Genomic DNA, 72,089 nt, shown 5'->3' with positions numbered 1-72,089 from the left:
TGGTAGAAAACGGCTTGCAACAGGCCAGTACTTTGGTTCTCTCCTGCTAGCCACACCAAACAGCAATAACCACAGTGCCAATACTCTGGGAAAGCTGGGACGGAGACGGGGACATGGGGAGATTCAGCAGTTTTGGGGGTAGTTCCCACCACACCAAGACCCATGTAAGACCCTAAAATGTGTAAAACCAAACCTACTACACTCTTCCTTTAAAAATTAAGCAGGGCACAGGATTCTTGGTAACATTTGACAAAAAAAACCACCAGAGGCAGACTGTCAAATAAATAACATTTGTAAAAGATGTTCCAGAGGGATCGTGCTGGCTTTGACTAGACATGGACAGCAAGAATGACAGTTGGTTTGAACTTATGCAGAATCTGTTTTTGTTTGTTTTATTTTAAATTGTAACAATACGAAACTGATCTTCCAAAACACTTTCTTTTTTCTTTCTAAAAGATAAAACCCCAGAGCAAGAATATTTGTGCTGAAAAAAAAGTCTTTCAGATGAATAGCTTTGTACATACGAGGATAGAATTGCCTGAAATAGCTTTGTTTTGAAACAATGCATTGTCTTGCAGGAATTTTAGTCATTCTTTAGGAAGGCAGCACTTGGCATTATATTTCATGCCTTCCAAAGTATCTGTTTTCTTAGGAAATGAAGGAAGGGGATGGGAGAGGGGTGTTTTTCACCAAACTGATTTTGCAGTTGTAGGGGTCTCAAGCGGGAAGATGCAGAAGAAGGGGCAGAAGAGAACAGATTATATCCTAGTCACCCTAAATGGCAACAGGAAAAATAAAGGAACACTCTCTCCAAATTATGTGCATGAAGAGAGACTTTCTTTGAAGAAAGTCTTCCCTTTATTGCTAAAAACCTGTTTCAGCTTGACCGATGAATGCTGGAGAATTGCTTAGGTGAGTATAGAAGACCACAGGTGACAAATATCACACCAGGATAGATCATTCCACCAGCTCAAATATAGTCTCTGTCTTTTCCTAGCAGTTTATTTTCTGTTTCATTCGTGCATGTTAAGCCTTTTTTTGCTAGAGCAAATATAACGTGGTAATGTTTGGATGTGAGTCCTATTGCCTAATGCCTCCAAAATCTGATGGGTCCGATCTGGCGTTCTGGTTCATATCCCTCTGTCTCTAAGGTCCAAGGCACAAACGCCAATCCCTTTCCCACAGCCCTGTGGATACAGTATTCTGGTCTGGATTCATCTTTGAAATCCCCCAGGACTGATTTCAGGTCTGGAGCATCACATCGCTTTAGTCTCCTGGTGGTTCCATTAATTATGGGAAAGCACCACAGAGAAAAGAAAGGAAAAAACTAGCAGGTACACAGAAACTTTCTCTTTCCATGCTCCAAGTCACACAACTTCACCACCACATACACGCAGTGTTATTTCACTTTGTGGTTTGTGCCTGTTTGCTACCATATCTTGCCAGAGCTGGCTCACACCTCAGCTTCCCGCCTTCATTTTCAGTTGGTAGTTTAATCCATCATTCAAATCATTTTTCGTTTGCATATTTCTTCTGAAGAAAGGTCCATGGTGGGCACACTATTACTCACTCTCTATTTCCAGTATAAATTTTAAGTCACCTCTTTGTCCCTTGTGCAGCCCACACACTGACGCAGCATCTTCTCACACTTCTCTCCCACACAGGCAGCTCATGAAATTACACTCCTAAGCCATACGGGGGATGATGGATGGCTGGTATTTATCTATTCTACGCAGGACTGGCTTACTCAGAGGCTGGTAACGGGTAAGAGAAGTTTTAGCTGGCCCAAGCACCATGCAAGATGCTCTGGCTGCCTACATATGGATCCTTAATTGCTTAAAGAGTTGACTTCACGAAAAATATTTCCATGATTGACAGGTCTACAGGCAGCCTGGGGCAAGAGGTCAAGGAGCAGAGGCAGCGGATTGCCAGCTGGAGCCGAACACGACCGATTCATCAATCGGTGACAGAGCTACCCCAGCGGAGCACTGACGGGGGGAGGGTGTCCAAAGCGATCGGTAGAAGGTTGCTAGAGGATGCAGCTGCTGGGGGAATTGCTGAAAAGGTGGAGGAGAGGTTTGGCTGAGGAATGGGAAAAGTAGAGCTGAATATGGTATTTGTGCCCTTGTCAGAGAATACTACCACTCAAGAGTGAAAAACCAGCTGTAAAAAATCTGTTTTTCTGCTTTACCCCTCACATCAGTAATCAATTGCAGGAAATCACCCCAATGCAGACACACTGGTAAAACACACTTGCAACCTGTCTCGCTTTCATGTCGGGGCTTTTTTTCCCTTGCCGAGGTGTTGAACACGAGGCCAATAAATTTGCCTCAGAAAAAAAATTAGCTTGGGGGAGCTGCTTCATCATCTTCCTTCTGCTTTTCTATAACAGTCAGTGTGGCAATATCCGTTTAAGTTCAGAAAGCATATTGTTACAGGATGTGTGGGAACCACAAATACCATCTGAGGCCAAGTTACAGTAAATCCTATTCTTAGCGTCATTAATGGAAGTGCTTCCTTCTCGTCACAAAAGCAAATGAAAGAAGGTCCATTAATTTTTCACTCGTGGAGCAGTAAGAAGGCACTTTAAAACAGGGGGAGGAAGGACTCCAGTCGGGTATACGCGTGACTTCAGACCTTAGCACGCTGCTAAGCCCGGAGGCTGGAAACCGTTTCTCTCTGTGAATGGTCAATACCTGAGTTCTGCTTGTTGCTTTAACAGTATCTTAAATATAAGCTCAATTTGGATCTGTAATTATGTTTGCGTTAGCATGATATTAGTTATTAAGGCCAAACACTGCAATAAACAGCTAATCATTACTTCTGCTGATCCTGGCCACTGTCTGCATTACAGTAGAATAAATCAGAAGAAACACATTTTCTACTACTTTGAATGTGATAAGACATAGACAGTAAATATTTCACTTGGTCTTCACATTTACACTCCGTGGACTTGGTATTCCCCTGATTTATACCAAAGCGAAGTAGGAGCAAATCCACCAAAGTCAATGGAGTTAAGCTAGGGTAAATCAAGCCCTCTATTACCAAAAATCAATTTTCCATTTGTTTTAATAACATTAATTTAAATGAACTCACTCGATATTCTCATACCTCTGATATGTGTACATAATTTATGCCAGGGGTAATCCTGGGCAAACCTGGGAGCTTATGGCTTCTCAGCCCACGCAAATTCAAATGACTAGTTTAAATACAAGTATTAATAGGATTTATTTTTGGATCTTATATACTGAAGCCAAGTGCAGAGCATCCAGTTAACTTAAAAACATGCGGCAGACTTCAGCCAGTCAAGCATGTTGTTATTCCCCATCCCCTGTATTTTGGGGTCCATCTACATTTCCATTTTTAGCTGCAGGCCTACTTGTATCATGGCTGTGAAGGCTGGGGGAACTGTCAGTTACAAGCGTGGGGTGCAGACGCTACTTCGGAGCCTGCCTCCCTGCCAGCTTTGGGGGTTAAACTCCTCCTCCTCCCTTGGTCTGCCTTGCCAGGGTTCTTCCCTCAGGGTTCTTCCCACAGCATCAGTTGACCAATTCCCATTTCAGATGAAAGGGGGAAAAAGCTAGATCTCATTTTCTAAAGTTTTATCCTGCCAAGACCCACATCCACTAACAGTGTCTGAGCACGAAAATACACCTTGCTAATGCCACTGCACCAACGCATTACAGGAAGAGACAGGGCTACACCACATCCACCTAGAGATAACAAGTGGGAAGAAACCTCCAGAGAAAAAGGCAATGTTCTAAGGAGAAGCAGCTTTTCTTTTTTTTTAAACCAAGTGGGGAAAAAACACTGATCAGCTTCAGGGTTACAAATCCTTTGTTCAGGGCTGGAGTGGAAGCAAACTGAAAGCTAACCATGGTTACAAAACAATTGCTCTAGGTTTGCTGGCCACGGAGGCAGAGAGAGAAAGGCGATGGGAAAGGTCATTTTTGCCTCAAGGACTTGGCCGCAGGTGGGATGTGGGGGTCGGCTCTCATGAAGCCAAAAGACCTAAGCCACTCCGATTTTTACCCCCATGGAAATTTGGAAATTTAGTCCCCAGGCTCATCTCGGAGATGTGCTCCCTTGAGCATCAGGCCTGAGGGAAGGAACGTTTTGTGAATATTGCTCCTGTTTGTCCAGCTGCGCTTGGCCCTTTACCTCCCATGAGGGCATCAGCCACAGGATGTCTCATTCCATGATGCCTGTGTATAGGATCTAATGCAACCTCATTTGGAAAAGTGACAAAATCTTACACCTAAAGCCTGCAGGAAAATGATGTCACCCAACTGAGTTTCTTCAAAAAAGGTCGCCCAGTGCTGCCTACAGGCCTCTGACAGATAACATGAGGCACTGTCTTTAATAAATAGGACATCTAGATCCTGGAAAAGTCCATTCGTTTTCGCTTCATAATATCGTAGTGAAGATTGATAGTCATAATAAAAAAAAAATCTTAGCATGTCTGCATTTTCTTACATATATTAGGTAGATTAGCAGGATACTTCCAGCAGAAGTGCTGTAAACAGAAATAAATTATGGTTTATGTATCTTGTGAGCTGCTAGTATTAAAAGTCTAAATATTTCATCAGACACATACATATTCACATTTCTTCTCCTCAGCTGATAAGGCAAACAGAGAGTAGTCAACAAGAACTTAAAAGAAAAAAAAGACCCCTCTCTCTGATAGCTGGCTGGAGAGAAAAGGGCAAGCTCTGAAAGGCCACAAGACCACTCCAAGACCTGAAAAGTCCCTCTCAATGAACCACTGCAAATTAAAATTCATATTGGCTTTGTGCGGCACCAGCTAAGCAACCACATGATGAACAAGGAAGCGTGTTTTGAGGTACGGGCCCAGTGCTTTTGGTTGTGCAGAAGAAATAACACTCTGAGCCTACCCTGGAACCCATCTTGACGTTCTGCAGGGAATGTGCCCCTGCAAAGTTTTGCCAGTATTGGGTCATGTTAGTGGATCACTGCAAGGACAAAGACATGAGAACAAGGCGAGGAGGGGACAGGGAAGTGAGTGGTGAGAGACGAGGGGAAAGGGAAGGAAAGAAAAGTGAATGGAAAGGAGGGGAGTGGAATGAAAGCAAGTACAAGAAAGCTGCTGAAAAAGGACCAAGGAAATCATCCCCGCACGACAGCACATTCAGTTCCATCATTGTTCTGCTCTGAAGTCTTGGTTTCCAAATTCTGTATCGGTTCTGACTGCCCAGAAACCCAGCCCCGGGAGAAACAATGCAGCTGCCTGGGCCAGCGGCCAGGGTGCTGTCTGCCCAAGAACATTTTTATTCAACTTGAGGTTACAATTCTTTGTTTCTGAAAATGTAACATTTGATATAAACCCAGAGTGCTGACCTATTCCTTTTGAAAACGTAGAAGTAATTTGGGTTTTAGTTCCAGATTTTGATTAAGAAGCTTTTAAGGGAAAACCTCAAAAAAAAGTTCCTATGAAAATTCCATGTCAAACCCATTTTCTGGCCTTTAATTTCCAATAACCAGGGAAAAAACAGCCACAAGCGGAGGGAACAGACACACATATAAGTAACTTCAAGGAGATCATTCACTTTCCTTAATAAGGGTCTTTAACAGCATGATGACTCATGCAATATAGATAAGCAGAAACAAATAAATCAAGAAACTAAATAGAAATAGAAAACAAATTGAAAACTCAGGAGAGAAAGCATTTAATAAAAAACTTGGGGAAGGAGGGAGGGAATGAACTAGTTCCCCACCTAATACCATTTGGCTAGGGTTTTTGCCCTTTGTGGACTATTTCTTTTGCCTGTATCTTTTCCTATGACAGGAAAAGTCTTTGGGAGTTGGTGACGGAGCTGGTACAACAAGGAGGCCAGGTCCTTCCCGTGTCTCCTTCCCGCACCTACCTACAGACCCCTCCATCACTCACCCCCCCTGGTCTCTTAGAAGCAAAGCCCCTGGTAGGAACTGGCAAAGGGGTGCTGCGGGGATGCAGAATGAGGACCATCTTCTGCTATAAATATACTACAGAGATGGAAGAGAGATGACAGTAGAAAATGTCTATGTCTGGGGTTGGTTCTATTGCAGTTTTAAATTTGGATTTTAACTTTTCTCTGTCAGAGGCCTTCCAACATGGACAAGCATCTGTATTTTTGAATTTTATGGTGCTCCAATCTTGGCAGATCTGTGCAGCGGTACATTTAGACCTGCAGTAAGGGATGATGTGATTTGTGCAGTTAAATCCAGTGCACCTTAGAGCGTTTCTACTCGTTATCTTCTTTGCATTTAACACCATTATTTTAGAATTTTAAAAAAGATCAGAGCTAGGTGATACACCCAAAATGTACAATAGCTTAATTAAAATACCGCCTTCCTTTTGTCTTTCAACCCAAGAAAATGCTGCCACTCTTTAATGCCCATAATTCCAGCATTTACTGATGCTTTGTTTTAATGATGACAATCTGTTGCAGCTCAGACACAGAACTCACATTTTCCCCCAGACACCCAGTCATTTGTTTCTTTGTGTGTGTGCTTTATTTTTTATGGGGCCAGCTGCTTTGTGATCAGCGAAATGTCAGAAAAATCATCTTACCATAACAAAGCTGAAAATAAAATATTCAAGGAAGCAAACTCCCATGGAAATCTTTAAAGGCCTAACAAGGGAGAATTCTCATCTTTGTGCACATGGGTGACTCACTGAAGTAAATGGGAATTACGTGACTGCATCAAAGATTTCAGTATGAAGAGCACAGATTTTCTCCCAGCTTTGGCCTTTTGGAGTGAACTCACAAATAAGTTTTGATGAAGAATCTAGATAAACTTGCTCAGTGATACCAGCCGTGACCAGACTACCAGAATGATTTCAGGGAGTTACTGTATTTCCCTATCAAGATTAATTGTGCCCTTAACATAATATGTCCTTAAATGCTTTTTATAAATCAAGCACTCACTTTCAACTCTCCAATTTGGAAATGGAGTGAATGATACTTAAAGGTCAATACAGATGTGTCTTTGCAAATATAGAGGTTAATTGACATAAAACTTGCTACAACTTGCAATACGGAAAAAAGCGGTTTCTGTAAATGTTGTAAATAAACAGAATGTTGTTTTTCTAATTGTTAGAAAAGAAAGCCCCAAATTACCAGGAGGAAAGAAATTAGAGCAAACAGATTTGCAGGAAAGTATTCTCATTTTAAGTATCAGCTAAAATACAAACTGCCTATGAAAAATTCACAGAGATATGCTCATGATGCACCAAATTATCCTCTCGGGTTTCATAATTCTGCGAGTGAATGCAATTAGTTAACGGTGGCGGTGTTATAAAACTACATACTGTGGCTGACGGGTTTTGAAACTACTCCAGAAACCAAAGTCTGACGCTAAACAACTATTGTGTTTGGGTATTAGGCAACAGGAAATCTGCCTGATGATAACCGAGTTACACCAAGCCCTGCAGCAGCCACTGAGACACTATGTCCATTTAATCTGCAGATGGCAAAGTAGATATGCCATTCACAGCTGCATGCATGAGGATATGACATCTTTGTCTATATTAATCTCATGGCTGGCTTCACATGACTCATTCAACCTTTTTTTTCTATTACATGAAAGGGAAGTTAACTAGCAAGACCTCTAGTGATTTTTATATAGGTCCAGCCCTGCTGCGACGCACATTTCGAGCAATAGGCTACAGAGCTACTCTCCGTGTTCCTAAGCCTCTCATGCCACACAGTCGTGTAAGTCCACTGTATCTATGCAAATCCCCCGTATGTGTCATTAGCTCATTTTCAAAGCAGTCTTATTAAAACACACAGGCTGTGATGCCAAGAATACGACAAGTGGGTCAAATGCATTAAAGTATATATTGAGAGAGACAGCACCGGCAGGCTTTGTTATCCCAGTTATCAGTAGGGAGATAGAAGACTTAAATAAATGAACAACCTTAATTTAAAAAAAGAAAAAAATCTGCAGTATCTCTGTTTCACAAAGATAAGCTGACAGCTAAGGCAAAACACGGCTATGCCCAGAGGCAGCAGGAGGAGTGTAACAGGCTTCCCAGCTCTCGTCCTCTGTGGCATGGTTAAGAAAAACACCATGGGTTTAGCTCCGAGTGGTTCACAGGAGCTTTGCTGTTCAAACTAGCTTGATTTCGAGATCTTCTGCTCTGCTTTTCAATCAATATTCAGATAAATACATCTTCAAAGTGGTATATCACCGGGGGAAAAATATCAAGCTTTTCATTGTCTTTTCCTGGAAAAAATGCAAAGAACCCTCGCAGGTTTGAGGACATCCACACAACAGTACTATTTTCAGGTATAGCAGCTCCTTCAAGCCTCAGAGGAGACTGTTTTGAAGAGCAAGAGACATTCCCCTCCCCAGAGAAGTAACTGCTAGAGTTAGGCAAGATACTGAAAGTGAGGAAGAAACAGCAGCAGAGAGCTGTTGCGGTTAGCAATGGCCATACAGACCCATCAGGGCAGGGGTTAGCTGAGGATGCAAATGGAAACTGAAATAATTCTTGCTTAAAGCATTTTCATGAGGAAAAATAAACATTTTCATGCTAAATTCCCATTTTGAAATTCAGAGCCTATGTTTTTCCATAATAATCCCATCCAGCCTTATACAAACAAAAATAACCAAACAAGAGTGGAATATTTTCCCCATAACCACTCGTCCCATGTGGACAGGCAGCTCCAGTTGCTTGCAGAAAGCTGAAGAATCAGGCTCCAGCCCTACTGAGGAGGTTTTCAAGATTTTCTTGTTTGCATCCCTCTGCTCCATTAACAGTGTGCTGCCTGCTGAAAGTTAAGGCGAGTATACTCAGAGAATAACAAGTTATCGGTAAAAAATAACCTGTGGAGAGAACATCTGCCCCAGAGAAGTGGAACCAGACCCTAGCAAAATGCTTTAAATTTCCCAGGTAAGTACTAAAAGCCATAGGCTTCTGTAAAACACATATCATCTCCACTTTTTCAGTATGCAAAAAACAAATAAATACTTAATACACTTTAAAGTATTTGAAGATGTCCGGATTCTTTAGGAAGGCTAAATTAAGCTTTTCAGAGGCTTTTTGATGATCAAGAGCCAGATCAGCACTATGCTTGAAGCAAGCTCACTAACTGTGTTTGAGAAGACTTTCAACTTCAAAGATTGATGTGCTTGAGGGGCAGCAAAAGAAGTAATTTGTTAAAAAAAAACCCCAAAAACTACTAAACACAATCAGAAAGACTTTGATGCATACCTGTGTTGACCCGGGAGCTGAATCGCAGCAGCCCCATTTGTAAATTATAACACGTTTAGAACGGGAGTAACCAACTTCTTGCAGAACTGGGGAACCAGTAGATAAACTTGGACTTTGCAAAGCACATCCAAAGCTGTGTCAGATCTTGGCAGGTTAGAAACCCACAGTTTCCCAGCACAGATCACTTCTAGGGAACACACGTGTGTATATATGTTAATGCTTTTCTATTTTCTTACAAAAGACAAGCAGAGGTGCTAGCGAGCACAGCTAAAAGCCTCCAGTGCCAAGCGTTTCGGGGCTGTCCCTAGGCAAGCTGCAGTTACCACCTTCTTTACCTCTTCCACAGTCCCAGTGCACTGAGCCAAGAGAGCATTTCCTTTTTCTTGAACCGATCGATGCTTATGACACACAGATGAGCAGTTCTACTTATTCCTTAATCCTACTGTGCCATTACCTCTTCGTGTGCATGAGATGTAGAGTAAGATACTGATACTAGATTTGGAAACCATGAAAAGGTAAGGGGCTTAGGGTATGATAACAGAGACCATAGGAACAGAAGACGACCGTGTTCATGCCACTGATCCCTAGCACGAAATACCACGGTGTATCTGGATACCAAGATGGACACTCACATTTCTGCTAAGCAATCTGCAGGGGCAAAGGTATTTCAGTCAAACCTAGAATTTAATGTCTAGCATGAAGGTAGCCCTGGATTAAATCCATCACTTGCAGTGCTGGCTAAAATTATGTGTCATGTTACCACCAGATAACGCAGTAGTATTGCCACAAGATAACCATGCAGTTCCTCGTTTGCAAGGAGCTGCTGGCTTGTTACCATACATCCGTTGTAAGTTACTGCGCGGTGTCCCTGAAGTCATCTCTCAGTAACTAACCTGCCCCAAGTGCAGCGAGCCCCTCACCACGCAGGTCGCTATCCCTGCAGGGGCACGCAGTAAAGAGGAGCTGATCCCTCCTGTGGAAACAGAACATTGCTGAAACCTTGCAATCTTACAGTGAGAAAAGCAGAACTGCTTTCGAAATTGCCTTCCATCCTTTTACAATCCTGCTCTTAACTCTTCGCTCCACCGGTAGGAAATGGACATTTATAACTCCTATCTCTCAACTGCCAAACCTGACAACAGAATTAACGGCTCTGGTAATTAGCAGGAAAAGCACCTTGCCAGGCACAAGGCTCAGACGGCAAGGTGATCTCCAGACTTTTTTTTTTTTCCCAGGGTCAGGGTAGGGGTAAAATCATAAAAATGGTGAATTGCTTATGATATGAAGAGAAAAGAGACAGCTGAGCCACAAATTTTAGCTCAGCAGATTGTAGTCAGGTACGCTATAAAGACATCGGTTAACCTATACCTCAAAGCTTGTTAAAAACAAAGCAAGTATCTTAGAAGCCCAGCAAACTAGATATACTGCAGACGGTTAACAGGAATAAAGGAGATTAAGTGGCCGCTAGTCACGCTTTCAAAACCAGAGGAGAATTTACTACTCATCTGAACTGCCTCAGACACAAAACACTCTCCTCCCAATAATACAGAAACTAAAAGTATGAATCTTGGGCTAAGAGGCTTGCTGACCACTTTTAAAATTACCAACACCTCACATATTGCTTGAGATGAAAAAGTATTGAAAACTACCTGAGAAACAGATGCTCCTACTCCCCTGCCCTCGGCGGACAACATTGGGCAGCAGAGCGATTCCAAGCGACCTGAAGCCCCGTCTGTGCTACAGCACTACAGATACGTGACAAAACCAATCGTGGATGTGCGATGTGTTCGCTGTTACAGAAATGGTCATATTGTCTTTCTGAAGGAAAATTATTTTTTTAGCAAAGCGGACGTTTCCACAAAAAAAAAAACCAAACAAGTTTATGTTGGAAAGCATTCAATTTCAGATGACCGACACCTTTTTGGAATATAAAAATTGAAAAACTTTTCAGAGAACATGCTCGTGAAGATTTTTTTTCAAACCAAGAGTTCGCTCCCCACCCCCAGGAGGAAATATAGCCTCCCAGCCAGCTGTTCTCACTGTTCAGGATGCATAAATATCAAAGCAAAACAGAAACATGAGCAGTATGGAAATACTCTCAAGGAACGACAGACTACCTAGTGGCCTAGTCTGCAACTGTAATTGTATGTTACAGTGAAACCCTCTTTCTAAATAGCCATTAAAAAAAAAGATTTAAAAGATGTACTGACAAACCAGAAAGGTCTTGTTCGTTCGCAGGCTTGAGGGCTACACAGCACTGCACCATATCAGGAGCAGCCTCCCTCACCTCTGAGGACACGCGGGACGTAGGCAGTGACTGAGCACCAGGATTAACGTGACACGGCAAAGTAGCAAAACGATACAAACACTGCGAAGGAAGAACTCCCCTCACTTGTTACTGATTAGACTTTGGAAAATACGGAAAATCAATATTGGTTCAAATTTTAAACTACGTTTCCTTTGTATTTGAAAGCATTATTTTTATGTATGTTGATAATAACCAAGATAAGCAATTCTGTGTGTTAGCAGCTACCTTAGAACATAACGAAACAGCCATTGTCCCTTTTCTGCTTCTAACCTAAATATACAGAGAAAGCACTGGGAAAAGGAAATGTTATTATTCCCACCTTGGAGTTGAAGAATTGAGACAGATAAGAACTGAGCAATTTTCCACCCTTAGAAGGGAAGTCTGTGGCAGAAACTGGGACAGAATGCAAATTTCTACAGCTATTCTCAAAACAGGTTTGTTGGCATAATTGTTTTTTGACTGCACAGGTTGCCAAAGAATCCTGAGGAACATTTATGGAAAGTGAACCTTAAATCTGTGCCATTCAGCTACGAGCCCTTTCATGTTAAGAAGGCGGATGAAGAGAGACTCTGTGCAGCTGACTTCAGAAAATCATAAAGAGGAAAAAGTGACAAAAGTCAATGGAGGAGAAGAACATATGATCCAAGCAAAGTGAAATGCAGTCACGGCAGATACCGTAAGCACAAACTGCAGCGTATGTATGGAAGACAATACCCAAGCACGGCTGGGTGGTCCGTTAGCAAAATATCAACTCAAGTCACTGAATTCAGCAATGTTACTGCAGCCAGCTAAAATCATTGCAATGCACCGATTAACGAGGGGAGGCCTAGACAGAGGGGAAAAAATGACATACAAATGCGTGGGGCTTTTGCTGATAAAGAACTCCTATAAATTCTGAGGGTCATACACTGATACAAAGACAAATACAACCCACACATGCACTGTTGGTACCCCGCTGAAATCAATGGGTTTCCACCCTCTGGTAGGGATACAGTTTCAAGACTGGGTGTGCAGAAATCCAAACGTATTGAGATTTTACTGAGGAAGGCCAAATTACAGGCTGACTGTGCTGCAGAGCACAGCCACAGTACTGATGGAGTTTGACCTTTTATTGACACCCACACCAGAAAAAAAACACAGTGCTTGATTCCAACCTTCAGATTCAGGACAAATAAATCTATTTTGTTAGGAGCAATTAGGTTAAGTATGGCACTTAAAGATGTGTCTCAAAGGACTGCTCATCCACAATTCTTTTATGTTTATGGGATACTAATAGTGGGTGCATTTGCAATTAGGGTTGCATTTTCCCAAGATTTTAAACAAAACACTAATATTTATATGCAACAAGCACGGCTCCATCTTTTGGTATAGTAATTCTGTTTTCATAAAGCAGCTGAGCTTCTCCCATCCTCCATATAACTTGTCCTATTTAACAACTTAGACAGAAGAGCTTTAAGAGGTAAAAATCACTAGTTTATATTTTTCTACTAATTTGTAAACTGCTCTTGCAAAGTAACAGCTTTTCCACTTTTAAAAGCAAGGAAGGGCTGCCTGGTTTGTGTGAAAGTCCCCATTAGCACGTGCCCTTCTGTAGAGAAGCAGCGGCTGCGTTTCCCCCACTGCAGCGGTAGGTCGTGCTGCAGTAACGCGGGGCAAGAGCGAGGGCTGCTCCTGCCCCACGGCCCGCCGGGAGCCCCGACCCCGCACCGCATGCAGATACGGAGGTGCGTCAGCCTGAGACACCTTCGTACAGCAGAGGCTGGCACCAATGCCACCAAAGAGACAAAAGATGTGCTCAAAAGAGAGAGTTCTGCAAGGATGAAGAACAACGAAGCTAAAGCAGCGATGGCTGCAGAGTATCGCTAGACAGACTGCTTCGCTCCTCTTTAGCTATGCTTTTCCCTGGATGCTTATTATTTTTCATCCCATTAAACAAAAGGATTGAGACAAAAGGCTAGCATACGCGCGTGTGTCTATATTTGTAGTGGCTGACTCAGATATGAGGGTGACGGGTGGCTTTGCTAGCTGCTGTGCGCTATCAGATCTTCCTTGCGTTGACTTTGCCAGCCTGATAGACTCAGCAGAGTTGCTCCCAGGATTTATTGGCGCAAGCAATGTCAGAATAAGACCCTGTGCACTTCTGCTACAGCCTGTAGCGAAAACATGATTTCCTATTTGGGAGTTACTAATCTATCACACATTAATTAATCGTATAGACTGTAGATAGAGCACGGTTGAACAAACTCGGTAGAGAGAGGAATCTGAAGCCACTCCAATACCCCGAGGGCTTCTCATAGCTCTGCCCTCCATACTAGGAAATGTCATTCTCTAAAGTAGGTCTTACATCTTTAGAAGACGAGCGTAGGGAAGAGCTCTCATCTGGGATATAGAGACAGTTTCAGGCAAAATAGCAAGAGCGGTTGCTCTAGTTTGATGAGGGTTTCCTCATTATGTTCCGTGCATTTCAAATGTGAGAGTTTGGGTTTGTAATGATATTGCACATCATCTTTGAGCCTCTGGGGGCTGGATGTAGGATTTCAGAAATAAATATATTAGCAGGAACAATTGCCACTTAGAAGGAAAAAAGTTATACTTTTCCTGATTGATAGCTTCTGTGTGCCACCTACAAAGGCTTGCGGTTCCCTGCTCTGGAGTTTCCCAGGCTCTGAGGTACTTCAATTAATTGCCATTTATATAACCAGTGCATCCCTTTCTCAGGGGCAATGAAAGCTCTGACTCAGGAGAAAGTCATCAGATCCCTTTCATCACTCAGGAGCAGGAGCAGTGACTAAAAAGCATAATATTTCATTTGGGTTTAGTCTCATCTCTGCAGCACATTGTAGCAGGCAGCTCTCTTGGCTGCCTAGTTTTTGTTTGCTGACTTCAGGAGTGTACTTCAAAAGCTCCCTGTCCTCCTAATGAAAATGCTACGCCTGTCTTTTATCATATCCTTTGTTCTGAGGTTTAGCCCACATTCCCAAATGGAAGATGAACAGTAGGAATACTTATTCGGCATGACAAAACAGTCATTGTGGTAGAAAAAAGTAGCATGTACCTAAGTGAAAGAAACTCCTAATAAACTGAGTGGACCTACTGAGATATGTTTTTCTCCTAACACAGTGCTCCTGCTCTAAAATAGAGAAAAGAGAAAGCAAAGAGCCATATAGAAAGGAAAGGCCCATCGGAGCCCGGCTCCAAGGAATCCCGTTGAATGGGGCTGGCGGTATGTGACGGGACGTGTGGTTCATCTGCTGCTGGTGAACGCTCTGCCCTCGGCTCTATAAACTTCATGCCCCAACTTTTTTGAGGTCAAAGGAAGATAGTAGCTAAAATGAGCTTTAAAGAAAAAAAAAGTGTTGGACCAAAAATATTCTGTATTTGTAAGGTGCTTTATTAAAAAAGCATTTCCTTGGCTGATTTCTGTCTGATCCAAAGAATTATTTTTGAGGTGTAATAGTGGGTTGTAGTAATATCTTCAGGATATATTTTTGAGTTTGAAAAGAAAAGGTTTTAATAAAAAGGCTGCAGTCTCAGGATTATTTATGTCACCCTATGATAAAAAAATTAGTATTTCTGTCTAGCAAGCTCAGTCTAGTCTTGGTGTTCTTCCTGGTGAGACTTACACAATACTCATACCTTCCGCCTAGGTCTGATTTCTTTACAAGTACTTTGGACTGGATTTGCATCAGCTAATTAGCCATTCCAGAACAGCACAGCAAGTACTTTTCAACCCTAATCTCTTTTTGTGTAACCTGTAGCGGCATTTAGTTGGAACAGAGCTCTCCCAGCTTTCCATGCAACTCTGAAGAGCTACTCATGCTCCATGTGCCGCTTGCTTCTTAAAATCCTGATGGACCTGGGTTCTGAGCTGCAGAGCCCCGGCAGGAGGAAGGCACACACCACCTCAAGCCCTCCCGAGTAAGTCTAGTTAGTAACTCATAGCTGTATGGCAGATGTAAAAAAAAAAAAAAAAAGGGGGCCTCATTTCAGGAGCATCGCTGGGCCTCAGCTCTAGGGAAAGGGCAGAGGCACAGCTCATCTGTTCTCTCTGCTTACGGGTTGTTCTCCCACGTAAGTCATCCAGTAAGCCAAACCCACTTCTCATATGAATCGAGTAACTATTTGCACACCAAGAATAAGAGTGAAATGACGGAGACTTTGCAGAAGTCCAAGCTAAGGCAACATGCCCATAGGTGCACGTACAAGTGTGATTGCTCTGTACCAATTCTATGCCAGCCTTTTCTCAGAAGGAGACCCTGTGCTCCCTGCAGCTCGGGCAGTACCTTCCCAGTACGCACACTAAGCTGTGATTTTGTCTGATACCCCAGAAATTCCCCTTCACTGGCTAGGATCCGTTGCCTTTTTCAGATACAACAGACTGCACAAAGCAAGGTACCAGTGCCTCTGCATGGCCGCATTCCCTGATTGCATTTATTTGCATTGCTGCTCCAGATAATTAGTGACAGCACCCTCTTTCAGTCTCACCTTCTGCATAGACCCACAGTAATTCACTCTTGTCTATGAACCTGCCTTACTGTTTTTCTCTTACTTCACAGCTGGCAACCTAAACTGGTCTCCAGCCTCAAAAAATCCTCTTATTTATAATCCGGTTGGCCTTAATCTACTAACTCAAGCTCACACTGAATGATTTGTAAAAGGTAGAAAACAATTTTTAGGCTTCCACAAGGAATATGAGCCATTTTGTTCCAGTTTCTTAATTTATCTGTATCAAGACCACAGATCTCTGTGGGTCTGAGCAGGTTACAGATCCCTGGTATGCACACACATCTTTTAACCTGAAGTGTCTCCGGCTTAAAGAAATTTATCTCTCTCACTTGTTCATTTTACTACTTGGCTTCAATCAAAACTATCTCCACTGAAGTCATTCTACAGATTTCATTTCTCTACTTAAACACACCATCTATCCTCACTTGTACCACCTCCCTCCTCCTACTCATTTAAATGGGCTGTTATACCAGGGTAGATTAATGTCACAGTCGTCTCCCTTGATTTAAATGGTGTTTGATTATATCTGTCAGGATATACTTCTCTCTAAGTATGTGTTCTTGCCTGATGTGTTAATCTGATGGAGTAAATGGACCTAGAGACATGACCTAATCGTTGCACAACATTAAATAGTTAAGGCAAGGTTCAGGCCTCCAGGTACAGACTTGTATTGGTAATCCCCGCAGGCGGTGGAAAACGTGCCAGGTTTTGATGATATAATGGCCAAAACACAAAAGGAAAATAGCATTCTCCAAGCATGAGGTAGTCAGCAAATACCACTTTTTCTACATTTTTACATCTCTTTTTTTCCCCCGTTCCCCCTCTTTTTTTTGAGGCAGTGGGACATCAGCCATGAAAGCTGCTTTTCTTGGACCTCAGAAGGAAAATTACATTTTCGCCCTATGGCCAGTCTCTCCCTTTCCAACACTCCCCTCGGTAAGGAGAGCTGGATGGTTCATGTCACCTCCTTCAGCACAGATAGCTTCAAGATGAGGTGAAAAAGAAGAGTAAGACATTGGGGAAGGGAAAAGCCCATGGAAACAAAGCAAGGTCTCGTGTTTTAAGCCAGACCTTACTGGAGAGGATCTGGACCCTCCTTCAGGGTTGCACCTTTTTCTGAGGTGCAGTGTAGACTCCTTGAGACCTTACCAGTCTTCGATCATAAGTAGATACTGATTTTATACCAACTTCATCAGCAGGGTTGTCCAGTCCAAGATTACATTTCCTATGGGAGAATCTCTGAAGAGGTGGTAGAATTCTCTCATTTTCTGGGAACTCCATAAATTTGGGAGTTCATTTTAATTCCAAACTGGAAAACATAACTTCGATTAGGAGAGGAATAAAACTTCAATAACTTTTTTAACATTCTATTTTTGTTTTTTCTTAAATAATAATTGAAATAACATTTTGATATTATCAGTTTCAGATTAAAACAATCACAATTAAAATATTGAAACAGACTAATGATCTTATTGAGGGGTTTTTTGACATATTTCGCCTATCTAGCATTTTAATCAAAGTGAAACCAAAGAAGTTTTGATCTAGTTAAAAAATAATTTTAGTAAGAAAAATTTAGAAAATTCATGGAGAAATTGTTCTGGGAACATGAGTAGGGACTCGACACCATTAAAACCTGCAAGTTTTAAAGAAAAGCCCAAAATCAAATTAAAGCCAAAGCAACACCCACTGTACTCCTTTTGGATTAGTTCTCTTGGGACAAGAGTCTTATCTTTCTTACATCTTTCTTTCCCTTGGAACAAGAGTCTTATCTTTCTTATATCTTTCTCTCTCATGATGCTCACTTCCTATCAGAGACGTACCCCTACCACAGCTCTGTTACACACTTCCATGTCTGTGGCTGTCCTTCGGGTTACTGCAGCCCTTACCTTCACACAAGAATTCCTGGGATCATTAATATTGGCCTTTGTTTTCTGCACCTCAGCCCAGGGCCAAATCCACTGTAAAGTCCCCTACTCAAAACTGCTGCATCACAGTCAGATTTGTGCTTTATACAGAAAAAGAAGGAAATAACACGGAGAACAGACTTCTCGCCTGAAACGAATACATCAGATAGGGATGAAAATCTTCTCTGCCAAAAAAAAATCTTTCCTCAGCAACCTCGATTTGTGATAGGTCACAAACGAAGAAACAAAGGAAACGTTGAACAGATAGATGATGCCATGAAGGCTTCCTAACAATGCTAGATGCACTAATTTTTTTCTTAGCTGCAATTTTATGACTAAGCATAACACTTCTTATGAGTGATAGTGGAAAAGAACCATAAAGCTGACAGCGTAATGTACGATTGTGGTCCAAGAGACTGGGAGATAAATACATGAGAAGAGAAGAAAGCTAGTCTGGGGAGGAATTGTTCTAGAGCTCTGCGGTAAGGGACTTGTTAAACAGTTTTGTTGCAGTTACACCCAATATTGGGTGTACATACTATGGAAGTAACCATGATAACAGCTTCATATTTCTCTAGCACCTTCCTTCTAGATGGATCATTATTTATATGGCACTCGGATGTGGGCTAGATGTCCCCTATAGGAATTTATAATCTCATTTTATTCATGATGTTCAGTTACTGTGGTGAAAAGAGACATTTATATCTAGAGACAGACAAGCAGTTAGAGTAGCAAACAACGGGGAAACGCAGTGCAAGAAAAAGAAGCCAAAAATCAGGATCCCGGAGGCTTTATTCACTGAGAAGTTTGGGATGACTTTGTCCAGCTACAAAGAACAGTTACTTTGGGGTGATGGTATGTCACGTTACACTTGATATCAGTACAAATCCTTCCTCTGCATATTTGTTATGTTCATACTCGTTCCTCATATTCATATGCATTGGATCAAGCCTGCTCCAGGGGACAGCAACTTTCACAGCAATGCAGGACTGTAGTTATCCGTACACCAAATCAAAGGATACCGACAACATCAGACCACAGAACACTTACCCCCAGTCCAACCCTGGAGAACAAGACAGTTCAGCAGAAGTGGGAGGACAGGTGGACCTGTTGTGGAGTCCACACTGCAGCTGAGTAAATGCCACCAGGGAGTCAAGATGCACTGATCACTAAAGGAGGTAGTCCCAAGCCACAGCTGGCCAGTTCTGCCACCTGTCTGCAGCCCTCCTGGCTGAGCCCGGGCCCCTTGGCAGTCCACGTATGAGAAGAGTGCACAGATCCCAGGGGAGAGCCCAGCAACAAACACCCTTCTCCAAAATCATTCATGAATTATACAAGGGAAGAGAAAGAAGTGATATTGCACCTAACATGCATTGCTATTCCCAGCCCTTGACCTCTTGTTTTACATTTCATCACTCACAATATCAAGGCTTCCCAAAGCCACCTGCAACAGAGTACAAATAAAATGTTTCCTCTTCTCTGTCTCCTGAAATTAGTTATTTTTTAACCAGAAGGTTTATTGATGGTATAAGCATGAGAGAAAGAGCTACTCCTAATTACATCCCTATAAACAAAGGAGGAAAAACACATGGAATTAGAAGGGCTAGAAAGGAGGTTTGGGAAGGATCCTCCTCTCTACTAAGAGAAGCTTAAAGGTAATAGGAAAAGTATTGAGAGAGAAAACCCTCTAGCAACAGGAGTAGCAGTGATTCCCCACTCATTCTGCATGTGTTAGATTTGACGATGGTATGCAAGAGCCCACTTGTCCATCAACTCTTTTCGTGATCATCAGTCCATCATGGTAATGGGATAGGGGTATTTGCAAGGCTGACAGACAGCAATGATTTCTGGTTCACGAATCAGACTTAGCATTAATTACTTTCTGTTATCCTCACAGAACGCCCCTACAAAGATATTTTATTATCCCCTCTGCCAAATCACCATCCTACTCCCTCCAACCCTTAGTCCTTTCATACACTGCTGAGGCAGCTAACCAGACAGGCCCCCTGTAGCCAGTACTACATCGTCAATGCACACATATAATGAGCCACTCACAGGCATGGTATTACTCATGAACATGACCTATACCTATTTTGACAAAATCCACAGAGAAAAAAAGAGATTGTAGTTACTATGCAGCTAGAAAATGTTTTTCAACTAAAATGAGATTGCGTGACTCATGTAAGCCAAAACACTTTTTCCTGAACTACGTTCTAATATTGTTCGTTACACAAGCATTGATTGTGTACACAAGATAATAAATGTTGGGAGAAAGTTTTTAGAATTGTTCATCTAGAATGAAAGGTGGATGTTTCCTAATCAAAATAACTGTGCATAAACGAATGAAAAGAAAACAAACCCAGCCATTATCCACACTCGTCTCCATGAACAAAGTGTTAGGCTGAGCCAAGCACTGGTATCAATTTTCTTTGCTTAATGAAAAGGTTTTCTGAGATGTAGTCCTTTCTGCTTCACTGTGGATCGACAATACATTCTGACCTAATGGATGCTGATTACTGTTTCCATTATGCAAGGCTGACAGAAGCAATATTTCTTCAAACCACAACCTGTTGTTGAGCACAGAGCTATTGTAGTGTGGCTCTGTGCTACAAAGGCCTTTTCATATCACATGTTCCTCATCTGCTTTGAACCGCCAGACGTCCTCTCACGTGGCAATGGGAAGACCTGTGAGGCTGTCCTGCCATCGCAGCTGGGATATCATCACTCAGGAGAAAAAACAGAACCATCTGGACGTCTTGGTTCAACATGAAAACCAGATGAGACACATACAACATTTCAGTTCTCTAAATTTAAAGACAAAAATGAAGTAAGCACCACAAGCGGGAGATTAACTGGGTGGGAAGTCCTTAGCTCCTCCTGATCTCCCTAAGGCTTCAACTGAGCACTACCAGAACTGGCAGAAGAAACCACATCCTTCTTGCAAAACAGAAAAGAAAAATTTAAACAGTATTACTGTGTACGTCTTGTATCTACCCAACAGCTATTTCTATTTGGAGGCTTTGAGAATTTACCGAAGCAGAGGCAGAGCCTGGGCTGCCCGAGCCAGGCCTGTGCTCATAGGCATTACATACAGCCCTGCCACCGGCTCCTCTCAAAGCAGCTTCTATACTTGGTGCTTTCTTTGTATTTGTTGATCACTTACATCGGTGATCTTTTCACTATTTACCTTTCATAGCCTAACAGCTAAGGCCACTTCTTCCAAGCTCCGATAGCACACTAGACACTCATTTTGCTAGGCGCGCTACGGGCTGCATTTCCCAAGGGGAGCTTCAGATGTCCCTTCCCACCACATCAGCCTGGTCAACGCAGGGCGCAGTTAATCTCATGAGACGGTCTGAAGTAGGAAGCCAGCATGCTGGTGTCTGACATGCTGTGCCCTTGCCAAGGGTTAAATAGCAATGTGTCCTGGGCACCAGGAGGGGTGGGAAATGAGGAAGAAGTGCTAAAGTTACAAGCATATAGAATGGCTTTGAAGAAAAATTAAACGTGGAAAGCTCAGTGGGAGAGGCAGAAGAAAGCGTATTCAACTGGGGAGCAGAGTATCCACCACCTCCCGTGTCTGAGCGGCACTGCGGGAGCTGCTCCGAGGTTACACTGTGCTTTACCTCCCTCTTCGTTTCAGCATCGCTGTGCAGGGCAGCCATTTCAGGAGAGACCCTCCTGAGCGCCTTGCTTTGCCCATGCAATCAGTGTCGCTATGGTTTGTGGGAACCCTCAATGTCCTCTAAATTAGATGCATCCGTGCTAAGCCAGCTGTGAAACACGCTTGTGCCTGCAGAGCCTCAGGAAAAACAACAACAACAACAACAAAAAAAACCAACAAAACTCCACCAAAATGAAAAGAGGCCTTTTCCAAAAAATATTAAAGGAGAACTAACATGGTTTTCACATGCTGGGTGGGGAGCCCTGAGTCAGCGCGAGGAAGTGGTTCTCTCCCTGCACCACCTCAAACCACTCTTGGCTGTACCGAGCCTCTGAGCAAATCTCCTCCCAGAGAGAACAAACTAACCGCTGAAATATCTTCCTGTCTTTTTGGTGCATGCACTTGCTCCCCGTTGGGCTTATATTCACTCCAGCTATCTGCTATCAGAAAAACGTTGCAGCAAGTGGCAGGGCACTGCCGGCGCTGGAGAGCATTGCCTGGACCCTGTTTCCGCGTGCCGGGCAGCAGACCCCTCGCCCGTCGGTCACCAGCTCTCTCCAGTCTCTGCTGGCCCTGAGAAGAGCAAAACTTCTGCGATTGCTTGGAGGATTTCTCCCTGCACTTCTGTTGTGTCCAGGGCTTCATCTGCCAAATGGTGGGTTGCTGGGTGACTGGGATTTTGTTAAGCTGCACCGAGAGCAAAACCATTTGTTGCTTTTAAAATAACAAATAGAAGGACAGGGGGGAAAAAAACCCCAACAGAATATTGTTGGATATGATTATTCCACAGGAACCTAATTGCTGGCATGGTGCCACCAAAGGCACAGCAACATGTGAAAAGCCAAACACCAATCAATTGCCAGCAAAAAGTCATTGCTTGTGTGCTCGTGTTTTTATTTTTCTGGGGACCAAAGGGGACATATATAGAGTTCTACTGCTCCACGAACTACAAGTTTTCACACCAGGTTGATATTGCAGGTAATCCACTTCTACGCTAGTGAAAATACACTGCTGTGCTAAACCCCCAACACAAGCGACTCATGCTTTTCTACAACTCCACACAGCGGGCAGCTACAGAGAGGACAGTACTCAGCCTGTGCCACTCAGTGCGAAATACTCCCATTGCCCCACATCTCTCTCGGCTTTCTCTGAAGACACCGGGTGCATCTTCCCCCCTTGGCACCTCCGCTGGGTACCTGCAGCCAGGCAGCGTGACTCCTGCCCAGGGCCCAGCACCCAGCTCGGGCACTCAGGGGCCAACCCTCGCTTGTCGGTCAAGCCCGAGGTGGAGGGGTTTGCCTAAATGGTACCGTAGTGGTCTCCTGAAAAGCCACCTAATGGCACTGATGATCAGCGGGACAATGTCCAGTCTACAGAGGTTTCCTACTCAAACTACAAAAGGTGGAAAAGGAAACAGATGAAGTGACCTCTTTAAAATCAAGCAGAGGCACGAGTAAAACCACAACTCTCTCAAGCTCTGTGCCACAGATTTATTGTTGGAGCCACAGACCACAGCACTAAGAAGTTGCTTGACTTCAAAAGCCTGTGTGGGTGAATGAGAGCAGCAACTCTTTCTAATTCCCTTTTGCTATGCAAGATAATCCTGGTATCTCTCTCACATCCTCGATGCATCCTGTCACTTGGCTGGCTTCCCCGCACAGGATACTTCTGATTATCTGTTCAGCACCTTACCTGACGCACAGGACAAATAGTTTGGGTTGTGAATTATTCAGAGTGCCGTACATGGTGCGTATGAATTTTGTTTGCTGTTCTTGAGCTACTGAGACCAATGCTGTGTAGGAAACAGCTATGGACACATGCCTAGTGGATAACTATGCCTTGCCATCACTCTGCAAAACCGTACTCTCTTCTAAACCTGATTGATTGTGGCTCATGTAACGTGGATGCCTTTGCCAATGGAAACTGTGCTCACAAAACAGTTCCATAAGACATGCAGCCACACTGGCATTTGCATATTTGTATGCTTCATTTAAAAGGGTTTGCTATGTGTTGTGGCTTATTTTCCAGGCAAGGGTAAGTCATATTTTCCCAGCTCTTCAATTTGTAGCAACTTCACTCTCCTTCAATTACCTCCAGTTTGCCGTGAACACTGCTGCTGCAATCCTTTTCCATTTAGATGAACAAATAAGTCGCACAGCCCCTTGGAAACTGTTACCACAGGTACTCAGGAAATAGCTGGCAAGAAGAATGCTGTGGTTCATATTCCCCCAGGGCAAGCACAAGATTGGCACAGTGCAAAACCAAGCCAAAAAAATTCATAAATACAGATGAAAAGAAAATTCAGCATAATCCTTCTCCAAAGCCGATCCTTAGTGAATCTCTGAGATGACAGGCTGAGTACATGCCTGCCTTTTTGCTGACATTATAATGGCTGATAAGACTTTGGCAAATGAGTAGCAGGAAATGATCAAGTGAAACAGCTTGTGCCTCCTTAGCTGTGCCTCCAGTTGCATCTCACATAACCTTAGCAGGAAACTTCACCACCTGAAAGCAGCTCTGCAGCAGCCTCAGAAACAGAGCTGGGGAGACCCCCGCACCAACAGAGGATACTGGTTCATGGAAGCAATAACGCTGTGCAGAAAGATGTTGATTATGGTAACAAGACAAATCAGGAAAGCGTATAGCAGCAACACAGTGAGCATCTTGTCTGCTAGGTGCCAGCAACCCACCTGCCAGGCTGACTGCCCACCGATCTGGGAGCCCTGCCTTCCAAAATCCTATTTTGTTTCGTTTCTTTGCAAATTAGGCTGTAGCTCCCGGGTACCGAACACTGCCTGGTCTCTGGTTATGCAGAGGAGTTTCCCCAGCACTTCACAGCAGTCTGTTTTCTCACTTTTTTCCTACATGCTGGTTTCAAACAGGAATGTCAGCTTCTAGCCAGGTTTATTTCTAACAATAACAGCCAGATCCTCATTTGCTATAGATGTCTCTATCTCCGTAGAAAATAAGGCCAACACCTGACTAAAGGTGTACCAGGTTGGGTTTCAGGGAGCCGTATGATCTGACTTCCACTTCAGCTCCAGCCAGGGCAGGATTTGGGGATCTTGGGGTAGAAACCATACATTCAAATTTCCTTCAATATGGCGCTTGACTTTTAACCTTCTGTGAATATCCAAGCACTCTCAGACTGCATGATCTTTTGTCACATATTGCTTTAAATATCTACTGCTTGCCATTTCCTCTTTTGGGTCTGTGTAAAAACATTTCTAATGATGCTACCCAAAAAGCAAGTTAGTACAAACCTATACGAGCCTATTAGCTTCCAAGTGGTCACGCTGACTTCAATGGAAAGGCTCCAGCTGGCTTCATGGGAAGCTGAATCAGGTCAGTAACGAAGGTTGCAAATTCAGGTTCGGTTCAGTCACACAAAAGTTCAGAGACTTATCTAGATCTGTTGAACATGTGAAATCACCAAGACTTTTGCACTTTGCAAGGGCAAATGCTACCATAAAAGTCTTCAAAATGAAGATACCGCAAGACTAAGCCTTCGCACGGCACTGCCGCTATGCTGAGAATTGAAACAAGAAAGGCAAAAAAGGGGGTATTTGGTATAGAAGTGAACACAATCTCAAAAAGGGGGATTTTTTTTTTTTTCCTTTCCTGGATGCCCATCTTTATTTCGCTTCCTTTATGGCATTGGCTCTTTTCATCTGGAGAAACAGTATGCTCCTCACTGCTTTCTCAGGTGCTAGCCTTGGTCCAAATTACGATCTTAACCACATATATTATTAGTTATGTGTCTATTGCGATCAGCTCCTCTCCTCAACAAAAGGCTTCTGCTCCCTTATTAACAATATTTCATCGCTGCACAGATAGATGTGGAATGACAAAGGCATATGAAATAATGAACAACGCAATGAAAGCCCTTTGGATTTTCCTATTTTACCCATAGTACAGGACAAGAATAAGGAGACATTTCATGAAATTAGAAAGGCTGCAAAGGCTGATACGGATTAAAAGAAAGACTTTTCCTCTTTGAACATAGTTTATAACCAGCCTGTGAAATTAACTGCTGCCTACTCAGAGCTGAGGAAGAATGAGATCGTATTTTCTGTGTCCTTCTTTAATGTGGGATCTAGCGATATTCATATCCTCAAAGCACATTTTGAAATAAAGAAATAAGGTAACATCTTAGTTAAAAGAAAAGATGAAACGGAAGGTACTGGTCTGCACAAGGCCCTTACGGGAGCTGTTGGTTGTTGGCTGGCTGGATTAGCCTTAACAACGCTCTTAAGAGAAGGAGGCTCAGAATAAGGCGCTTGAAAAGCAGATGGGGGTAAGAAAGCTAACGAAGAAAAGGGAGAGGCCAAGGAAGGAAGGGTGAGACGCAGAGTCAACATGCTGAAGACCTTCAGAAGACCGGGTGGACTTCTGAAGTAGGATGGGCAGTTCTGTCTATCCCACAGCGGGAACGATGTTTGGGGCAAGTCAGCAACGCCTTGCCGAACGGGGGCACGTCAGGAGCCGTGGGCACAGGGGCACTGAGCTGGCACTGCCTGCCCCAGCCGCGGGCGAGAGGGGCAGGGGAGCCCCTGCCTGCCGGGACACAAAAGCCAGGCGCCTCTGGAAGCAGGGCAGCAGTTTGCACAGCCCAGGCTCTGCACCGCTTTGTGGGTCGTGGTTTGCCGTACAAACTCCTGACTGCAGCCTTTATTACCCAGGAAACTGCACTGTGCTACATTTCATGGTGTCAGGCATCTTTACATAAGAAAATCGAAGGTGGTCTAATCCTCTCTCATAGTAAACATAATCATAAAGCTATGTTCAGCTCCTCTTGTAATCTTGTTTCTGTGCCTATAAATCCCCGATGCTAACTTTTGATTTGTCTGGAGCTACTCCTGGTCACAGTCCTCTTCCTCCACGGGCATGAGCAGCTACCCTGCCTGATCTGTTTGCAGAAACGGCAGTGGGACAACACAACGACCAGGCTGGACTTCCTAACCAGCTACTTTTTGTAAGATGAAAATCGCATGGTATATTACTCAAAGATTTAAAACCTCATTGCAGTAGCTTAAGATCCACTGGCAAAATTAAAAGTGATAAGGGATGTTAATCTTCATGCACCAGGGTATAAACTAATTACCATCCGGAGTCAGGAGGAAGCTTTCCTCTTTATACTGATACAGCCTTTTACTGTTGCCTGGGAAAATGATGAGTTTGGAAGAGGTTGTTCCTCTCTCTGATGCATTGACCTTTGTCAAAGACTGGATTCTCAGCTAGTGGATCAATGGCCTATTTTAGGATGACATTCCTGTGTTGATATATCACCTTCTATTCAAATACATCCGTTTGATTTAACATCCATTAGCAAGGTAATGCCCCAGAGCCTTGCATTTGTCAAACTGTTTGTTTACCCTTTTTATTCCGGAGATTAGTGCAATCTTACATGCCAAGTGCAAGTGGACACATTCATTGCTCCATAACTCGCCTTTCATCCGAAAGGTTAGTGTTCCCTCCGTGCCTTTTGGAGGCAGCAGTAATGGTGACACTGGTACAGACCTAAGCCTTTTATCAATGAGCAGCGTGGCAGGTCTATTTGTTTGAGCCCTTGCTGACACCCACAGTCTCTGTAATTCAGTCTGACAGATTGAGGCCATGTTCCAGATCTCACAAAAGAAGCAGAGGCGGGTATTGATTTTTCTGTTATTGTTGGTGATTTGCTGCTTCATTCCTTTAACAAATGTTAAAAAAAAATACAGTAAACAGGAAGGTCACAGCTGCAGGTTAGCAGAGCACACAGTGCTGTTTCGCCTGTTACTCTCTTCTGTCTCCGTCTTTCTAATTCAATGGGCATGTTCCACAGAGCTTGAGCAACAACACTGGATAAATATGAAAAATTAGCCACGATGCTGCTAACAACCCAGAGGGATTGCAGGAGAAATCTGGTTCCCAGCATCCTTTACACTGCAACATTGAGTAATGCTCCTGAATCACAATTCAGAGTAACAGCCGTATTCCTAGCTTCTCCTGCACTAACTCTGGCATGGAGAAAACCTTCATGTTCATATGGAAACCAGGCCCCTCAGCATACCGTGCTCAGGCTTAACTCTAACTCACCCCAGGCATCAAATCATCTGTCAAGCCCAGACCCAGTGCAGGTCCTACCACAGATGTGCTGAATGCTGCTGGCCATGTCCCCTCACTTCTCCGGGTACCACGTGGACCCCTTGGATCAGGTACGTTCCTGCCCTGTGCATCTGCCCGCACGTCTTGTAGCACCGTAGTCCTGATGTACAAAGATGCTAAGGTACCAATCTGCCATTAAAACCAACAGAACTTAAACACCTAGATCCCTTCCCTAATCTACTATATTGGTTCCTGTGCTTTTGGGAGCTTTCTAATCTCCAAGTGTACCAAAGTAAACAAAAGCTAAATCTTTATGGGTCTGTTACTTCGATTATATGTCATCTCAAAATGCTCAGGATTTCCCTTTTTACAGCTAATTCAGGACAGAAATGTGCAGATCCAGGTCTGGACTCCTGGATAGAGCGTGCTTCCATGTGTGGAAATAAGCCATTTGTAGTAATTCTCAGATAAATTCAAAATCTATCATCAGCGTCTGCAGATTTCTCCTAGAAAATGCTGAACACTGCTTTATGCTTAGCACTGTGTAAAAAAAGAACAGTTGCAGTTGCTCAGGTTTGGGGTTTTTTTGTTTCTTGGGGGAGTGGGGTGGAGGGGAGAGGCTGGACTGCTCCCACATATCCTCAGCAGAGCAATAGAAACAAAACATCGAGCACTTTAACGGTATGCCAATGCCTGTAATGTAAGTACAAAATATATAAGGGATTTTTTTAGCAGCCTTTCAGACTTTAAGAGAGATAAGTAATATCTTTGTACTGTGAAGGGAGCCATTTTCACTATCACAGAGCTTTGACAACCAGCTTCCTACGCAGTTCGTCATGCTGAATGTCACTAATACCGTCTGAATACTGATATTGTTCATGACTTTGTCTCATGTAAAGATTTTATGTATTTAATTTAGCAAAGGCATTGATAAACAGATATAAATCTTCGGAGAGGCTACTGATAAAAACTGCTTTAACATCACGCTGATGTCTGTGCTGTGTTATGCTTCAATAATATTTACATTTTATCCTTTTTATGAGCTCAGTGGCATTGCAGTGATTGTTCTTAAAGATAACTGAAAAACATAGTAATCTCCTGGGAATGCTGCCATAAATCTGGAGTAACCTTGTTGCTTCTGGTGCAGCTACTTGTGCGTTATTGGGCATGCTATTCAGCCCAGGGACCGTGTCATACCTGCAGTTGCCAGTAAGGAGAAACATAGCTACTTAGCTCGCTACATGTCCTTGTCCTTTCTCTTCAAGATCCTTGGCTTGTTTGCCAAAACAAATATTTTCCCTTCTCCACAGCTGTGATGCCAGTGGTGTGCAATACCTTCTTCTGGCACTGGCTCACAAGGAGCATTTTCTGCTCTCCCAGAGGATGGGTCGGCAAAGAAGAAACCTGCGCCCGCATGGGTCACTGGTCAGAGAGAGGGAAGCACGACCAGCAAAATCAGCAGAAATCTTTATTTCTCTTGCTCCCAGCGTTGCTGGCTTGCACTTCATCCAACGCAGCCTTGCTCCCATCAGCTGGCTTCAAGAAGAGCACGAGGGCATGTCCCTTAATGGCCATTCGCCAGCAGGGAGTTTGCAGCATGGGCTACACAGGGCAGCTGCAGGCTGAACAAACATCTGCTTCAGCTAGCAAACACCAGGCTACCAGTGGGTTTGCTGTTACCAGATATAGCCCTATCTATTCTACTCCCTTTTTCAATTTTTACACACACACACACACACATATATATATATATTTAAATACTTAAAAATAAGCGTGGTGCTTTCAAGGAGGTAAATCACTGCTTGTTCTGTCTCTCAGGAGCTGATCTGCGCTCCCAGGCAGGACAGGCTCCTCTTTGAAAGATGTGAGGTTTAATTCCCACAGTGCCACTGCACTTCTGTTTTACACCCCCCGGCCCGGAGGTGATAACAGCAGCGGGGGCATGCCACTTCGCACCTTAGGGATGCTGGCTAACATCTCACAGGGATGCTGACATGTCAATGGATGCAGCTTATTAGCAGTCCTGCAGCCCCACAGAAAGGCAAGGTGTGACTTTTCACTGGTTTCATTAGCACCGTGCCAAGAGGTCACGGCAAAGGCTGAAGGGGGTAGGATCACAGCGTGGGTGTAAGCACAAGCAGGTAGTCCCAGCACCGATGTGTTTAGCCAAAATATCAAAGCAGAGAGAGGTGGGAGTAAAAATGAAGGCAGAGAGAGGTGAAGTGATTGGCCCAAGGTCAAAGAAAAGCTCTCTGCCAGAGCTGGAAACACAGCGCTCATGAATTCATCCACAGAGCTCTGCTGATCCTCCCAGCAGCTTTCCCATAAGTGGAATACATGCCTGTTTTGACAGTATTTTATTTGCGTACAGTTATAATTGTGAACTTGTCATGGTAAATTGCTGCATGAAACTTGGTCCTATTTGGAATATTACTTCTTCATGATATGCAAGAAGTCTAGTAGGAATGCCTTACAAATGATATTCATGTTACAACTCAGGGGCAAGATAAATAATACATAAATTGAACAAACACCCAGGCACACTAATGGGAAAGGCTATGCAACTTCAACTGCCCTATGAACTTTTCCATTGTCCTCACAGAAATTGTTTCTGTCGATACCTTGATTTAAATTGGGCTGAAAGGGAGGAAGGAAGAAAGTTTAATCAGAAGGTTGTCAACAAACTGTGCCCACTTAAGAATTAGTGGACAGTGCCACTACTTGCAGTTTCATATACTATATATCCTTCCTACGGATAAATTGTTCTGGGGGCTATCGGGACAGGTGGGGAATAAACAAAACAAAAAATTCACCATATTTAATTTTTTACTTTGTTTTGGAAAAAAGTTGACTGGAATTTTTTTGTTGCTGGTGGTTTTTTTTTTGCGAGAAGTAAAAAACTTAAACTGGTACAAAATAGTATTTACTGTATCATTACTCCTAATTATCGTGCAGTTTTCCTCAGTGTTGGGAGACTCATGGTTAGCCGTTAGAAAAAGTTATGCTAACTGAAATAAGGAAAACTATGGAAACACCTTCTGCTGTAATAGATACAAATCACTGCCACCCTGTTAATTAAGCAGCTGAAGAGCTGTCAGCTTTGCCTTTTGGCTTCACTACCCTCAGCAGTTCCCACCCTCCCTCCTGTCGCAATCCCATGTTACTTTCAGCCCTTGATTTACAGCATGAGCTCTGCAGAGCAAGGACCTGTCTCTTTGTTTAGCTCCTGTAGCATCTCTTACTCCTAATGCATGCAATCAACAGTAACGCCACAGAAACGCAAAACCTCAGATGCTGCCCAGCTTGGTGGCAAAGTAAACATTCACAGTTATCTTCACAGTCTGCTAACATTTAAGAGCTTGGATTAGAAGAGACCATCGTGTCCCCTAGCAGTCAAAGGCTAACATTAGCCCAATAGGCTCACATCCACCCTCCGCTGGGCAAGATCTTATCTTTCAGCAACAGAATCCAGCCAGGGATAGAAGAAAATATTGTTCATCTTAGTTTAGTATAAATTTGTTGACCTAAGGCGAGTTTTCTTTCCCAGAGGAGAGTATGAACTCTTGTGAAGACACAAGAAGGGAGGCAGAAAGGCAGGGAGACGCTGGCCAAGTAACGCAAAGCAAGCAAATTTCTACTTGCATATCACCACTGCTTTCTCCCTGCCCACATCAATTGACCTGGTAACAGCATCATTTACAACGGGAGATGAGCCCAGTCCAGGAGCAACGGCAGCTGCTTGGCAGCTTGGTAAAAAGGATGTTAGGCTAGGTTTCGGTAAGCAAGTGATCTTCAACAGCATCCCTGCGCTCGCAGCTGTATTGCTGGCAAGGCCAGCAGAAGCCCCAGGAACTTGGAGAAGTTTGGAGGCAGAGGATGGCAGGAAGATTCATGCCTGACACAGTCATGTACTTCATTGTACAATATTATATTGAAGACCGCGCAGTTTTTTTTTCTCATCGAAAATTAGGGGGTTGGTTTGTTTGTTTTTAAATAAAACACTAATTCAAGGTCAACAGTAAATACCTGCAATACTAGAAGTGGCAGGACAGAGGGAGAAAGGTGGCCCAGAATACAAAAAGCATCAGAACTGGAAGCAAATTAAGAAGTGCTTATAAATTGATGGTGTTAAAGTCTGGGGAACAGTAAATGAGGAACACTCCAGTCAGTTATAGAAAGACTTAGATCATTTAGAAGCTAATGGCAAAGACAGTTCAAAGCTGACAAACACGGAATAATGAGGACTTTTAAATATCTTACACACTCTGTGAATCTTAAAATGCACAGATTAAAAAGGTAAGGAACTCCAAAGACACAATCTAAGGGTGGTTTTTTTTTTTTTCTGTTCTGGAAATGGACAGCAAAATGCAAAGTCTTTACTGGGAACAAGTGTGTCAAGTAAATGCCCTTACACCAGGAAGAATTTTAGCCAAAATAGTAAAATTGTTTAGTAGGTAGCATAAAATCTAAGCAGAACAACAAGAATAGTTTAGAAGGAAATAATCTGAAATCAACAGAAGTAGGCATCCTGGCTAGTTATTATAATTTTCAAGAATACATAAACATCTGAATTCCTTTGCAGATCTGGCCTTCAAGCAATTGAAAGTCAGGTTTCATTTAGAAGTCAACATACTTAAGAGTTCACTTGCTTAAATCACCCTTCACAGTGAGACTAAGGCTCCTGAGTCACTTTAGTGCTTTGGAAAATACCACTTTGTGCCCAAACACGGTACCATACCAGCCCGTACCAATCACACCCTCCTGTTCATCCTGCCAGGCCACACTTCAAATTTAGACACACTCTGTAGGGATGTTCAGAGCGTAACTTTCAAAGATTACAAGCCCCTACCGCTCATAACGCAGCAAAGCAGATCGACTGTTACCTGTCAGGTGTTTAATTAGGTGATCTAATCTTTTGCTCGTTTCCTAAAATCACATTTCTTCCAAAATAAGACAGCTGACATGTAGCTCCCAGAGATCCTCGCTATTACATGGCTCTTCCAAGAACATAAAGACCAGAGTCTCTTTCTCCACAGTGCAGCTATTCAACAAAAATTAAAAGGTACCATTTTCACAGGATCTTTTGCACTAAGTCCTACTCTGAAGCCAACTCTCACCTCTTCAAGCTGACCAGCCTACTCCTGCATTGCAGATAGGTGTCCAGTGACATCTCTGAACATTCCCAATGCTTCATTAAACTACTAAACTGTGAATGCCAAGTTTCTAGTCTCACAGCCCTGGCTGGCTTCTAAGCTATAGAAAACCCAGCAGTTCGACACAACAAAACCAATGGTTGGTTACCATATATTAAATAACATTGACAAAAACTTTTCTGAGCTCCTACAGCATAATGTAAAAGTTACTTGCTGAGCAAACATCATTAAGCTTTGCTTAATAAACTTGTAGCATTTGGCAAACATACTGTTCAATAAGTGCCTTATTAAATTTGATTTTAAGTCTTTCTTTGACATAAAAAAACCCAATCAGAGTAAGTGATTAAAAGACCTCAGAGGCTTAAAAAAAAAAGTCAAGCAGACCTACTTGAACACTGTGGAAAATGGTGCTGAGAATTGTCTGGATATGGAGTCCCCAGCCATTTTGAGGGCTAGGCAGTTTCAGGATGTCAGCTCTAGGTGTCCAATGACCGGCAGGTCTGTGCTGCCATGGGAAAACACAAATACCTGCAAACAACAAACATGAAACAAAGCTCTTATCAGTAAGGGACAGGGCAATTTTTAGAGGATTTCACATTAGATACAGCCTTGTGGGTACTGAAGGGACAAAGGGAAAAACCAGTGTTCAAGTCATGAAAGTAACTATTTCCCATCTGCTGGTCAGCTTGTCTTGATTATGTGGATGACACAACTTGAACTGGAAGAAGGATAATTGAGTAAGCCACCTTGTATTCAGGACAAATTGATGAAGAAGGGTTGTAGTACTAGGTGTAAAGCATGACTGACCAAGCCATAGTATGACAGATTAAAAATAAGAGGAAAATAGTCTATAATTATTAGGAGCACAAAATGTAATTCCTACTGAGGCTTCAAAATTCACCAAAGGAATGAAGTAAATACCCACAATAATGTCTTGTTCCAATTTAAAAGCGAGTCCTTGGAGAGAAGATTAAAAGTTAAAGCTGCATATTGAAATGGAGAGAGAGAATAAGTAGATTTTTATAGTTGTGTTCAAGAAGGGAGAATTATACTAAAAATACAAGACGATGACTAAATAGGCTAAGTATGTAACTGCTGCTGTAACATCACAGTTAGAAACGTCATTGAATGCGACAGTTAAAAAAAATAAATTAAAAAACCCCAACAAAACAAAAACAAAAAAAACAGGGAGTGACATGTTCCAGGACTGTTGTATCATTCTCAGTTACTACATACCGGCCTTAACACCACTCATTTTACTCTAACCAGTCAGCCCCGCTCACCATATACAAGGACAGGGACAGCACAGGCATCCTAAATCCTTTGTATATCTTTTTGACACTGAAATGCAGCCAATTCCCAGCAAGCGTGACGATGCAACGCAAAGATCCTATGCTCAAAGGAGCATGCCAGAAAACCAACATCTTTTCCATAAAGAAAACTCAAGAAGAAAATCCTCATTTACATTTTTTAAATGGGAAAAACTGGGTTTTTTTTTTCCCCCGCCAGGAGACTCAAGCTGTTTTGAAACTTTTCAACATTTAGGTATTAGCCAAAACATTTTGACCAATCCTGTTCTAACAGAAACACAGAAATGAAAATTGAGACAAAGATATCAACGGATGGCCCAGACTGCCACAGGCATTAGACCCTTAACCCCAGATCCGACCTAACAAATAATATTTTTCATGTGGTAAAGAAACATCCATAACAAAGGACTTTCATTTGCGCTATCTCGTCCAGGTAACCCACACCTGGCAGCCTTACAATACTTCAATTTATAAGCCTCAGAAAGCTGAAGGAATGCCTTTTAAATATATCCGAACTGGTGTAAGTCTGTGTGAAATCAATAGGCAGCATTCATTTAGCAGGAGGTTGAACTCATGCCAATTCTGACTGAACTGGAAGGTCAAATAAACATAGATATTTCAAGATTAAGGTTTGGGAAAATTAATTGACCTTTCATGTGCTTCTCTAAAATTACATCTTTAGTTCTGGGAGCCAGTAACAGGAGCGGGAGCTCCGCAGTGACTAGATCACATCGGTGACATGTGAAGTTACTGTCCATAGCTTTAATTTAAGAAACGATGCTAAGCACAGACGTTAACAGGCTCTGCGCTTTACCCACAGTCCTTCATGTTTTCCAACCAGCGCAACGGCTTTTGGAAGAAAGAAAGGAAGGTGCTATGTCCTGCATCGGATTTGCAAGCTGTGGTCTATACCTCTGTGCATGAAACCAAGTTTCATACCTCTGCTGCGCCAGTGAGGAAAAGTCCTGGGCATCTGAACCGATTATTTATGCTGGAGGAAGAGCAAAGGCACCGTGTCCGTCCCTTCCCTGGCACACTGTGTCTCTCCCCCCCCTTCTCCCCTCCCTACTTTCAGACAACAACATTCAGCGTTATTGGCTCTGCTGTGGAGCCATCTTTGCATGAGGGCACTGAGCTTTTCAGGGTAGCAAACATTTTTCCTCTCCATTCAGTACCTTCTCGCCATCAACCATAAATAAGTGACCATCATCGACAAAGCTCCGGCTCCTGCTACATTTTCATTTTGCATTACTACACGCACGTGGGAGAGGACAGTCCTTGCCCAGGAGGGCTGACCAACTAAATAGGAAGGAATGGGGATGAAAAAGCATAAATATCCTGCACCTCAGCCTCGGCCACGGGCCCACAGAGGGGTCAAACACGTCCATGGAAGCCACGGCTGGTCTCCTAGTCCCTGATGTGCACCGCCCTCTCAGCAGGGAGGGGAAAAGGTGACCTCTCTCTTCAAAGAAAAATCATCCCCAATTATGATAACCTGAAATTTCTCAGTGAAGAAGCACTTTTTGAAGCTGGGCCAGGTATGAAGGACAAAAGGAAACCAGCGTAGACAGTAACCGTTCCCAGAACATTGCTTCAAAGTTTCTCTGAATGATCCAATTTTTATGCTATTTATCTGTGCAAGAAGGAAAATACAGCTCACCTGAGTAGATTATAGTGTTGCTGATGGATTAAGACTTAAAGCAAGTCTTGTCATCTTTTATTAGGCATAACATCAGAACACACTGGTAAGGCATAAACTGCATCATTGCTAGGTAACATCAAATTTTTCAATTATTATTATTCCAGTCATCATCGTGCCGGAACATGTAGAGATTTAAAAATCAAATACCATAATTATACCCACAGGAGGAGTGTGTGGAGGGGAGTCCTTGCTGGGTTCAGAGGTACGCACTCTTGGCAGGTTTGGCTTCTAGATGGTAATATTTTTTTTTTAAAGGCAGTGCAGCAATAATTCAGGCATTCAGACTTCCAGTTCCTTTTCCCCCTTGTAAATATTCAAAGCAATACATTCCTGTCTTCGCCTGTCCCATTTATTTTAGAAATCCTAACAACAGTACACTGTGACAGTAACCTTACTGAGACTCAGGTCCAGAGTGGTAAAGGGAGGATCTCACTTTTCCTATTAGCAGTCAAGTACCACTGGTTACAATTCAGCAGCTATATTTGAATGAAATTCAGGTCGAGAAGCTGTAGGAAATCAATGAAACTCTGTTTCAGTGAATTCCTGAAATTTTGGATAAGGTTGCATTTGTGCAGAATTAAGCCCAAGGGTGCCAAAGGCATGGGTCATATCTGAGACACAAAAGCAGGTAAATAATTTCTCCTCGTCTTCCACGACCAGCAATTCTGCCCAAAGCCTGATCCCAGCACTTCCTTCTAAAAAAAAAAAAAAAAAAAAAAAAAAAAAAAAGAGAAATATACCTCTTTCAATAGGTTGTAATGCTTGTAATGCTTTCTGTTTCCTCCTGTCACTTAACAATTTTAAAGTGGCATTTTATTGGTGTGTATCATATTTTAATGGTACAACCATTTGCTTAATATTTTCTTACCTGAAAATAATTATTTCTCTGCTGAAGCAGGCACGTTCTGCTTAAGAACTACTGTAATACCACTTCTGTTTCAATGAAGCTTCACTACACTGAAAATTCCTGCTGTATTGCTTTTCTCCCTTATAGCCTTGACATATTTTAGTTATAAAAAGCAGAGTAAAAGTACAAAATTCTTAAAACTGTGTTTTCAGTCTCTCACTAAGCTTAATTGTCCAACAGTGCTGTGCTTCAGTTATTTTTCAAAAACACAAATTAAGGTAAGAATTATTCCATGTTTCATTTACTCATAACACCACAGTGCTCGCCAATGTTCTTGATGCTCACAATGTGAAATTGTTTCAGTAAGTATAAAAAAAGGTAAAAGGCTCGTTGAGAACACCCTGGCTTGTGTACTAACTTCAATTACACCCAGCAGAGAATTAGCTGGTCGCTGCAGCGGCATTACATGAAATTTAAACAAATGTAAATGAAAGCAGAATCTAACCCAAGGTCATGGGGTCTCGTGACCTATGAGGAGATGTCTTGGTTCAAATGTCAGGGTTATCTTATATTTTGTTTAGCTGATGCAAAAAAGCCTAGACTTGAAGATACCCACACCCTCACGTCTTAAAATCCATCCCCAAACTTTTCAACTGGAAATATCAGAAAGCCACTGCTTGTGGATGTCTTACGCACCGGTTCAGCTCCCCGTTGCTCAGCTGTAGGGAGGCAGGTGCTGAAGAAAGAAAAATGTCATCTGGTGCCAGCAGGCAAATGCCTTCAGGCATAAAGTGATGTCTTCCTGGCTGCTAGGAGAGGGGCCTCCTGCCTGGGAACCGCGCTGCCCGAGGAGCAGAAACATTGCACGGCGAGAAATTCAGGATGAGCCACTGGCTGAAGTAACAGAATGGCTCCTATTTTACAATTTGGAAATCCAGCAGGAGAAAATGGAAATCAATAAGGTTGAATAGTTCGGAATCCTGAAAAAAAATCCTGAATTTCATGGGGCCTAAATTACACAAAGGTCTGTCTAGCTCTGTTAGTACTTTTTTTTTTTCTCCCCCCCCACCCCCTCCTCTGGAAGGCTGCCCCAATTTTGCCTATTTAACAAGTTACAGGAAGCCCTACATGCCACATCCCTCACTGATGGCCCGATCCAAAGCCCCTCAAGGAAAGTAAGGGTTCCACTGACGTCAGCACCTTTGGATGTGGTTGAAAGGAGGTCTTTGGGTTTTTTCCCCCCAAAGAAACAGGCTGATGAACTTGGCATGTCTATAACATTAAATCCGGTAGAACAGTAAAGGATAGGACAAACGTACCAGAGGACGAAGAAGGTCACAAAATGGCATCTCTGGTCTTTTTTCCCCCAGGTGGCTGTGCCACCAGCTGCAGAAACAGCACTGGTGGCGGGTACTGCTGCTGGAGCGAGCCCCTGCCAGTGCCTGCTCAGCTGCCCACCTCCCTCCCTCCCAGGCAGGGCAGGGAGGCCGGCTTCGGCCCGCGGGCTTTCCAAGGGATAGTGCCACATACCCGACCAAAGTGGAAGCACAACCCTCAGCTCTCTGCGGACAGAATCTGCTCTTGCAAGTCAAACAAGTCATTCTGGCCGTCCCCACTACCACATTTGCTTTTCCCTACAGCTAGTAGGTAGCTTCAATATAACACTTTTTTTTTTTTTTTCTTCTCCCCTTAATCCATCACTCGGTTGACCTCTGAACAACCCTGAACTGAAAAAGTATGGGAACCACTTAATGTTTCAAGCAACACAACTGCCTAGACCAACTTCTACTGAAGAACCAAGAGGAAGGGGAGGGTTTAAAACATTTCAACACTTAGCACCAGGGAATATTATAAGATCCTGACAGTACAAATCCTGCTTCTGAGCTGTAAACACTGGATATTTGACATGTTCACAAGAACCCTAAAAATAAATTAACCGGAATATTAAAAGCCTTTGTATCCCTGAAGGCCAGCTCCCCACCACCAGCGTAGTTTGTTATCCCAGCAGTTGACAAACAGCGGGAGCCGCGCAGCCTGGAACGGTCACGTAAGTGTCTGTAGCTGTTCTGCTACAACGGGAGGGGAATCGGGGATAATTACAGGCTGAATGAGTTGCATAATACAGCGTGCATCCTCAGCAGTACATTGTGTCCTGATTACCAGCGCAGAAGCTAGAGCTGCATTGAAATTATAGTTTTAAATTCAGCCGTCTTTATTCTAAGAGACTGAATGTGAGAGGCAGGAACAACCAATTCCAGAGACGAACAAAAATTGGTCAGGGGCTGGGAAAGAATTGTATTGTCTTCTGGCTGGCAGTCTGACAGCTGCTGATTTCTGTGTAGCACTGTGTCTAATAAATAGGTGGGAAGGCCTTTGAACAGGCTAGATTCCGCTCCTAAGCTCTCCATTAGAAGGCTTAAATTTCAGGACACCATTCTCTGCCAGTTGTCACAAGGGAACCTATTTCCAGTGACTGCTGCCCAAGAGAGAAACGATGCCAGGTCCTGGCAAAAAGAGAAAGGAAGAAAAGAGACAAACAGCCACTCAGTCTGATGCTCAGAGGCTGCAAAAGGATGGATTTTAAAATTAATGCAACCTCCCACCTGCTAAAATGTCCAAATAGGCTTTGGGTTCAACTCCAGGCCTTCAGAAGGAGTATTTTCAGTCATGTCTTTGCAGGGTCTTGGAACTTCTTATTAGCCTGTTCTCTAAATGGTTTCTTTATTCTCATCTCCTAGAGAAGCTAGCCCTTGCTGAACATCCCATGCTCCATCCCTTCTGGCACTATGCCCACCACCAACCTGGACAGTTTGTCACAGATGTTTTCTATTTGGTTTTCGTGTAATTTCTCACCGTATTACATTGCAAATGAATTAAACTAATTTACCCTCCTCTTATGTTAACAAACAATTTTTAGTGAAATCATGGCTTCCTTCAAAGACACTATTTCTTTTCATATTCTGCTGTATGTAAAATGCCCACAGAATCTCTTCTGGAATTCATTATCTATCACTTCTGATGCAAAGATCAAAGACATACAGGACTGATAAAGTTGAATTTTCCTCAGAAGTAGACATCAAGATGTCCCATCAATGGTTCTGGCACAGACATTCAGGCATATATTTATATTCATATTCAGGTATTTACATTCATATTGGTATTCACCTTATGTTTCTGCTCTTTATAGCCATTCTTCTGAATGAAAAAACCAGAAGCAATTTCAAGTCAAATTCACTGGAGGAAAGTACCAGGGTACTTGTACAGTGCCTAAGTGCCTCTTGGTGACCACAGGCGCTAAGGGCTGCTGAAATGTTGCACAAGCCTAAATCTGGCCAAATACTTTCACCGGGCAAGCAGAGCAAGGGGTCACGATAGAAACATGCGTTACTGAATCTGTCGTCCTTACGTAAAGCAGAACCCCTTGATACTCTCATCCACCATGTCCCTAAGCATTGAAGTCCTCCTCTGGATCCAGCTATGTCAGCGCAAGAGGGTACAATGTCAAGCTGACCCACTCTAAATATCTGTTTCTGCTAACCCGGGTTTTAGGACCTCTTTCACAACCACAGCTGGAACAGAGGCCAAGCATGGGAGCACATTGAAGGGTTATCTCTAGGAGTCCACGAGGCCCCTAAAACAGAATTTATTGCTTCATGAAGAAGAGGTGAACTTCACCCCAGAAAGCTTTAATTCAGCTCCCTAGGAACTGTTGAGGGAAATGTCTACTTGGAGAAAGACAGGCAGACAACCCCATCTCCTTCAGCGAAGGCAAACAGAAAACAACAAAGACTGTTAGATTAAATATTTGCAAGATAAACAAAAATAGTAGTGGATCTTTCACACTTGTATGATCGTAAACTCATACTTAATGTTCAAAATGTAAAATATTCCTAGAAACTGAGCTTCATCATGCAGTATAAGCATGAACAAAGCCTTATTAAAATACATTAACATGTATGTGACAATAAACCCAATACTTATATTAGTAAATGGTTTGGGTTTTGCTAATATTTTAAGGGGTCGTGGTTAGTTTGTTTTTTAAAATCATGTAGTATTAACTAATATTCATTTCAAAATAAATGATCTGACTGTATGTGTTCTGTATGGTATTCAGGTTGATATATACAGTATAGAAATTTAATTTTCATTCTGAATTAATTAAGAATTAATGACTACTTAGAGTGTTAGTCATGTCTTGAAACGCTATTTTTCTCAAAGGAAGGCAGTGGCAGAATTAGTCAACTCTGAGTAGTACGATTAGATGCAGCTTCATGAAAAGCATGAAGAGTTCAGCACATTAAAGGATATTATTTTACTGAGCATGTTATATGCAGCAAATGAAGCTTTTGTATGTCTGCAAACCATTTAAAATTAATTTATTTTTCATTCAGTCTTAGATATTGTATTAGAACTTCAGCTATCCAAGTATTCTTCATTTCTTTAGTCATTAAAATTAATACATTAACATACTCTGAAGCAGGGCTGGACCTATGGATTATATAGCTTCCAACATAGCACAGCAGAAATGTTCTTAAGGGATCAGAACGCTGTGGTCATCATTTCTCCAATTTACTACCAAATGCTATATCATTTTCCCCTCTCCTCTCTATGGGAGGGTAATAAGCAGCAATGAGGCAGCAAGGAATTTTAAAAAGAAGCCTGGTTCAGCAAAGAGCACGCTTATTGCGCAGTTTATGGTAGCCCGAGGTTTGAAGAGCATTTCTGCTGTACAGCGCTGCTTGGCCGGGGGTTTTGAGGGCTGGCAGTTGGAGAGCGTGAAAAGGAATTCAGCTACAAGAGAAATCTGCACCTGGGAACTTGCCCACAAGGCAACCCATCTTCCTCGGGTAAGGGTCCGTTACAGGTACCTATAAAATAAGCTGAGATCCCAAGAACCACAACAGTATTCCTGACACATTCTCCACCGAGGATTATTAAGCACTGACGGTATGCTTGTCACCCGGGGTTAAACGCATCCCATGGAGAGGAATTACACAGGCCCATATGCTACATTGCTAGAGCCAAGCAAGTATTTTTCAGGCAAATATTTTATTCACAAAAAGGACTTATTTCTCAACTGAAATAATTTACAAATGCAGATCAAATTCAATGAATTGCCTCAGAGGTTTAATAAAAGAAAGGAAAACAAGCTTCTAAAAAAAAAAAATCTGTGCATATTTTAACCCGGTAGTTTGAAACAAGTCTCATCTTTGTTTTGTTGCAAAATTATTTCTTTTGCATTTGGCATAAGAAGATATTTCAACAGATGATGTCCATAAGCAGAACTCTTCCCTCCCTGCATTTTGGGCCAAAGTTTAATTTCACACAAAATTAATTTTGGAGGTTTGTGGGGAAAGGAATCATCTACATTGAAAAAGGCAGTTGCTTTGTTACACAGTTATAATACCCCAATGTTTTAAGATACGATCCTAATTTACGTAAGCGTAAAAAAAGATTTGCTCAAGTTAAAACTGCAAGGCTAGGACAATTTTTTAATGAACTGTGAAACCAAGGTGCTAAACCATGATCTGTGTGTCCTGGGCAGATGAGAATGTGAGGAAAAGAGCAGAAAGTGCAAGAACATCTACTGAGGTCCTACAAGAAACAAGATCGCTGCTTTTCAAAGCTCAGAAAGTTCCCAAGCCAGCAAGACAATTCCCATATTAAAAATTAGGAATGTCCTTCCCCATATTGAGGCTTAAATTTACTAAGGCTAGGGATTGGATTTGGGCTAATTTAATCTAAGACAATGGGGATATAGAAATTGTGCACAGAAAACAAGGGCAACAAGAAACAATCGTAATAATTGAGTTCAAAACCCTCCAGGAGATGAACAGATGATGCCAGTCATCAGCGGAACAACAGGGAAAAAGGAGGTGAAATTTGAGGGGAACAAGCACTTTTACAGCTCCAGCTAAATAAAATCTCTTAACTCTGCTCCAGTGCATTAATGTTTATCGAGCAACAGAAATACAAAGAAAAATGAGACAGTGACATTATAGCCACCCACAGCCTTCCTCGGGTTATGCTTGTAGGGATAGAAGATGAAGTGGTTTAATACCTTCTAATAAGGCTGAGTCATACCACCTCTTCTCATCTGCGGCCTTCATATCAGCACAAAGGGAACGTCCTCACTTGAGCAGACTCGAGGATACCTACACTGTCACAACTCTCCATTCATTCGAGCAGAACATTCAAGAGGGAAATCAAATTAAAATATTTCAGCATCAGACAGGCAACGTATTTGGGAACTCGCCTACTGAGCATCCTAAATCGCTGCATTTATAAAACAAGTTGTGTGATGCAGGAGCCTGGGAGAGCACAGGACCAAGTCTGCCAAACAAGAGGAACCCTTCCTACCCTACAAACCCATCGCCGGGAGGCTGAAATGGTCATGTTGCTGAAGTGCTACCCCACATCCCCCCCTCAGCTGTGCGATTCTCCTCTCTGATGCCCGTGAATCCCAAGAGGGAAGGGCGGTGCATCTCCTGCTCCAGCGCGGTCACCAGCCGGGACCGGGGCCCTGGTCGCATACAGTCTGCGAATACAGACTCGGAAGCGAGCGGGCACATAGCCACAAGCAGGCTGTCACAAAAGGGGAATTTATGACAGTCACCTCTATTAGCAAGTGGATCCCCCCAACCCACTAATACCTATTGCGCCATACTATTTCATCCAAGCCAATCCTGGGGCTTGAAGTCAGCAGGTAAAATGACTGCAAATCTCATTTTAATTAGTACTCAGAGAGTCCAGAAACCCCAAAGATATCCCTACTTTCATTCCATCCTGCTATACAGGGGAATATAGGTTTTGTCCTTCCTGATACATCATCTTTCTTCAAGATCCCCTGCTTATTCAGTGAAAAGGGTGGAAATCATTTGCAGAAAGAGCAACTACTCAGTGCTTTCCATAGCTATCGTCGCTCAGAAAAGTCTCTCAGCCTTTTCCCTCCCGCCTCTGTCGAGGCTGAGCGCTGACAATAGCGCTGCTTGTTTCCTTGTACGCTTTACTAGAATATGGGACATCACACAGCATTTGCATGATTCATGAGGAATACACCACACATCTTCACTTTTATGAGCAGCAGTATATTGTTCTCGTTTTACAGATGCAAAACTAAGATGCAAGGGGATTAAAAGGAAAAAAAAAAAAAATCCCTTTGTTCCTTCACACATCCTTTTCAGGATAATTACTTTCCACACATATGAAATTGTGACAAGGCCTTGAAAACTGAGCCTTTTGGTGCCTAGTGGCAGAAGGCTCAGCATCTTAATGGCCTTTGACCGCGGCAGCCCGCGTCTCGCTGAAGCCTCCCACACATCAGTGAAGCTGCCTCGGCAGCAGAGAGGCGAGACTGAACACCAGGAGCACGAGGGACCAGCCTCCACGGGGCTTAGGTGCACACAGGAGGTCCTGGCACATTCCCAGTTTGGATGCTGGGCAGACTGGGAAAGCATCTCCAGAAGGTACCCCCATGGTCTTCACTCAGCACGAAGGATGGGTGTGAACGAGAGATTTGGTGTTCCTAAAGTGGGCAGCCCCTCTTCTCATGGGGAAGACAGGTCAAGCCGTGGTGTCTTTGCATTCTGTCACATGAATTATTCGTGCAAGTTTGTCAGCTAGATATTATCAGCTACCAACGGAGCAAATCCAGTCCTTCCCTTACTGGTGGTAGCACCTGAGCGAATGGCACTAAGATCTTTGTTGTTCGAGATCTTGAGCGTATCTTCTAATTTCAGCCCAAATTATTAAAATCTGCTATGATTAAAAAGAGTAAAAGCTGTAAGCAACTGCAGATAGCCTAATGGAAAGCCAGTAAATACTGTAAGATGCATGTTCCAGTTTGGGTCCTAAAATAAAGAGCAGTACAAGGCTTGTGATTTAAAAGGCTCCACGTTTGCCTCTAAGCAGGCATCTCATTCAAATTCTCACTCCTCAGACCTACTCACTGATAAGTACCATTGGCAACTACTCTGAAAATGTATCCAGAAAAAGAGCTAGAAGCAGCCATACAAGCAAGCAGGAGATTTATTGCCAGATTTTGGTGTGAACAGTACTTGTCTTTCTCATCCATAACAGAGAAGATAATCTACTGAGAATGGTAGAAGGGAACAAAAATATCAAGTAGGGAATGATGCTTTGTACTATGTTTGCTCTTCCTTCCTCTCCTCCTTCCCTGCTTTCACACAAAAATGATGATGTGCACACGTAGGAGACCACCTTGGTATCTCCAGACCCACAAACCCTGGCACGTATCAGCAGAACTCCTTTGCTTTCAGCACAGCGAGGGCCAGTTTCTATCAGCTGAAGTGTCTTAATCGAATGAATGTAAATACAAGCTTTTATAGCACATGAAGAAATATCTTAGCTATAGCAACAACTATCTGATGAAACTCCTCTAAAAGCATCAATGTTCATCAGTGTAAAAAAAAAAAAAAAGGAAGGGGAGGAGCAAATAAGACCAAATATTTCTGATTTCTTAGGTGTATCTACATTCAATTCAGCTGTTTTCAGAAACATGGTTATCAGTAGATTAACATAAGCTGCAGGTGAAAGAGTAAGTCTCACTAAATACGTCCAGGAAAGAGTGTAGTCCCCTCTAGATTCCCTTAACCTGGAATGTAACACAGTCCTTACTGGGACAGATGGCCAGGTGATGTCAATTTTGGATTACTTTCTTTCCTGGAATGGGATCTGACCAATATATGCAAGTATGTTGTCCCACCACTTGGCCACCCTCCCGATTTTACAACAGGTTTTACAGTATTAGTGACTTGAAACTCCTCTTGGATGCATGTTATTACGTGAATCCTTGGCCTTCATATCTGAAGAAAGTAAATTTTAGTCATTAAGACTGGACACAAAAGCATGAGAACATGACCTCTAAGGTACTGAAACAGAGTCCAACTTCACCGAGGGCTTTTAATTTACATAGCCTTCAAGCTAGTCTTCTGATTTGTATTTTTCTGCCCAGTCTTGATTCCCAGTACACCACCTTCATTTTTTCCATCAGGGCACTGCCAAATAAAATGCATCCCCAAACTGAAATTTTGATAGAACAATTTAAAAAAACCAAGATCAATTTTAATAATGCCTCATATGCTTTAACTGCAATGGAAACAATCGTGGCAAAACCATGGCTGCGTCTCCAGCCATGGCTGCGATTCAAACACTGAACTGCGGCAAGGCTAACGCGAAACAGATGATAGGAAATAGTAATATGTAAATAGCAATAACATGAACAGTGATTTACACTGGCTGCATTGAGAGAAATGTAAGCAACGAGACAAGCCCATTGTATTTTCAGAATTTTCCTAGCTTTGTTAACTTAATGTTTTACTATCAAAGCAAGGATATTTGTCATCTGTGACGTGAGAATTTTAATCAACTAATGTCCCGTTATAAACCATGTGTTTTTGAATAGGGCCTTTTTAATAATTTTTAACTGATCAATACATACAGATTAACATAACAATCCTTTATTGCTCAGTATATTTATATTGATGTCTATACTACTGGGCTTCGGGTTTATAACCCTTAATTACTCACGCGGCTCTATACTGCTTGATTATGTAATTCTGTAAAACTACAAACATGCAGGAAAGTTGTCATTAATTTGGAAAGTAATCTGGAATCCAATTCTTTCAGACAATTTATCCCCCAAAAACGAGTCCCACAGCTTCAAATAACTAAGAACTTCAGTGTTGTTTCATTCCCTGAGTGAGCTCATTTGAAGTCTTTCTTTTAAAGCTATGTATATTGGCATCGACTGCCCTGAAATTACTTTAAATTAGGTCAGAAATAGACCTATTGCCTATAAAAACCTTATCTTCTATAGATCAGTGGTTAGCCCATGGTTATTGGAAAATATTTCTCCCTCCCACTTTAATCCTGCTCTGTTTGGGTTTTTCCCTCCTACCTTAGAAAATAAACACACCATGGAGAAGTAGAAACAAGAGACAAGTAAACTTCCCCAGCCCCATAATTTTGTATCACTGCAGACTTCAGATACCACGACCCAATTCCCTCAGGCCTTAGATCCAGGAGTAAGACAATTCTTTCAACACAGGTCAAAAAAACCATATACCACCACCACTGTTGGAAAGGCCTGTAGCAATGGACTGTTCAATAGTCATCCAAACTCTAATTAAGAGGAAATATTAAGGGCCAGATTTGTGATTTCTTCCGAGTTTAAGGTAGATGAGAATCTGGCCTAGAATGAACAACAAATCATTTGTTAATTTTCTTTCAAGTAAGAATCCCAATATCTCACAGGATAAATCTGTTTAAATCTGATTCATTTTACTCTTACTAAAAAGCTATTTTTGGTCATCTTACTCAATGTATTTCCAGTCCTGTGTGGCTCTCAGCAGCCACTGAAAAACACGATACCTTTCTCTTTCTTCGGATTCAGGAAGCTGAAGACGCCCTTGGCTCGGGGCATCCAGCCCTAGATCACCTGTTACCAGCATGCGGCTTGGGCTCCAGTTTCATCTAGCTGCCCCGAGCAGTGATGATGTGGATACATGCATTACTTCAACTCTGTCTTCTTAGGAGTCTTGTATCGGTGATTATTTTTTCAGATACACAATACCTGGAAATATGCTGGATTTTCCTGATAATACATTAAAATAAATTTGCCTGTAAAAGTAGCGCCAAAGTTTCCATTCCAAGCTGATAGCTATCGCATAATCTAGGCCAGAGTTTACATCTGGGGTAGACCAGCCGAGCGCTATTTAAATCTAAAAATATATGACAATTTATATCAGTTGAGAATCAGACCAGCTGTTTCTAATGGGGTTTCATTTGAAGCAATTAGAAAACATAAAGTTGGAAACCCTATCATCTCGTTAGTTTTCCAAGGCCTATTATCTAGTCTGCGTATTGCTTCTAGAGGAGTGGGGATCTTCTCCAATTACTCATTTTTAATTTATATGCCAGACTCTCCAAGCTTCTCCCTCCACGACTTCCCGTGACACAAAGAGAAGCTGCTGCATCACCTAGTGGCTAAAGCAAAGCCTTCAGAGGAGCAAGGACGCTTGTGGGAATGGGCTGCTTCTCCCAGGGCTTCAGTCTCCCACATTTACAATGCGCAGAATTAACCGCACGCAATATGCGGAAATATTATTGTGCATGTTTTATTTAGAGAACTAGTGCTTGAATATGTAAATACATGACAATAGCTCCTCAATGGGGACTACCTTCTCTTCCCAGGTGGAAAGCGGAGGAGCCACCACGCAGAAGCGGAGAGAGGCAGGTCATTCGCAGAACTGCAATTAAAGGCTTCACCTCCTGACCCCCGGGCACAGCTTAAGCCACCGGAGCAGAAGACAAATGTTTCTTCTCTCAAGCCCAACGCAAGTACTACTAAGTCTCACATGCCATTCACCTAGTCCACAAAACTTGTGCGACTTCCCTGCATATGAATCACCCTCAGATCTGCAGTCTACATCAACTTGACTAGGAGTCACTACAGAAGCAGGATGCAGCATTATTTTGAATACAGATAAAGGACAGACTTTTTTTCCCCTAACACAGTAGATCTGAACAGATCGTTACAGCACAGATAGAAAGAGAACTTGCCATACCATAGCTCTGACTACAACTATTAAATAAGAGGTTAAATTCCATATTATTATTAGATCTGATTGGGAGATTTTTCCTCACAGCAATTTGCAATGGGAAAAAAATACGACAAAAGCAGATTTTACCAGACTGGAATTTGCCATAGGAAGTACAGTCTCGTTTCTTCGCCGTGTTTGGTAGTTTGTGGAAGCCATAAAACAGAGTGTAGCATGGGAGACACCACACTGCAAAACTATCTCACCCCTGCAGTTGAGTAGGGGCAAGAGACACCTGAACTACCATTTCCATAACATGTTCCCAAAGTGTATAACATTATACTGGTTCTAAACAACAGGTTAAATATTTCTACACTGCCTTGCTCTTCAGAACTCCCTGTTCATAAATATTTTCAATATTTATATTTATTCCAGTTCACGACAGAAACTTGTCAGGATTTTCTATGGTATTCTTCCAGTGTTAGCGCAGCTCAAGTAGTATTTATCTTTTACACCACAGGTTTTCTCCCAGAATGTTTTACATTTCAGTACTTTCGGGATGACAGGACAAGCATTAGAAATTTGCAGACAATTATGCTCTTTCAATATCTTAATTTTAACAGGAACCCAGAGCATTGTTACCAAATACAAAGTGAGAAACACTCCTCCTATGTAAAAAGTTACAAGCCATCCAATACAGGTGGTTGGGTTGCCTTCTTGTCACTATTTTTCTCCCTCAAACTGATAGGGAAAAGCAAAGAAAAACTCGAGGAACCGCATATCTTAGAACAAAATGAAAATCCTTCCTTAGACAGGCCACAGCATAAAATCTTCCGAGTACCAAAAACGCTGCCAAAAAAAGTTTTATACACACATACGCGGGTTGTTAATCCTTGTGGTCTCTTCAAACCCGACACCTGGAGCTTCATGACACATGTCAGACTTTCACAGCCTCCTCGGAAAGCTGCCTGCACAGTGAGGTCTTTGTCAGACGCTTCCTCTGATTCATGTTCTCTACGACATGCGCTTATATCACTGTTACTCTGGTTAATAACCTGACCCTGAAAACTGGAAATATACCACAAATCACCATCATGGAAGAGTTTACGTCTCAACTTCCCGACTGGATTCAAAGTTCAAATGATAAACTCATCAGTGGGTGTACCGCTTTCTGGCTAGTGGAAAATCTGTTACTAGCGGAGAACTATTAATCTTCCAAAAAGAACTGCAATGCCTTACTTCAGATGATAGCTTTGTGGTGGGGAAAGCAAGAAAAATTATATGGCAATCATTGCTGACCCTTGCTGTTAAAACACCGTTTACCAGCTCTTCAGGGATTCAAATCCAGTGGGCAGCTCGCCAACAAGATCAAAGTCAGCAGGAGCTTTGCCCGTGTGAGTAAGTATTAATAAGTGCCCAAATAAGGCACTTATCCAGAATGCAAATATTTCTTCCTTATTCAGCATGTGGAATTCCCATTGATGGAAATGAAAATACCATGTGTGCAGAAAATGCAAACGATATCTACAGCATGGATCAAGGGAAAGAATTTTGCCTGCAGTGTTACGAAATCTTAATCGTTCATACAGCTCAAGAACCCCAGGCTGCGGAAAAAAAACCCCAAAGTTGCACATACTCTGCATGAGAATCACACCATCCACCGTTTCAAAGCCTTCTGAACTGGAAGAGGGTTGTTTTTCACTTGCCAAGCTGAAGAAGTGAAGAAACTCGATGGGTTTTGCACGGAAACAGAGACTGATGTTTATCAAATAAAACTACGCTAATTCTTATACTCGGAGTATCAGGATATCTTTAAATGACCATAACTTAGTTTTATATCTCAGAAATGCAGTGTTTCTAATGCTAATGTGCAGGCAAGCTGACTTTAGCACCACATTTATACCTGCCTCCATGTCAACAGTCCTAGAGGACAGAAGTACGGTATTTTAGTTCATCGTTCTGGTATGGAAATCGGAGAAGTTGCTCCCCCGTGGCCAAGTTTCAGAATTAGACTTTATTTACAAGTAATTCAAGGCTTGAATTGACTGAAAGACGCATCATTCGTAGACAATGATTTTGCTTGCAAACTTAACGGAGCTGGACAAATGACAAACTGACTCAAATACATCTGTAACTAAATGGCTGAGATGTGAATCATTATCATGCATAGAGGTCAGACTACCCAGGCTTCAGCAATGTTCTTCAGATTGCTAATACTCTTCAAAGTGTTTGCAAATGCCCCAAGTTGCAAGTTGTTTTCTAGCTGTCATTCACCATTTGCTATTCCCTGTCAAAACGTTTCAGTCATTAAACCAGAGAGCAGAAAATATACCACATGCCCAATCACACACTGTGAATAATAGAAGTAGACAATTTGTGAATGGTTTGTGAACAAACCCAGAACCGGAATAGAATTCATGCAAACCATTTAGCAGACATCTGAATAACAGATCTCTTTCCAGAGAACAGCAATGATTTGCAGGTTGCTTCTCAATTAAAAAGAAAACAGTTAAATCCATCAAGCTTTGTGTTTTGAAAAGTGCTATTAGTGTAGTCCTAATATTTCTTCTCTATTTCTGCTTTCAAAGTGGCTATCAGGAGACTACTTCAATTTACCTTTTCTGTTCTGACAAAAATAACATTTGTTAGGACTTCAAGTTGAAAAATGCTTATCGGGAATGTATGTCAAAATACATTACAAGGGAATATTGATCATCTCGGAACTAAGAATCCCAAGTCCAGGAAATGCAAAGAAAAAGTTAAATATTACAAGAAATCCAAGCATGTAAAGATAAGGAAGAGTTCAATGGGTTCAGCTTTAATTCTGCCTGTCATACTTCTTTTAAAACATTCTGAGAACTGACTGAAAAAACTAAGTGTTCAGTATTCACTATGCAAAGTGCCTTGCTAGCTTGATCTTTCTCACTGAGGCTGTACAGAGCTTTCTCTCTTCTTACCGGACCAGCATGCAAGCATTTTGTAGCAGAGACACAGGTGACTGTCCAGTTCTGATTTCTCCTCTATAGTCACACAACAAAGCTGAAAATTTACTTTTGTCAGCACTCATACCACTAAGTTTGAATATTTGCAGAAAGCCAGCCCAAAAGTAAAAGAAATGCCTCCAAAGCACTTGTAAGTGGGATTGGTTTTAGTGTTATCAGCCACACAGCTCACAAATGGAGTAGATTACCACAGTGCCTGGGGTGTGCTCGTTACTCAGTTTTCCCATTTGTTTAAAGATTGATATTCTCATGGCATCTCTTTGGACTAACATCAGTGCATCCTATGGCAAAACACAGCATTAGGCCTTTATAGCGTGCGTGCTACAACATAAATCTACGTTGCCCGCATCTGTTCTCAGTACAGAACAGCCCTTCCCCAAAGCAGGAGTTTTACAGCTGATCAGATTACATTTTCCATGTTCTGCTCATGGTGCTCATTCTAGATGGAATTTGTTTCTACGCAGAAGATGAGCACCAGGCCTGTGTGCTATTTAAGCTGCAATTAAGCCCTCAGAAATAGGTCTTAAGTGATGCATAGGCTGCTGTCAGCTCTCTAAATTTCACCCTATGTAATTTCTTCCATCACCCACTCACATTATGTTATTGTCTATGGCTTCAGAAAATTACTACTAGTGCATTCATAACTTCCATTCAACAAAGAGGCTCAATGATTGTTTTCTTTAACGCCCTCTGAGCTTCCCATACTGGCTGTTGTGCTTTTACAAGTACATTTCCCCAGTATGAAATTTCTCTTCCATCTTATATGAGAAGGAGTATAATTTAGAGTTCACAGTGGAACATCTCATCAGGGAAAAAGAATTGGATATGCACCATTTCCATTCTTAACATTATACTGACCTCTAGAGTAAGAAGTGCTGCACACCTGATAAATCAGCTGGATAACTAAGAGAGAAGCAGAAAGTAAGATGAGGACTACCAGGAGCTGCCCGCTCTCAGGAAAGGTCCCGGGAGCAAGGCTGAGACAGATCTTGCTCAGCTGATAACCTGGAATAAGGATCTGGCCGTGCCATAGCTCTCACGAGTTGTCCCAAGAGCCTCACAACAACCCCATGCAGCACCTTGCATTTTGCTACACGTCCCGAGGACTAGAAAACTTAAGGCTCGTATAGATTGGCAACACTTCACACAGCATCGGATATTTTCTCTCATTTTCACTTTGCAAATCCACTTTTCAAAATAATAGTGTTTTAAGATCTGAACACATTCTGAGCTATATATCCTCTGCTGAAAGCATTCACGTAGCAATATAGAATACATTCATGGTTTTCTTTAACGGTACCAATTTCCTTTGGTTTTGCTTTTCCTTTGTCTGAACACTTAACCAAAATATTGATTAAAAAAACTTCCTAAGTATGAGTGTGATTTTTTCAGTAAAACTTTTCAAGGTTTCAAAAGCACATTTGAAAAAGACTCAGCTTCAAAGCAGGCTTTGCTTGTCATCACCCAGATTTCTCCAGGAAACCCCGATGGCCTCTTACTGGTGAATTACTAAAATCCAGCCTCACTCTCAGAACGAGAGCAGAAAATAACTGCTTTACACCATGTTGACTGGACTGCCTCTTAGGTATACTCAAGAAATAAAAATACCTAGGAACACATTAACTAAGGGGAAGAGAACATCGCTCCCATTCAGGCCCCGGACAGCCTAAAAGAGCAATACGGACAACCCCTGCCAGCTTCAAGAAATACCCACAGAATTAGCTAGCTACATTACACAATCAGCCAAGCGCCTAAAAATTTCATTTTACACCCCGAGTACAAAGTTCTGCGGACCTTTGAAGCTGCCTTGCAATCAGAGACATTTGGTGGCGATGGTTTTGTTTGCACAGTGATTTTTTAACAACGTATGGTAGCTCCTCATATCCAACAACAATGTTTTTTCTTTCTTTTTCAGTATAAGCCAGCTATTTCTGTTCACTCTTTCCCTCACGTGAAGTCAGACCAATCTGTAACAAACAAGCATGGTCACAGGCAAGACCTGTGAACTTCTGCTGACTGGAAGGCAGTAAGTCACTTTCTTTAATCTTCTGTATTACTTCAGCACAGCTCACAGTAAATTTAAGAACAGCATTGGTAAAAGTTCTTCTGTTGAAAAAAGTCCTCTAAGAATTACATTGATACTTAAAAGGCCCTTCCAAGATGTATGTTGCACTACAAAAAGCTTTTCTATGGTTTTTATAAATAGCAACTTCTAATAAGACACTAAATGAAAAGGAAGCCTCATGCGTAAGATTTCAAAAGGTGGACAACTTGTGCTGATTTTCTGCATTAATTCCCTTCGTGATCAAAAGCAGCATGTACCTTTTCACAAAACCATGAAAAGCTCAATTGTCAATAAATACAGGTCAGCATTAAGGTTTTTCGAGCAATCAGGAGCTGAGCACAAACAGCAAGTGAAATGGCAGGGGCCACAACCAACTTGGTATTAAAACACAGGGTGCAGAGTTAGAGCAATAAAGAATACAACAGGTTTCTGCAGAAAGGAGCTATTTTTTCCAGGGTAGCTTATACACCAACTACACGGATGGAAGTCTACGGCAGCCAGCAAGCAGAAGTCAGGAAGGGGCTCGCCTCGCTCAGGCTGTGGCCATTCTGCACTGGGGGACTAGACAAACACAGCACCCACCGAGCGCAAACTGCAGCCATGAGAGAAGCAAATGCACAGATACTTACACCCTCTGCAGCACTGCTGGCAGCTCAGCTCTCCTCAGAGGCCGAAGAAGAGGTCAGCAAGAGGAATCTGATCCCACAAGGACAATCCCCCCGGCTAACACATTCTCCTTAGCACCCAGCACATACCCATGAAGACCCTGTTCAGAGCTGTAAATCATCATCCCCTTGCAGAGCTCATTGGGCAGCTAAAGATAACGCTGCCCTTGTGCTACAGGGGGAAACTGAGCTGAAAGACAATGCAAAACTCTCTCTGACCTGCTGCAGTGGGGCTGCAGGTGCTTTGGGTTAATCCTAACGACTTTGCAGGGGAGTCAATGGGTCTTCAGCCCTGCAGCTGTGAGGCACCTCCAGCTGATGGGCCTTAAACTGCACCTTCTTTTCGGGAGGGGGCCACGTGCCTGAAGCAGTACATACAGCTCTTCTTTAAACCCACTTCTGGTCTCACTCTACAGCACTGTGTGAGCTCCCAGCAGTCCCAAGGTGTCTTCACGCCTGGGTGCTGGGATTTCCCTTCCCCAAGCCTTCGTACGCATCCAGGCTGATGAATGGCCATGGCGCAGGACGACTAGCTGAATGTGGTAGGTGTGCCTGGAGCACAGGGTCACTCTCAGCATGGAGGTTCAAAGAGGACTTAAGCAGTGAGATGGTATGTTGTTGGGAAAGCCATCCAAGGCAGAAGACACCACAGAGGGAAAGGGTCTGATTCAGACACAAAGCAGCATAGAGGGTGGAGATGTGTCATTGTACCACTTTGGAGTTAAAAACATGTGCGCACGCAAGGCCGTGATGCAAATCACCCAGCAGGAATTAAATCTCCAGAGAAAGTCTGCAGCTGGGCCAGTGTGGGGAGGTGGGTTGCAGAGTCTGTGAACGTTGCTATGATCAGGTATCAGTGATTGAGTGGCTGCAACCTGACCTAGAAGGAAGACGCCAAAGCCTGCATTTTATTTGTGTTTTACGTGTTACCTCCTAAAATAAAAATCAATATGTGTCAGACTGGTGATGTTTAAATGTATAATTCCCTTTCTAGTAAACTGATGCTTCCCCTTACCTGCATGATAAGCAGTTTGGGGAACACAAAGTAGAAAGAGACCTTGGAGAGGAGATGAGAGGGGCTCAAGAGACTTGAGGTTACTGGAGACGCTGGAGGAGGAGACAGCAAAATCAAACTCACAAACAAACCGCTCAAGGTCAAAAAACAACGTGAATTGTTGAGATGTGCTGCTTTGTTTCTTAATCCCAGAGTTAAGGGAAACAGAAGACCAGACTCACTGTGTGTGTTCTCCAGGACAGGATTGGGAGAGGAAGAAATAGATAAGTAACCAAAAGTCAACAATCCATAAGACAATAAGAAAAGCAAAAGGGAGAGTGAGAGGACAAGGCACGCCAAGAAGGGGGGCCCAGCTCTTCTAGCAGCTGAGCGCTGCCTGCAAAGTGAGCCAGACTGGGGCCTTGTTTCATTAGGAGCTGGAGGAAACACTCTGCATGGGGCAAGTACACAGGTCAAGGGTTAATCTTCAGTCTTACTGTCATGTGAAGTGCAAGGATGCAGTTTTCTGTTTCAAGAGCACTTTGGCTGATCAGCAGTCATTGCCACCAAAGTTCTTCCTCTTTAGGCTGTTCAGTGATTGGCACTATGCTGGGCTTTCTTCGTTTTCCTTCTAACCACCATGCTGTTTCTAATTTTTTTTTACATCTCTGATTGTGTTTCAGCCTATTTCTGACCCAGAAATGGAAAGAATTAACCCTGCTGTTGTTATTCATTATCTACTCTCTTTCTCATTTAGTAAGTGCTTGGCTCTTGAGTGAGGACCAGAGGGCAATGACTGAAGTCCTGTGGGCCAAGCTGGGGGAAGCTGCCAGCAAGCCTTTATAAATACAGGTAGAAAGGGTGATGCATTGCACCTTGTGCTTTGTTATAGTTTGTAAGAGCGTCAAAGTGTGCTGGGTTTGTACCTATGCTCTGCCACGCTGCTCTATCGCATAACTTGCATTTTAAAAACCAGCAGTGTTCCTCTCTCTGCAGTGGCATACGCTTGGCTGCCAGCCTGTGTGATTAGACCGGGTTATGGATGTACGAGGAAATGCCACAGGTGACAGCACTGGGGACATAGGGGTGGGGCAGGAGAAAGCCCTTTTGTGGGCAGGAATGTCCCAACTTGGACTGGACAGAAAGCTCAACATGATACAAAGTCATTATTTGATTAATTTAAATCTTTTTTTCTGTTGATAAAACTCAGCCAACTTTTCCAATGGGGACAGAGAACCACTGGCCTGTGTCTTTATATGAGGCCCCACGCTCAATCCCACCTGAAAATTTAGCATAGAGTGCTACGGTGGGGAGTACTGGTGCCACACGCTTGCCAAGGGCACCTAGGAGATCCCTCTGCCCTTGCAAGAGAAAGCATCCAGATCTAGGAGAAGTTAAAACATGTTTGCCATCTAGGGCATTCACAGACTTGTCGCTTTGGCTACACAACTAATAGTCATTTTACAATGTCATTTCTCAATCAGTTTAAACTAGTTTACGCAGGCCACCAGAAAACAAAGTCAAGCTCTCTTCCAGAAACTCATGTGCACTCCCTGTGCCACCAGCTCCTTCGTGTTCCAACACAAGCATTTGTCTGGCCAAGATTTTCCTTTGTAGTGTTAGTTTTAACCTAGATCAGTTTCTTGGCCTCCTTCTCTGAAAGAGCAAGTGAGTTCTTGTGACGGAAGAAGGGACCACGTAGGATGAGGGACAAGAATGGGCAGGCAGCAGCACCATCTTCCAGAAGTAGTGACAGCTTTTCATGACTATATATGATTACGAAATTAGGGCACAAGTTGTGCGATACCATTCTTGGATGACTAGAACTTCCTAAATAAGGATTACAAGTGATAAATAATTAATGAAGTAACGGATAATACATGACATGCAGTTAATACTCTTTCTGGGAACAAACGTCTGATTATTCAATTCCTCTGAAAGACAGTAATTCATTAAACACGCATGTGAGCAAAAGTAGTCTAGTGTGAACATCTGAGATTAGTTAATAATGAAGAACGTGAATGTGGTCAAAATGCACAGTCATTCAGAACCGAAATAGCGTCATTTGGATGTCAGCAATGTTTTTGTGGCATTCAACCTGTTCTCTGAGGATTCTATGAAGCTCTAAAACTTTGTAGTGTCAGGCTCCTTTCCGACATTTGGAAGCCAGGTATCTTGAAAAGTTTAAAAGGGGGGGGGAAAGAAAGGAGGCAGTGAAGAGGGGAAGATGTCATGGAAGGCACCCTTCTTTTCAGCTCAAAAGGATCTATTGAGGAAAAAATGGCAATTTTCTCATTACACCCTGAGGCCTTGCTGCCTGAGGTGCGAGCCCTGAATCCAAGACTTTCCTAGCACAATCCTCTGTAAAACCAAGCAGGGGATGGTATGTGCTTAAGGTGACAGCTGTGGGAGGAAATTTCCAGGAATACTTTGAAACATTACTGTTTACTTCTCACTGTGTGAACAGAGTCTGTGAACTGAACTCCCACAGAGACATGCTTTGAAACAGCAGACTTCAGAATGTCTATTTATTTTAACTCGTGCTTATTGTCCTCACCTAACTTCTATTCGAAGCTGAGCTTTATTTGTCAGTGAAAATAGTTTGGGTCAAATTCAAGGCCCACCAGATGAAAATGAATGAAGTCTCTCTGTGCCACTACATCAGCTCAGGGTTGAGCCTTGAGAGCAGATTTTCAGAAGATTTCAGGGAAAGTTTCAAGTGTTCGCTATGCCTGTCCAGGGCTACGTTACCAGAAACGCTCAACCACCTGACTAGGGGACAACTGGCACCCAGGCTCTGACTGTCCCTGAAGGTCGAGTTAGATTCTGGTCACTTATTTGGGTGCCTATATAGAAATGAGCTTCTCTGCAAATCTTGCCTAGGGCAAGCAGTGTTATGTGCAACCTCCGAGAACAGGATTTACCAGCTTCCAGATTTGTCTGCGTTCCAAAGGCATTACTCATGAAAAATTCAGAAGAAAAATAAACAAATGGTAAAATAAAGATCCAACAATACTCTTACTAGATTAAAACCTGACTCAAATTAACACACCCATCACAGTTAGTTACTGATTTGTCAAGCAGCACCAAGTCAGTATATAGGCAGAATTGTGTGTGTGTGTGTGATGTAAATATAAAAGGGTATCCCAGACAACTGCAGCGTTTCCCATAGCAACACGTCATGTGAACTCTTCAGAAAATGTAAATAAAACCATAAAGTCGTGTCATTGTGCACAAAAAATTCTGCAGAGTAGATGCCCTGCAGATATGAACTCTGTAATAATCTATCCTCCTGGAAGCCGAGGCGATTTATTTTCCAACAGCTTTGTGTGTGTGTGTGTGTCTGAAAGGAGTTTCCTTCATTTCATGGCTCACATTCTGTTCTGGGGCTTGTTACTGTGAAGGAGACAAGTCTAATTTTGCTAATCCATGCTGTGAAGGGAGTCAAACAGCATTTCCTATATTCTCTGCCAGTATGAAACAAAATCACACTTCTATCAGGTTCTTAATACTATCTCACAAGATAAACTTCTGTTGCTAATAATACCTGACACTTCTGTGTATGAACGCACCAAAATAACTTCAGAACAAATTGATCCCTGGTGTAACCGTATTGAATTTGCTGGAATTAAATTAGTACTAACCCGGCATGTTATGGGGTCAAAGCAATGAGCTGGAGAGCCTCTTCTTCCTGCAGGCTCACCCTGATGGTCAAGGTTAATGGTGCCAAGCAGAGCTCCTGCCACTTTCCTAGAGCCACCGAAGGCTTGAATTGGGATTACGCAGCAGTAATAGGGAGCTGTTGTAAGGCTCCTGTTTTTCCTTCCTCTTCTTCAGTCAGCAGAAAGCTGGGCAAGGAAGAAGAGCGCAAGTCAGTGTAACTCACCGATTCCTCATGAGGGTCTGTGCCAACATCTAGAAACTCAATGGGAAACCTCAAAACCACCAGCATAGCAGATTTTAGAAGAACAGTGGAAGAGGAGGTAAGCTATGAATACAAAACCTGCAATTTTGCAAAGGAAACTAGGAAAAATGTGTCAATCCCAGGGGACCCTCAATACCAAAGTCCTTACCAGAGTTCAGAATTTTGCAAACTCTGGCCTTTCTAATCGCTTTAAAATACCAAATGGAACAGACTATCTTTTCGTACCTTCTAATCCTTTGGAAATAAGTAATTGACAAAATAATATCTTTTTTTTCCTAAGGTGGAAGCCTAATAACGTTTTCCAAAATCTACTTTTGTTGTCTTTATTAGTTTCTTGGAGGGGAAAAAAAATGTTGCCGTTTGAAAGACTTTGATCTTTCCAGCTTTCCCTTTCTCACAATTAACGATATGTTTGTCTTCACTTGGGAGACACTTATAAAAGAGGAAAGAAAATACTGTTCAAGAAGTATAAGCTTTTGTATCCGTCACTAATTTCAAGTCTACAAGATCCATAATCTGATCAACGCCCATGTGTGATCCTGCCTTGTTTGGGTGGGATCTGTCTGTCACGGTTGATCTGGACAGCCCCAGGACCGGCCTCAGCAGAACGCTCTAGAACCTGCTTCCACCTCAGGATCAATAATGCCAGCACCCAACCTTGGCAAGGGCAGCAAAACACACCCACCTCCAAGAGCTTGATGACCCTGCTTAAATAGAGCTCGAATCCAAGACACGAGTGGGTAAGGGAGAATCTTGACCCAGGGAACACAGTCAGACTTGTTTCAAAGCTTAAATTTGAATCTAATTGTAAATCTTTATTTGCGTATCGTGTTAACAGCAGGGAGGCTCCCTGCCACCATGGAGCTAAGATAGCTGACTAAAGAGGGGCACAGAGGTCAAAGTGTATCCACCCAACGTGAAGGTCTTCTGACTGCAACGGCAAACGAAAGGCTCACTGGGAGGCTAAGTGAGGCTTCACGCTCGCGGGGCGTATGGACACCAGCGAGCAACAGAAGCCCTCTGCTCTCTCTTTTAGGCACAAACTCCTCGGTACCTCAGGATTTTTGCATTGCGCTGTTATTTACCAGCCAGGCTGGGGTAGCTGAGCGGGGTACGTATCTTCTTTTGCCTTAATAATTAATATGCAAGCTTCTCCCGCCTCGAATGGAGAAAATGTTCTCCAGCACGCCAAGTGAGCCTTTGCCCAGTTTATCACCAAACAAGTGAGGCAGAAAACTGTCAGAAAAGCTCTGAAGTTAGGAGCAACGTTTTGTGAACGTAAAGTTTGCTCATCTGGTTACTGACCAAGGACATTAAAGCAAACAACATTTCCCCAGGGCTGGTTCACCTCCATACGATGGGGAATCTCTTGCCCGGTAGTAACTGTGACCTCTACGCACCAGGTCTTCACGTGGTAGTAAGAGCAGAAAGACCACATCAGTCTACTGAGGTATGTGTCTATCTGAGGTATCGGAGGGTACTCTGGGGAATGTACTTTGTTAGCAATTTACAGCACCGCCACGCAAGGGTTCATGCAGCATTTCATCCTAAATGGCCCATTCATAGAAGACAAACCAAAGAAGTGCTACCTTTTTGGCAAAGTGTTTTACAGTACAATGCGAGTTCAACAGATTGGAAATTATAACCGCCTATAACAATGTTCAGGGCTGCTCTGACACAAAAACAAACGTTGTATTTTACACATCTCCTAACTGCAAGGGCAGCAATTTACAAAACGCGCCTGCAACTTCTGCAGACAGCACCGTGACTTGGAGCAAAATATATTTACAGCACAAGGGAGAGGGAAAGACCCAGTGGCCCGGAGCCTGCATTTTGTAACTCATAACGCAGCGAAGGTATGAACCATGGCCAGGAGACCCTGAACTCATACAGCCAGCGATCCCAAGGGGCTTTGATGCTTGACAAGCAGCAACACACAGCTGAGCCTGGGCTCCGCTGGCCATAATGTGAAACAGCCTCTTGAGAGAAACCCTCATCCTAAGTAGTGGTCTATGTGATTTTTATCCACCTACAAAAACACCAGACCTGCATATTATAGATAATGTATAAAGATAGGTGAACCAAGTTTTTTTCTGCTGCATTTCTCATGGAAACATGAACAATGTGACATCAACGTAACAGAATCCCTAGGAATGGGTCGAACACACACCTGGAACAAGAGAAAGGCACGGGAGAGGCTTCAGATAGCTGTAGAGGGGGTGGCCATTAATGACCATATCTCTGAAATTCAAAGAGGTGGCTGCCTTCATGTCGGACATGTTATCTGTGCTGTCCGTCTTTGGGCCTGTTCCTGCCAGGTCTGAGCCCCGTGTCTGTGGAAGAGGCTGGCAGCCCACCACTGACAAATACGTCCGCTGGCATCCCCGTGGACACGGGCCCCCTGCAGCAAGTGAAGCACTTGGCAGGATTAAGCCCTTGTCTGGCTATTTTACAGTTTGTCTGCACTGATAACCTTCAGTGACTAGGTTCTCAGACATGTGCACGGGCAGTAATATTTGCTCATTTATTGTTATATTTATTTGGCAATACATGGCAAGAATATGACCATTATCAGTGAATAATACTTCAATAAAATGGCTCTCTACTAAAGCAATGACTCTGGAAACAGATACTGTACTGTGTATAATGACAAGAAAATATCTATCTATCGTTGAAATAACCTTTCTAAAAAGAACATTGCAGGCCCAGGTGTCCTCTAGTGATGTTAAAGGAAATCCCTCATCATTATCACCCCAAAGAAATAAGTGCACTGAGAGAATTACTATTTTGGATAAGTGCCCCTATCTCGGACATACCATACGGTAGCTATGTCTTCTCAATGCGTTAGTTGTATTAAAATGTTTATGGCATTTGCATGAGCTACGCGGAAACCTCTCAGTGCCATTTTCAGTCCCACAAAAGGACAATTCTGGAAGTTATCCAACATAAGCCATTGAAACTGCCATCCCCCAGCGACCAAGGCTGCAGAAACTCGGCGCACAAACGGTATTAACATGCCCTATTCACGTTAGCCCTGGGGCTGCCCTCCGTGCCCTCCCTCTCACACACGTGCATTGCACAGACATTCTAGTCCACAGACGGAAAGCACTTCCTTGGAGCAAACGAGCAGAATCAGCGAGAACAAGGCTTAGAGGCAGCAGGTTCACAGGAAGCTACACCTCAAAACTAAATGCCAGAGGATGGAAGATGCAACGGGACAGCAAAGTGAAATCGAAAGCAGAACTCCAAATCTTTAAACGTTCACAACAGCAATACTGCATGGTAGAAAGACACAAAGGGAGTGTCAGATTCAAGGGGAGGGTTAGAAACAACGAGCTTTGAGATAATTGGAAGTGAGGAGACAGATAACACTAAGGAAAAAAACAGGAAGAAGCTACCAAAAAAAATGCATTGCAGATGTGACTAGCCCTTGGTACGCTGCAGATCTTCAGTTCCCAAGACAGGGTGCCAACAGAAGGCACAGTCAATGAAAGTGCCATTGGCAAGGGCTACCAGGAGGCTGACAGCAGAGCCCAGCAGAGAAATGAACTCCTGACAATGGGGCTAAAGACAAGAATGTTTCTGTGTGAGTAAAGGATGCAAAGTGAGGTCACGCTGAGTGTAGCGCCCGAAGGCGAAACACACGTGGATTTCTCAAGGGATTAATGGGTCTTTTATTTCCTTTCCAAACTGTTACACTGGCAGCAGCCACCTACTCAGATGCATCTATGCTGAGAAACCTAAAGGAACTGGGTAATAACATACAGTCATTTCAAAGGGATTTAGGTCAGGTCTGGTCAGGTTTTTCTACGCTAGTAGCCAGAAAAGAATCTTAAACCCTATCCTGTTTGACTGGGCAGGTAAAGATCGAGTTTGTTTGTTTGTTTGTTTCTTCTCATATCAGAGCTGGTGTGTCTCATGTTTTCCCATAGTTTACTCATTCACATCACACACAGCTTGGGTTACAGGATTCCGTTTCTTCCCCATTAAAATGCAGCCCTTCTAGGGTGGAAATTGCAAGGAGAGACGTTTGCACAGCAACACTGATCAAAAGTTTGCAAGACGAGGTGTAAAAGTTACCTGGGCAGGCACTATCCCAGCCAGTGTCGCATAAAAGAGGTGAGTACAAGCCATCAGGATACTGGGTTAATTTTCACCTCAGCAGCACCACCCACATGAGCTCATTACCAGAGCTCACACTCTGGTCTGGCATTCCTGTAATTTGGGATAACAGACATCACCCAATATCGCTTCCTTCCCGCTCTGACACTGCCGCTGTTTCCCTCCCATGTTACCAAATAGAATGAAAATACCATGAACAGAGGAGAGCACAGGAGAAATTCCCAGGATTGCCCAAGGAGTCAGCAGTCCTGGGGAGGCTGGGCACAGCCCCAGGCATCCCCCACAGTCCCCGGGCGTTGCCCAGGAGAACGGCTGAGACATTTTGCCTCAGGCCACCTTAGGTATGATGAACAGACAGATAGGGTTGGAAGGGAATCAGCAAAGATCCTCGTTCACTTATCCACATTTGGGCGTAAAATCCCAGGGCAAGTTTGTCTCATCATAGGGAATTTTAGCGAAGTACTGACTGGGTTTGGAAATACACCTTCCCCTTTCATTTCCAGTATGTAAACCTGTAATCCCACAGTGTGTGAGCTTAAGTGTGTTTTTTATCCAGAGGAAATGAGGTTGCATCTTATGCCCACTAAACATTGCTCTTTGGCTTCATGAAGAATCATCCTATATCTTGGAATAGCCTCTGGGCCAGGGTCACTTCTTTAATCTCAGCTGTTCTAAATATTATTTCCATGAGACAAATTGTTCCTTTTTTGCTCCTACAACCTGGAAGTACCTGCTTGGCTGCTTTTGCTGGTCTTATATAAATAAACTGTATTTTTAGAGTTCTGGTTCTGGTTTCTTTTGTTACCTCTGATGCTCAGGAAATGTAGAAGAACCATGTTAAATTACAGGATTTTTAGGTAGATCACATTTAAATTCCCAAGGATGGATGGCCACCAAAGCCTCCAGAGAGTTGTTCTGACAGCAAATAATCCTGTTAGAATTTTGCAATTTATCGTAAATCTACATTTGACTGCCCTCAGCTATCTGTTTACGTTTATTTTAGCAGATTGAAAATTGCTTTATTATCAAATTTGTATCCTTTCTGTTGAGTGCTTAAGACTCTGATCAAATCCTCCTTAAATTTGTAAAGGTGCCCTGAAAGTCATCCCTGCAGGTAAGGTTTTCCAAGGTGTTCGATGTTTTAATGGGTCTTGGCTCCAAATTTTCAACATGCCTTTGGAGCTACTGTCAGTAGGACTCGACACCAACTGCACTGAGATATGGGCTTGAAAGTATTACGGCAGAGGTAATGCAACCTCCTCTGTCCTGTGCAGCCTTCCCACCTGTACTCAGCATTACATCAGCCCTTCCCACTTTCCACCTCCACATTTTTAACACTGCTGTCTCAACTAGACTCCCCTTTTGACAAATCATAAAATAGGAATGGAGAAGCTTCAAGGAAGCTCCTTCTTCAAGGAGAAGCTTCTTCAATTGAAGAAGCTTCAAGGCAAGAACAGCTATTAACATGCAAAAGACATTCATGAGGATACAGATCAAATAAAATTTAGTGGAAGGAGGAAGTGAATTAGAACTGACATTAACAGATGTTTATGAAAAATAAGCGGAAAAGAGACTGTAAAGGTTTACTGTGTCTCACACTATATCAACAAGAGGTGCACCAATGAAATTAAATGGCAACAACCAGTAGAAGGGATGATAGGAAATCTTGTTTCCCAGAACACATAATTAATTTGTGACACATTTGCCATGAATTATTATGAGACCAAATAAGCAGGACTCTAAAAAAGATTCAGTTGCTCCTATCAATAAGAGTATCCAGATACTTTTAACTGTGAATAAAATGCAGGAGGAACAATAACCTTCAAGAAATCTGTAAGTGCTGAAAAACCCAACTTCTACCAAGAAATGTGTGCTATCCTCTGAAAGCTCCCAACACAAGTACAGTCTTTTGTTGGAAGCAAGAAAGTGAATTTGGCAATGCATTTATATGGATGATCTGTACGTCCTACACATCTAACTTGGGATTTTCTGTCAACCCCACAGAAGTATCCATTTTTTCTCAAAAGTGCAGTCATGCCCACCATTCAGTTGTTTTCAAGTTTATGTTTGCTTTCCCTTCATAGGGCCAGTCTGTTAGCTAAAAGATAATAAAGTAGAAAATGTTTTTTTCTCCCACATCATTCTCTCAAAGCCTTTTTTAGTATAATTCTTTCCACACTGCTGGTCAGACTATTAATGTGTGTTTTTGTTTTCAAAGTGTATTTAGCATAATCTAGAAAGTCCACAAAAAGCTTCAGCACCGTTGCAGCAGCTTTTGAGTGAAGCGTCCTGAGTAACGTCAGGAGGGAGCTGGCGGGACGCACAGAATTGGGCTCGTACCTTGCTAAATCATTACTGACGATGAACCCAAGGCAGTTTGTGCTCATTTCTTGCTGTGGAAGGAGGCAGGTGCCCATGAGGGCCATGGCTGGGCCCGTCCCACCACAGAGCAGGGCTGGCCCGGCAGCGGTGGCCATGTTCAGCTCATCGGGGAGTTTGAGGTGATGGGGCTCGGCCACCATCCCGCGGGCCTGAGTGAGGGGAACCGGGGCCAGCCGCAGCCCGGGATGGCCAGGCAGGGCCACGGTGACGAGAAGTGACACTAAAACAGGGAAATTCCTCTTGAAAACGTTCAGCCGGCCCAGGGCGGGGAAAGGCGGCGGAGGCCGCTCATTGCAATGGGGACGGCGCCATCTTGCGGCAGCCGGTCCGCTGGCGGGCGGGAACCGCCGCCCCGTCCCCGCCCGCCCGCAGTCGGCCTTTCCCTGCCGGAGCTGGGGTGCCCTAACGGAGCCCGGGCTGCAGCCAGGCCGAAAGGAGGGCTTCCAGCACCTGGGAAACTCCAAATCTCTCGAAGGAAGGAACGCTCACTGAGAAAATGCTTTTTTCTGGGCTGACGGAGCCATGTTGGGGAGCCCTGTTTGTCCACAAGGCGTGAGCCGGGGCGTACGTGCTGAGCCGTGCGGGGCTGTCGCCCTCCCTGTCAGCAGGCTTCAGAGGGCCCGGACTGCGGGGAAGCTCCGCATGGAAAGCAAGTGCACCATGCCGAGGCCGCCAACATCATCCTGCGCGATGGCGGCTCTGGTCAATTATAAACAATCCCCTGACTCTTGGGTGGAGAAACACGTTCTCGTGTCTCCATCTGAGGAATCCCCGCTTGCTCGTCCGACGTTGCATCTCGCTCCCGTGACTCGCTGCGCTGCTGTGAACGGCTGCCCTGAGAAGGCTGTGAAATGGCCGTCTTGGACGACACGGTCCCGGGGAGATGAATTTTTCAGATTATCTCAGGAAGATCGATAGTATAGTCAAATGTCACAAAACTATAGTGTGCGTGGCGTTTTCTTGAAGAAAACGTGGAGTGGAAAGTGTTCTGGGTCTCTCTTTAAAAAAAAGGATTAAGAGAAAAAGAAGAGAAAAGAAGAAGGAGAAAAAAAAGAGACCAGAGAGGAAAACAATGTAAAGAGGCTTTAATGTCTTACTGAATAGGAAGGAAAATTTCAACCCCTCCCTTCACCGACTCACTTTTCACCCTCACCACATTATTGCGCTTAATTAACTTTACTATTGCCTGCTGACCCGAGCCCTGTAGCTACCTGGCCATCCCAAGGGATGGGTGAGATCCATCGCTCCCAATCCTGTCTGCAAAGCAAAGGACAGTATATTCTGCCTCTTTAAAAGGAACTGCACAGATGCCCTCCACTGTGTTCTGCACCATTAAGACCGCTGCGCAACAGTTACAACACAGCCATATGGGCTTGACCCATTGTGGAAAAATTACTGTTGATTGCAATGAATTTACAATCCAGCCCCCTCTAAGTATGGATTAATTCCTCTGTTTCTGTTTTCCTCTTTTGCTTCCCAAGAGTAAATTTTCCTGCTTCAAAATATTACAGAGTAGCCTCCAGGCTTTTCATGGTTACTAGTATTTTACGTCATCCTTTAATCTTCTGTAAATCAGTTTATAACATCTTTTCTAAAATGCCCTTTTCCAGTTCCTCTCTGCTTTCCCAGGGATCCCGCTGCTATTGTGAGAACAAATTTAATTCACATTGATCTCTGTTCCCAAACGAAGCTGAGTACAATCAGCTCCACTGTTGTATGGAGTTCATTAGTACTTCATTGCAATGGGCATCACTTCACCTGTACTTATGCTATATAAAACACTGTATATTAACGTATACGCTGTCTGTGGCCCAAGCCTAGAGAGTGCTTTCAGAGCTGAAAGACTAACAGGCAACATCTGAGGGCATAAATCCAGAAATTAGACTTCGAAAGTGCTGCCTCAGCCGTCACGTAACCTGTAGCCTTAACTCTGAAGAAACCCGAGTTTGTAACGCTGAAGTCTGTAACGCTGGACCACAGTACTGGAGTGTGTAACGCTGTGCAAGGCACCTGCTCTCTCTTCAAGTTAGCAGATTCGATCAGACAGTCACGGACTTGTTCACAGATGACTCTGAGCAGATCACTTAAGGCCAAAGTTGTGCAAATCCTCAACTCTGCCCTGTTGGGCTCTTGAATGTCTGTCCGTTTGGGGTGAACTGCCTTGTGCTAAGAACTGGAAGTCCTGCCTCCGTGTCTGCACATCTCCCCGCACCACCAGGAGCAGTGGTAATGAGACTTAGCCGTGAAACGCCACCATTGTGGAAATGCCTTCCAATGCTCATTCAGAGAGGAAAGTACTTAAATTAATGTTTGCAGCCTGGCAGAAGCAGAGCACGGGAACCGAGATAGCCATCAAAATGTGGTCTGCAAGGCACTGAGACTCCACGGAGGCTACGATGGGGATCACAGAGTCATATTAAACAGCCAAGCCTATAACATTTTCAGCTGCAAAGCTGTCTTTCAATTAAAAGGCAAAGAAAAAGATGCAATTAGATGGTCTGTCAGTAGGAAGCATGAACAACAGTAGAACAAAGAATTTGACCGGGCTTGGTCAACATTTATTAAAAGCTGATTTTGAAAGGGAAGGTGGCAATACTGCACAGATAAACGGGGGTGGCACACTGGCATTATAGTTACTAGGAGAGCAGTGAGACAAAGGCCATCACAAACCTCCTTCAAAGAGGAAAAGAAAGAGATCTATTGAGCTAAAAAATTCTTCTATGCAAAATATTAGAAGCAACACATCAACTGGAACATTAACTCTGGAAAATATATAATAGTGGCCCGTATTGTATTTGACCTCCTGGGTAGGTTAGATGGACTAAAATGATTTTCCCCTTCCCCAGCTTCTGAGATGCTCTAATTCAAGGATAAACACATACATATTGTCCTGGTTTCGGTTGGGATAGAGTTAATTTTTTTTCTTCTAGTAGCTGGTATAATGCTGTGTTTTGTGTTCAGTATGAGAATAAAGTCAATAACACCCTGATGTTTTAATTGTTGCTGAGCAGTGCTTATCCTGGTCAAGGACTTTTCAGCTTCCCATGCCCTGCAATTGAGAAGCTGGGAGGGGGCACGGCCAGGGGAGCTGACCCAGACTGGCCCAAGGACTATTCCATACCCTATGGCATCGTGCCCAGTATAGGAACTGGGGGAGCTGGCCGGGGGGCAGCGATTGCTGCTCGGGGACTGGCTGGGCATCGGTCAGCGGGTGGTGAGCAATTGCATTGTGCATCTTATTTTGTATCTTCTTCTTCTTCTTCTTCTTATTCTTATTCTTATTATTATTATTATTATTATTATTTTCCCTTCCTTTTCTGTCCTATTAAACTGTCTTTATCTCAGCCCACAAACTGACTTTTTTTTTCCTGATTCTCTCCCCCATCCCACTGGGGAGGGGGGGAGTAAGCGAATGGATGTGTGGTGTTTAGCTGCCTGCCGGGTTAAACCACAACAAGATGGAAGAAAAACATGTTGACATGTCAGCACGGAGCTTCTTCCAAATGAACAAAAAACGAGAAAACAAATCTTATTTAAAGCTTCACAGAAAAATCTGTTTCCCACTGTAACAGCTCCCTGGTGTGCGAAGGGCCACACTCAGTGAATGAGTTGATCAGCAAAACATGTCAGTGAGGCAAGCATAGCAAATCAGTAACGGCCGTCTCTTGAATTACAGCCTGACTGGAGCACTGCTGGCCTAGAGCTGTCCTTAGCCCCGCTGAACTGCCCCACGGTGAGGCCAACAGCCATCAAAATACACCGTATCGCCGGCACGCTACCAGCGCACGCAGACCAGGGAGCAGGGGCTTTCAGCGCCCTCACCCTTCTGAGCACCTCCGAGCTGGGGCCAGCTTTCCACCACAGCTCCTGCTGTTCAGGCACCGTGGAATTGCCAGCTGGGCCAGCGGCTGGGTGCCCTACAGCTACGCTACCGAGTCGGTCTCCAGGTGAATCCTTCTAGTTCACCTTGGTGTTAAATTGCAATGACGGCATCGTCGTGCAGCAACGGAGTAACCAGTTCTCTGTTGGCTTGATGGCGATGTGCCCGTCTACCGGCAGTCACTGCACCGCTCTCTTACGCAGCCAAGTCTTGCACCCCCCACTGTCAGGGCATTTCCAGGAGGGCAAATCCATTGCCCTGACAATCAGCTGTCTGCAGGGCCTATCTCTTTCTTCCGATGATTTGTCTGAGATGGTGCGGAGTTAACAGGGTTCAGGCTGTTTTCAGGGAAAGATGCAGTCTTTCCCTCACATAGCCTAGGTACGAATACTCAAGAATAGTTAAACTTCCATTGCTGTCAATATTCAGCACCTGTTAATCCCCAAACCTTCCAGGTTAAACCATCCCAACACGGTCAGACAATCTTACCATCACGGGAGATAATCTGGCTCCTCACGGCTCCTTTCCCCACCCACAGAGTCCTGAGCCACCCATTCCTGCCGCTGGCCGTGTGCCAGCACTGTCCCTCTGCCTGCTCAGAGACCTGGTTCAGGCCGTTAAACGGGCAGCAAACAGCCCGCTCTCCGTGGAGTCACTTCCCTGCCCATTTAACTCCCCCAACCACGCGTGCAGGCAAGCAGCAATGCAAAAGAGGCTCCGTACAGAATAAGATGCAATTATAGAATTAATTGTAATTAATTACAACAGCTAAATCTATGTGATGCTCAAGTATTAACAAAATTAATATACGGAATGATACAGAGAGGGGAGAACAGGACAATTTCACTATTTTTGGTAGTAACTAGCCTCTGGATTGACTATAAGCCGTGTCCTTGCTTGCGTGTATAGCAGGGTTTGGTAATCCTGATAAAGTTACCCGTGCTGCTGGCAATGCTGCATTCATAACGAGGAAGAAAATATGCTGCTTCAAGCTACATAAAGGCCCTTTGCAAACCAGTAGCTTAAATATAATTGTGCCGGAATTACTCCGCTGGTTTTCCTGCGTAAGGTGAGCAGCTCTGTGAACAGTGAGAAAGTTCAAAACCAAACCAATCCATAGCTGGCAATTACTGCAAACACCCATACCAACCAGGCCCATTAAAAGTAATTGGGAGCCATGTAAATGATGTTCTACCATTAACCTGGCTCAGTTATTCAGAGCTGGTGTGTCAGGCTTTTTAGCAGCCACAAAGGCAGCATTGCCGGATGCTTTTTCTGAGAAAAAATGATAAAGGGGAAAAAAGAAAGCACGCTGCCATGTAACTCCATGTTGTGCCAGACCAAAAGGAGCACTCATAAAGAAACGATCCAAAAAGACTCTCTAAAAAAAGGGGTCGCTCCTCTGTGCTTTTAGAGGTCTGGTTTTATACACAAGGACTTGTGCAACTCAGTTGTTCTGTCCCTCTGAAACCAGTTCTCACCCTTTCTACAGTGTTTTAAGACCTCAGTCTTAAAACTTTGGCCAGATTCTGCTCTCGGGTTTGCACGGGGCCCCACTCCACTGGAGGGAAGACCTGGATCTAACTGTGCCTTCTGGCTGGGGGGTTACTCCTGCCCCGTGAGCTGTGCTCAGCTTGAAGGAGATGGGTAAGCCAGGGCTGGGGACGGGCTGGGGACACGTCCGCCTCTCCTGGGCGGGGGGCCCAAGGCATCACTTACCGAACGACCGCTGTTTAGCGGTCTGGACGGAAAGGCTTTCTGGTTCACTACTAGCTGAGAGGAGCACACGTGGGAAAACTCCTTCAGAAAACAGGACTTGGAGGAGAGGCCGACTGCAGTTTTCAAGGAGCGCCAAGGATACAGGCACACCCGCTCCATTGGGTCCACGGGGATTTGGGAATCAAATGTCTTCAGGTCTCTTTGAATATCGCAGGTGGGAACCAGAAGACTCCTTTCTCCCGCGAGCTGACTTATAGCCTTTATACACGACCTGTGTGTCTCCTTCCGTTACTTTTAAAAAGCCCATCAGCATATCGCCTCAGCACGTGGAGGTGGGAAACCGCAACAGCAAGATGTCACAGGGAGGGTTAAGGTGTGGGGGGGAATAATATTACCTTTAATAGGGCCACCGTCCGCCTTACTGCCTGCAGCGGTTCTGTCACACCCCTGCCGCTGGACACGGCGTCTGCTGGCTGGGGGCTCCCGGCAGGTGTCATTTACCCTGGGCCGTGGAACAACCTTAATTTCTGCCAGCGTCCCTGAAGCAGTTCCAGATTTATTCCAAGGCAAGGGGAGAATCTGATCCTAACTTTTTGAAAACAAATGAGTTTACTGCACCCTAAGAATTTTCAAACATGACGCATCCATCAGTTTATCTTGCTGACTAACTTTTGGCAAAACGTAACTGTCAAAACTTTTTAATTTAAACCAAATTGTTTGTGATTTGTTCCAAGCCGCATATTAAACATCAGTGACAAAAGTTTCCGCGCGGGCTTTGTGGGCTCACACACATAGCTACCCTGCGACCTACACCAAGGAACAGCCCTGGAGCCTGGAGGAGCTTAAATCCACCGAGGCAAGGGTGTGAAAACACAGCTGGGCCCCGCGGCCTCCACTGCCGCAGTAAATCCCACTGTGCCCCTCTGCACGTCCCGCTGGCCTTAAAGTCTTTGGAGGTGAAATCGTGAGCTCTCCTTCTCAATGCAGTTCTTTTTTGGCACTAAAAATCGCTCTGAGACAAGGACAGTTTGGCATATTTTCCCTGTCTGCCCATCGAGCTCTTAAAAAATTAA

General features: G+C 43.4%; 1 long non-coding RNA gene across 1 annotated transcript; it reads right to left on the bottom strand.

The window, feature by feature from the left end:
- Positions 1–26,957: 26,957 nt before the first annotated feature.
- On the bottom strand, positions 26,958–54,179 carry LOC148050756 (uncharacterized). The gene is made up of 3 exons (XR_015700383.1): positions 53,959–54,179; positions 33,231–33,370; positions 26,958–27,294 (listed from the first exon to the last, which is right to left on the bottom strand). It is a non-coding gene; the product is annotated as an uncharacterized LOC148050756 (long non-coding RNA).
- Positions 54,180–72,089: the final 17,910 nt, after the last annotated feature.

The sequence above is a fragment of the Nipponia nippon genome, unplaced genomic scaffold, assembly GCF_047370975.1.
Source record: "Nipponia nippon isolate SJK-2023a ecotype South Korea unplaced genomic scaffold, ASM4737097v1 scaffold_7, whole genome shotgun sequence".
NCBI lineage: Eukaryota > Metazoa > Chordata > Aves > Pelecaniformes > Threskiornithidae > Nipponia > Nipponia nippon.
This window is presented reverse-complemented; position numbering and strand designations above follow the sequence as displayed.